The 72089-nt window shown below is 47.0% G+C and overlaps 1 long non-coding RNA gene across 2 annotated transcripts; it reads right to left on the bottom strand.

Moving 5' to 3' along the window:
- Nucleotides 1-25190: 25190 nt before the first annotated feature.
- Nucleotides 25191-48889, bottom strand: LOC123779054 (uncharacterized). 2 transcript variants are annotated; one of them, XR_006776066.2, is made up of 3 exons: nucleotides 48703-48889; nucleotides 47984-48286; nucleotides 25191-26844 (listed from the first exon to the last, which is right to left on the bottom strand). It is a non-coding gene; the product is annotated as an uncharacterized LOC123779054 (long non-coding RNA). The 2 variants fall into 2 exon arrangements; XR_015720971.1 differs by lacking the exon at nucleotides 25191-26844 and adding an exon at nucleotides 44448-47116.
- Nucleotides 48890-72089: the final 23200 nt, after the last annotated feature.

The following is a 72089-nucleotide window of genomic DNA, read 5'->3' as shown; positions in this document are numbered from 1 at the left end:
TCTGCTGCTGTTCACGCTGGCTCAGATGATATGGCTTTCTACCTGTGTCAAGGTGAGGCTCAGCTACCACGGTAGACGAAAGGTGGATTCAGGCCAGTAAGGGTGTGGGCAGGTAGCTCTCATGACATAACTGATGTCAGCTTCACACTGGGTATGTCCCCATCCAGGCTCCATGATGGTGGGCAGGATTGCAGCAAGCACAAAGACCGAGGCCTTGGTTTTCCTGGGCCAAGGAGCTTCAGGAGAGTTCTCCAAGGGCCCAGCCTCCCCAGCTGAGTCTACTCTCCTAGGATGACCCCATACCCAGTTATTCAAAAGTAGGAACTAGTTTTTTAAGAGTTTTCAATGACCACTGAAGACGATAAGGCCAGATGTGGGATGTCTGGATAGGGTGTGGGGTGTGTGTGTGCGCGCACCTGTGTGTGTGTGTGTGATTCTTCTCTTGGTCAACACCAGTCTGATTAAAGACCTATTTTTGAGTTCTAAAGATGGGACGAAGAGCAGGTTCCTCTGCCCCTAGCTGAGAAGGCCTTCAATGACAGAGCAAAGGCAAGCTTCAGGGGTGCCTTTGTCCTCCCTGGACAGGGAGAAGGATGAAGGACTACAGCTTCTCAGCACCCTGGTGAGGAATGTCTCTTACAATCACAAAGGAGGGGGTGGCTTCATCATGCTCATCTCAGAGGTGTTGAGCCTGCTTCTTAGTGGAGCTGCCTGTGGCAAGAGGGCCAGACTCCTGCTGTCCCCTGATTGGCTGGACTGGGGGGGGGGGGTCACAACCCAGTGGCAGGAGAGTGGTGATCACTGTTCTCATCTCTCTCAGCTCTAAAGGCTGCCCCAGAGGCATCATGGACCCCACAGAGCTCACCTCTGGGATGTGAGCCAGAAGTGGCTGCTAGTTAATGGCATCTCATGCTAGTGGCCTGTGCACACAGATCCCTGATTTTGGTGATGGGGCAGAGTCCCGTCTCTGTATGGTCAGCTTCATGGGGTAGCAGGTGTCCCTGCTTGCTCATGGGTTACAAGTGTGGCTCTGGGATGAACAAAACTACTCAGCCCCTGAACCTGAATAGACTTCCCTCTACAGCTCAGCCTCAGCTGACATGTTTTAGGGGCCAACTCTTGCTCAGGGCTTTCGCCTATAGATGGACCCTCTCACTGCCTCTTGAGATCTCTCATACTACCTTTTAATTCTTCTCCTATGGTTGTATATTTTCAAGATTCAGGAGGGTAGGGCTCCACATACCCCTCATGTCCCCTGGCATTATAGATTCAGCTGAATTTTCAAAGGTCCAGCAAAAGCATGTGGCTCCAGGGGATAGGAGAAGCTTGGAGCTGAGTGTTGAGAAGGATTCTGAGAGGCAGGGTTAGCGCTGCCTGCTGGGGGCTTTGGGGGACGTGAGAATGGGGACAGGCATTGGATAGCCTTGCTGCATCCGGTCCTCACCATCTAGGTCACTGCCAGATGCTCAGGCTTCTTCTTTCCACTTTTCTCAGATTTTCTAGTCTTTTAATGGGCCTGCTGCAGATGAAGAAAAACGTCACGTATGGAAAACCAATGATCAAAAGTGACCACCCCTCTCTAGGACACTTAAATACAAAGAGGAGCTCAGACAGTCAGGACGATGTGAGGTAAGTCTGGCCAGCTAGATCAAGTGCAAATCTTACATGAGAGTCAGCTCTGTCCTGGACATGGATCCCCATCACTTAGCAGCGCCCAGGAGGGTGACCTGAAGCTCAGAAACAGTGACTGCACCTCATCTAACAATAATAGTGAGTCAATTTCAGGCTAGGAGAAACTCCTGAGACGTAAAGTTTAGACTCACCTCTCTCTCCTTGTGTTGGAAGATGCGTGTTTTGGGCAGGGCTTGGTCCTAGGCCCCAAGGACTTTAAAACACATGCAGGTAGAAAGTCCTGTCTTTGGGGGCCTGCAGCCCAGGGGGGCTTTACTCTGCCTAAAGTTCCCTAGAGGACATCAGACAGAGAGTTCAAAGCAAGTCACTTATTTGGTCATTCACTCATTTAGTCAACATTTACCAAGACAAGGACTTGAGAGAAGCTTAATTGGGGGGTGATCCTATGAAGCAGGAGCCAGGGGCAGGGAGAGCCACACAGGGAATGGAGCACAGCAGGATGTTTTCAGTCACCTCTGAAATCATGCAGATTGTTCCCAGGACTGTCCCTTCCGAGTACGCACCTGTTACCCCTAGCTCCTAACTTGGGCACCCCCCACAACATACCCCTCAATGTGGCATCTGTTCCCAGCTGAGCAGGGGAAGCACAGAGGAGCCCACCACGGCTGAGTGGAACAAGGGCTGAGCCATGAGGGCCATCTCTGCCCCAGGTTCCTGTGGCTGGCCATAAGGTACCATCATGAGACCTCACCCCTCAGCCTCTAACCCCCATCATGATCTGAGCTTTTGGAAGACATAGTTACATCAGTATTGAACCACTGGCAGAAAGATGGGTGGTAGATCATTACCGAGGCAAAGACAGAGGCCTTCACCTGGTCCCAGAGAGGAAGAAGTCAGGGCAGTGGCAGGCCCCCTGACCTGATGTCCTAGCCATGCCCAGACGACGGTGGATGTCGGGCTTCAGGCAGAGCACGCATATTCTTCCAGCTATGGTTTCCTGGCTGCACGGTTTGTTTTGTAAGAGGTCTCTTAAGGAGGCACTAAGAGGACTTGGGAGTCACATCCCTGTTTAAGTAGTTCCACAGGGAACAGGGAGGGATCATCCTGTGCTGTCAGAGAAGATGAAGCTGGGGACGCAGGGGGCACATGCATGCATGTGTGTGAGAGAGTGTGTGTATCAGTGTAAGTGTGTGTGTGTTGTTTTTGGGGACCATGCTTTTTCTCCATAGGCTCCGATAATGGGTTGGAAGGAAAGGAAAACACAAAACAGTCTGTTTGAAGCTGGAACTGGAACCAGCTTCATCAAGGTGTGAACTGGTTAGAAGGGCAAAATCTTGGCCCTGTCCCAAACCTGCTGGATCAGAAACTCTGGAGGCAGGCCCCAGCAATCTGTGTTTTAACAGGCTCTGCAGGTGATTCTGGGATGTGCTTGGGTGTGAGAACCACTCTCCTAAATAGAAGGAGAAGGTCTTTCTAACAGATGCAACTGTGAAAATTGCCGTGCCTTACCCCATGTGGAAGTGAGTACCACATCTCCAGAAGCATTCAAGAGAAGGATGAATACCTATCGGTCAGACATGTTGCAAAGGAAATTACCACACTAGGTAGGGAGTTCAGTGGAAGTCCCTTATTGGGTCACACGCTCTCATTTAGCAAACATGTCCTGAACAGGGTGACCAGGCTGCGTCCAGGGTGGCGCCCACAGGAATGCAAGTACTCTGAGCCCCCCGGTCCCCGCTGGTCCTCACATGCCCATGATTCTGTGAAGTCCCCGCTGCCTTTCTTTTGTGCTGCCTTTCTAGTGGTTGCCCTTTGTTTTGACAACCAAACATTGAGTTGGCCCGGATGACTACTTACTATCATTACAACAGACAGCTGCCCTGACGTTTCTGGATGTCAGAAACCCATATCAGAAAGGGAGGATGAAGCCAGGGAGCCCTGACTCTCCAGACCACATCTGAAACCCCAAGTGAGAGGACTGTAGCAACTTCCCGTTCAGCACATGACGATGCTACTCTCTTGGTCCTTATGAGTCACCCCTTGTCACCCTTGTCATATTAGTCACTCACTGGACACAAAATCCAGCAAAGGACTGCTTGGGTCCCGGGTAGGGGACCAGGCTGAACGTCTCATCATGGGGTTAGTTCCAGGGGACAATGTCTCAGACAAGTGAGTGTTCCAGATGACTGCTGCTTACCACTCTGACGAGGTGACAAATAAAAACTATACTTATTTTGATTTGTTTAAAATTATAAAAAAATAATTATTGAATTATTGCACAAGTGATGAACATTTGTCAGAGGAAAATTAGCAATACAAATGAGCAAAACTAAGACAAAATAAATAAATTCCCCTAAACTCTACCTCCCAGAGACAGACTGGTATTAACATGTTGACATGGTTTCTTTCTAATGCTTTTCTGGGCATGTATGTGAGTGTATGTGTGAGCGTGTGTGTGCGGGAGCAGAGTCAGACGGTAAAGCTCAGCTCTAATGTGCTGTTCTGTATAAAATATACCATGTGTGTCTTTTTATGTCAATAAACATACATCATCAATTTAAGCTACCTAGCACTCCAACCACGGATGTAGATTTTTCTTTCTTTTTTTTCATAATAATATTTTTATTATATTATGTTATTCACCATACAGTACATCCCTGGTTTTTGATGTAAAGTTCCATGATTCATTAGTTGTGTATACCACCCAGTGCACCATGCAATACGTGCCCTCCTTACTACCCATCACTGGTCTATCCCATTCCCCCACCCCCTCCCCTCTGAAGCCCTCAGTTTGTTTTTCAGAGTCCATAGTTTCTCATGCTTCATTCCCCCTTCTGATTACCCCCCTCTTTATTATTTTCTTCTCCTACTGATCTTCCTAGTTCTTATGTTCCATAGATGAGAAAAACCATATGATAATTATCTTTCTCTGCTTGACTTATTTCACTTAGCATTATCTCCTCCAGTGCCGTCCATGTTGCAGCAAAAGTTGAGAAATCGTTCTTTCTGATAGCTGAGTAATATTCCATTGTATATATGGACCACATCTTCTTAATCCAGTCATCTGTTGAAGGGCATCTCGGCTCCTTCCACGATTTAGCTATTGTGGACAGAGCTGCTATGAACATTGGGGTGCATATGGCCCTTCTCTTCACCATGTCTGTATCTTTGGGGCAAATACCCAGTAGTGCAATGGCTGGATCATAGGGTAGCTCAATTTTTAACTTTTTAAGGGACCTCCACACTGTTTTCCAGAGTGGCTGTACCAACTTGCATTCCCATCAACAATGTAGGAGGGATCCCCTTTCTCCACATCCTCTCCAACAATTGTTGTTTCTTGCCTTGTACATTTTTGCCATTCTAACTGTTGTAAGGTGGTATCTTAATGTGGTTGGACACTTGGACACTAATGCTTGAATTTCCCTGATGGCTAATGCTTTTGAACACTTTTTCATGTGTCTGTTAGCCATTTGTATGTCTTCATTGGAAAAGTGTCTGTTGATATCTTCTGCCCATTTTATGATTTGTTTATTTGTTTCTTGTGTATTGAGTTTGGGAAGTTCTTTGTAGATCTTGGATACCAGTCTTTTATCTGTACTATCATTTGCAAATATATTCTCCCATTCCGTGGGCTGCCTCTTAGTTTGTTTTTTTTTACTGTTTCCTGGGCTGTGCAGAAGCTTTTTATCTTGATGAAGTCCCACAAGTTCATTTTATCTTTTGTATCTCTTGCCTTTGGAGATGTGTCATAAAAAATGTTGCTGTGGCCGATGTCGTAGAGGTTGCTGCCTATGCTCTCCTCTAGGATTTTGATGGATTCCTGTCTCACATCAAGGTCTTTCATCCATTTAGAGTTTGTCTTTGTGTATGGTGTGAGAGAGTGGTCAAGTTTCATTCTTTTGCATGTAGCTGTCCAATTTTCCCAGCACCATTTATTGAAGAGACTGTCTTTTTTCCACCGGATGTTTTTTCCTGCTTTGTCAAAAATTAGTTGCCCAAAGAGCCGAGGGTCCATTTCTGGGTTCTCTATTGTGTTCCATTGGTCTATGTGTCTGTTTTTGTGCCAGTACCATGCTGTCTTTGTGATCACAGCTTTGTAGTACAGCTTGAAATCTGGCATTGTGATGCCCCCAGCTTTGTTTTTCCTTTTCAACAATTCCTTGGCGATTCGGGGCCTTTTCTGGTTCCACACAAATTTAAGGGTTGTTTGTTCCAGTTCTTTGAAAAATGTCATTGGTATTTTGATCAGGATAGCATTGAAAGTGTAGATTGCTCTGGGTAGCATGGACATTTTAACTATGTATATTTTTTTGATCCATGAGCATGGAATATTTTTCCATCTTTTTGTGTCTTCCTCAATGTTTTTCAAGAGTGATTTGTAGTTTCTAGAATATAGGTCCTTCATATCTCTGGTTAAGTTAATTCAAAGATAACATATGGTTTTTGGTGCTATTGTAAATGGGATGGATTCCCTAATTTCTCTTTCTTCAGTCTCATTATTCGTGTATAGAAATGCAACTGATTTCTGAGCATTGATTTTGTATCCCGCCACGTTACTGAATTGCTCTATAACTTCTAGAAGTTTGGGGGTGGATTCTTTTGGGTTTTCCATATAGAGTATCATGTCATCTGCGAAGAGAGAGAGTTTGACTTCTTCTTTGCCGATTTGGATACCTTTTATCCCTTTTTGTTGTCTGATTGCTGTTGTAAGGACTTCTAGTACTATGTTGAATAATAGCGGCAAGAGTGGGCATCCTTGTCGTGTTCCTGATCTTAAGGGAAAGGCTTCCAGCTTTTCCGCATTGAGAATGATAGATCTGTTCTGTATCACTCTTGGGGCCTTTTTACTTTTATAGAACCCCCCTTAATATCTCCTGTAGGGCTGGTTTTGTGGTTACGAAATTGGTCAGTGACTGGCGATTCTGGAAGGTCTTTATCTCCCCATCAATTCTGAATGACAGCCTTGCTGGATAAAGGATCCTTGGCTGCATGTTTTTCTCTGAAAGAACTTTAAAAATGTCCCCCCAACCCTTTCTCTCATTCCAGGTCTGTGTAGACAGGTCTGACATAATTCTGATACCTTTGCCTTGGTACGTGAGAAATTTCTTTGACCTGGCCGCTTTCAATACTGTATCCTTGGATCTAATACTATGACTTGACGTGGCGTAGGTTTGTCGTGGTTGAGCTTGGGAGGGGTCCTCTCTGCCTCTTGGACACGAATGCTTGTTTCCTTTGCTAGATTAGGGAAGTTTTCAGCTACAATTTGTGCAAATATCTCTTCTAGACCTCTGTTTTTCTCCACCCCTTCGGGGATGCCGAAGATTCTGACATTATAACGTTTCATTAAGTCAGTAATCTCCCGTAACCTACATTCTTGAGATTGGATTTTTTTGAGCCAAGTTTCTATTTTAGCTTTCTCTTCTACTAACCCATCCTCCAATACGCCGATACGTTACGTTCTTCTGCCTCATTCACCCTGGCTGTCAGAGCTTCTAGTTTTGACTGCATTTGATTCATAGAATTTTTAATTTCTGCAGATTCACTCTCATTTCCGCCCTTAGAGAGTCTATATTCTTCTTTTTTTCATTTTATAAAGTGTTTATTAAGTGCCAAGTGCTACTAAGTATTGTGGAAACATAGGGAAATGTGTTGTCTCTGTCCTTAAGAAATTTACAGTAAAGAAAGGAGGTAAGAAACATAATTCATTACACATATACAAAGTGAAATGAAATAACTTCAGTAATAGAAATATAAAGTGTGTGGGTCCACAGAGCAAGAAATGATCCATTCTTAAAGGTAATATTTGAACTTATTATTGAAGAATGATTGGGATTTAATGGTTAGAAAAGGAAGTAGAAGGCGTTAAAAGCTGTAGGAACTGAATAAACAAAAGCCAGGTGTAGAAGAGAACATCGTTTGTTTTGGAGTTGTCTTTTTTTTTTTTTAAATAGAGATCTATATTCTCATTAGTATTTTTGTTAATACTTTTTTCAAGTCTACACATCATCTTGACCATTGTTACTCTGAACTCCATTTCTGATAATTTGGTTATATCCATATCCATTAGTTCTGTGGCAGAGGCCACAGACTCATTGTCTTTTCTTTGCTGGGGGATTTCTCCTTCTCGTCATTCTGATGAGCAGAGGTTGTGGGGTTGTCCAGAGCCCAAATTATTGACCAGGATCCAGGCCGTGCACCCTTGTTTTATAGGGATCTTAGGGATGTGGGCTTCTTGAATTTTCAGCCTGCCTTCTGGGGGAGGGGCCTGCCACACCGATACTCAGGCAACCCTGTTTGGGTAGAGTCTCCGTGTCCCCTGCGAGGGGGGATGGGGATGGGCACACTGTGAGCCAATATTTCCAGGCTTTTGTTCTCTGGCAGCTTTCCCTGGCGGTTTGCTGTGCCTCTTCTGAGAGTCAGAGCAGCAGTAGCCAAATCCCAGTCTCTGTCTCAGAACAGAGGGATCGCAGACCATTCTCCCCTGGGCCCCTCTGGCCACTTTAACTCTGTTTCTGTTGGTGCTGCTCAACCCTGCAGCATCCCGGGATGTGCGCCCCACACCCGGCATCCCAGCCCTCACTTCCAGGGCCGTCGTATCTCTGTCCTTTGTGTTTCTAACACCACCAGCCGCCCCCGCGTGCTCCAGAGCTCCGTTTCAGTGTGGTTTGCGCACTCCGGAGCTCTGGTTTCAGTCTGGTCGTTCGTTCCCCGGCTCACAGTCTCAGTCTGTTCTCTCGCGGGTGCCGGTCCACCAGTCAGCCCGCTCCCCAGTGCAGGTGGCTACCTCTTCCCGGAGCCCGAGCGCGGCGGCTCCCTCCCCCTTCCGTTTATCTTCAGATATCTGTGCGTGGCTTCACAGCTCCCTGCTTCGTACCTCAATACTCAGCGCTGGAGATGTTCGTTTGTAGAGATCCAGATGTATCTTCCTGCATCTCAGGCTGATTCCGTGGATGTTCAGGCTGGTCTGGTACCTATCCAGCTCGACTCAGGGGACCCCTACTCCTCCGCCATCTTAACTCCCACTCGGACGTAGATTTTTCTAAGACAGTAATTACTTTTAAAGAAATCTTTCTAAAATGTGTCTCACCACATTTCTTCTTGCCGCCTCCCCCTCCTATTTCCTAATCAGAGGAAGAACATGACATAAGCTTATTTCTAGGGGCCTCGGGTTCACCATTATTCAGTGAACCCCACGTGCAGTTTCAATAAAGAGGCGGTTTGGTGGAAGGAAGTGTTCCAGATGCGGACTTGGGAGAGGTGCTGGCTTAGCCACAGGTCAGTGCTGGACCCCGGGCATGTGATCTAACTGCTCCGTGCCTTGTGTTCCTGATTTTATGAGAGGGAAGGCTTCGCATGGGATGTCTCGCTGCTTCCTGCCCTGAACAGGCCTGCATCTGCTTTCAGGATCTTCACTCTCTGTTCTGCAGTCATAAAATGGGCCCAAGGACACCTGCCACACCTGGTGATGTCACCTACATTCCAGGTTTTCATAGGCAGGATGCATCTGGATTATGGTTCTTGGCATTGAGGGCCCCTCAAACCCCTCTGCAGGACTGGCCCACCCCAGGGATTATCCTCTAGAGAAGAGAGAGTCCAAGGAAGAGGAGATGCCAACGTGTTAGAATCACACCCCGGCTGTAGCTTGAAGTGCGGCCACAGAGCTGGGTGCATCCATGTCTCCCGGAATGTGTTCTAAGGATGCAGATTCCAGGGCCCCAGCTCCACTCCTGTCCATCACGACCCATGTGGGTGGACCCCCTCTATGCTTCTAAATGAGCACCCCTAATGTTTGCCAAAGAGAATTAAAGGCAGCTTAACTCATTTCCCCACTTGTAAAATGTTATTTCTCCTAAAGTTTCAGATGGCTCTGGACTGAGAAGCACCTTTAATTGTTGATGGCTTGTAGGATGCTTGGCCTGGAGTGAGAGGATGAGTGGGAGGAGAGGGAGACAGATGAGAATTTTTCCCCCAACTTTTCCACTCAAAATTCTTATTTTCATGTTCTTCTTTTGCTTTTGGGGTTCCACACAGTAAATGTGTCTTCTTGCTTTTCTTTCCAGAATGTGCTTTCCTATCCATATTCTCACTGACCCTAAAGCCCATGCCATCCCTGGCATAGACGAAACCCAGGTCCTGACCCTCAGAAACTGTCCAGCTCTGCCACTGTCTCAAGGACAGAACAGTGTAGAAACGGTTATAAATGTGTGGGGGGGCAGTTAAACCGATTGCTTAACCGGAGTGGATGTTCCCCGGGTGGATGAGGAAGATTTTGCAAATCTGTGTGGTCTGAAAGGACAAGTTCCTGTAGATTACATCGGGTTTATCTTGGCTCTGCCCAGAAGCGATTTGGCTCTGATAAGGAGACCTCTAGCAGAGTCTTTTTGGCTTCTGAGGAGTGGAAGAACTGTCAACCTGATCCCTCAAGAGAAAGGGCCATGTCTTATGTGGCTCTATGATTTCCTTAAGATCTTGGAATAGTGCTTTCATTTGTCCAATAACGTTTATTTATTAATTAAACATCTGTTAAACCCTGGAGAGCTGCCAGACACTGTAGTAGGTGGTCATATGTTAGAATAAATAAGCGATGGTCTCACTGTGGATGACCTTTATCGTTCTTCAGAGAATTAAAAATATGATTCAAAATTGTTCAAATGAAATGTAATCAGCTTACATATATCATGTTAATACATAATTAAATATATAAAACCATCATTATTCATTACTCACTGAAGATCTGTTCTTCATAAGTCTGTTTTCCATTTAAATCACACTTTCCCATCTCTATAAAAGCTATTTTCATGGAAAGCTTTCCCGAAAAAATTGCACATTTCCGTTTCCTTAAACAAGATGTTCTTGCTTGAATTTTAACTTCATTTTACTTGTTTTATATTTTTCTGTTGGGTCATATAAAACATATAGCTCCCCCCTCCCTGGTGACCCTGCCTGGTCAGGTTCAGGGCTCTGCCTTTCTGCTGAATCAGTGTCTCCATTGTGCCCACCTGTGGGCGGTCACAAGGTCTTTGACCACACACACACACACACACACACACACACACACATTGCACAAATGCTGTCTGTTTGCTAGCGTTCTTCCTTCAGGTCACATCCTCGCACTCACCCCATCTTGACTTTGACCCTTGGCTTTGCTGCTGTCACCTCCTAGCCTCTAGCATCTTCCACCTGCAATCCCTCCCCTGGCCCAGGCAATGGGGTGCCCACTGAGGTTTGGGCTACTTATTGACAGGAACGGCCCTGGTTGTTGGGGATTTGGGTAGTCTGAGCAACACTTTCCTGTCCTAAGGGCTTAATTCTTTCCAACCAGCCAGTAGGGCATCCCCTGGCAGTGGGAAGAGAGCTGGCGCCACACGCCTGTAAGGAGCTGTGGCCTCCTACCTGGTGCTGGCCTGCTTCCTGGCCCCAGCTGACATGGTGTTTGGGGACCCTGTCATAGCAACCTCTGCCTGGAGTCTCAGGCAAAGGATGCATGGCACTGGTTTTGAGACAAGTGATTTTAGCAAACTGAGGTCTCCTTGGAGCCTTAGCTAGGCTAGGGTGGGTGTGGATCTCCAAGCCCAGAGACTGTATTTTCCAAAGCTTTTTAGGCCAAGGAACATTTTGTTTCTCCCTGAGCATCACAAGGGACTTTTGTTCTATGGAGCCAACTTCAGTAAACCCTGATTTGGTGGTTGTATTACTGTGCATTGAGAGCATACCTCGTGTTTGGACTTGAGGTCCTGCCACCTTGGTGTGTTCCCACCCACCCACCCTTAGTGCTGGAAGTGGGCACCTAAGCCTTGGGGAAGCAGGGAAGATGCCTTGAATTCAGGAAGCCACCTGCTCCATTCCCTGCTTACAGCCCTGCTGGGATGGTCTGTTCCCAGAGTGAGCAACCCTGACATCCCAGACCCTGAAAGCCAGGGCATAGAACCTTACAGTTCTGGGGACAGCGATGGCTCACATGCTTGAGTCCACAGCATGCGTCTGTGAGGCAGAACAGCCTGTCTGGGTGATTACATTGCTGTGTTGCTGTGTCTCTCGAGGTAAATTCCTATAAAACTGCACTGGGACATGTGGGACATCCTCAGGATGAGGAGGCGGGAGTCTGATGGACATCATGTGAGCAAGCATGAGAGTGAATTTGTCAGAAGTCTGACATGAACCTGCCAAGTCAAATGCTGCTTCATTCTTCCACCAGCCGTGCAGCCAGATCCGGTTCCCCAGCCGGGAAGAAGGGCAGTGGGTGTGATTCAGACAGGAGAGGGGGCTGGCGCCAGGTTAGAACAGCACCTCAAAGATGCACACATACATGCACGACATATACACGTGCACACGCAATATGCACATACATAAATATACACATGTACACACATATATACACATATTATAAGCACATATATATATATATATATTTCTTATTTCTCTCTTCCCTCCTTCCCTCTCTCCCTTTCTTCAAAATGGAATTTCCTCTAGCATTACTAGCTTCGAAGAATCCAAAAGCTCCTAGATTTTTATTGCCTACTTGACCTTTAGTTTGGTAGGATCATCCCTGTTCCCCATAAATCGTGGACTTGCTATGGACACCTACAATTTGGCATATCAGACTTGGTTCTGCAACTCATAAAGGAAAATAGATTATACATGCAAAGATATGGATTTTTATTTGTCCTTTTACCAGGTGATAGAATCCTAAGGACAACTGAAGCTTTCTGAAGAGTCAAAATAGTTTCATTTCAAGATACTGATTGTAAGGTTTTCCTTACGCCATGAGTTCCTGGTGTTCCCTTCTGCCTACCGGTGCTTTTTGTCTGGGTTCCTGCATCTGTCCTGGGAGAATGCCGCATGGTCCCTGACTCTAGCCGACAGCCTGTGTCACCACACGCGGGATGGCGAGCAGGAGCTTAATCTGCCGCAGCATGGCAGAAAGCTTGGTCTCAGCAGGGCTAAGTCATCTGAGGTTTTCCTGGTCATTCAACCCGGAGCTGCCTACTTCTGCTTCGGGAATTTGCGTTATGAAAATCAGGAGTGTTAGCATTGAGGAGTAGCGCTTTGCCTTGAAATGATACATGCTGAAATGAAATCTCAAATAATGTGGAAAAGTACACAGCACAAAGTAAGATACTACTTTGTCATTTAACAAGAGACAGAAACTGGGAGCTTATAATCAGTGCTACTGAAGCAAAAAACACCCAGTTACCTTCGGAGTGGTCACAGTTTATTGGCTCAATTTGCTACCAGAAACCAACGCAAGTCACCACCGTACACAATGTTCAGCTGACACACACTCTTACTCATGATGTAGGGAATAAATGCTATTAGGAGGAAGGAAAAAACCTATCAGCCACTTGTCCAGCAAATATTTATTGAGGGCGTTTATGCCTTGTCAGGCCGTGGGGGCAGGCCGGTCCCTGTGCCTCTGGCCCTCACCTGGAGCACCCCCTAGTCTTGTGGCAGCACCCCTGGGAAAATCTGGGGCTGAACACTGTTTGGCCTGGGGCCGGTGGGCTGTCCTCGCCGGGCTGGACAGGGCCCCTGCTGGTCTTGGCCCTGCCTGGGGTCACTGCTCTAACGTGTGGAATGCTGTGTGTTGCCCTAAGACCCCTCCCCAAGGGTCTCTATGCCTGGCCTGCTCTTTCTTTGTGACCACTTCCTGCCTTAGAAAGCCAGATATTTCACAAAACTTGATTTAAAGAACCTAAGACTTAGTACTTTTAGCAAGTTTTGCTATTCACTCTAAGAAGTCATATCACGGGTCCCTTTGAGGCTGACCAGTCAAACCTGCTCTATCACCTCTGGACACCTAGAACTCAAACGCCCCCTTCTCAGGCCTTCCCTGATCCAAAACATCAGTGCCCATCCCTCTTGAACCCCCTGCCTTTTCTCATTTTGGTTCACAGAATTCACCTTCCTGTTCCAGTACCCATGTCTAGTTGAATGTTGGCTACTCCCTGCTAGCAGGTGAGCCCTGCACGAGGAGTGGTGGGAGTGGTCCAGTCTGTTCATCGCTGCATCTCTAGCCCTTCGCAGTGTGCACTGGGCCATGCACTTGGAAGAAATGGGTGCAGGAGTGAAAGCATCGGTCAGACAGGGCCCCTCCCTTTGCTCCCAGCTGTCTTGAGTTGCAGTTCCGAGTCTGTTGACTTTGAAGAAAGGAGGATCCAAGCCCTCAAGGGCTGATTGAACACTTTTGTCTAGTGCCCTGTTTCAAAGGGTTGCAGCAGCAGGTGTAAGAAGTGGGAAAATTGTGGTCCTGGGGCTCAGGCAGGGGAAGGTGGCGGCAGAGCCCAGCCCCCACCAGGACCTCCCGGTCCTCTGCCCAATTGGCCATCAGGCCTCAGCTCAGATTCCAGCTCCTCCCTTCCCCTAAGCAGAGTCATGTCTCAGCAATGTCCCCACCCTGCACCTGCTGCTGCCCTTTTGCCTTGTTGTCACTCACTTAGGTGTTCTCTCAAAATACTGTGAGCCCCGAGAGGGCAGAGGCCTGTGTCATTTGTCTTTGTGACTATAAGGCCCAGGACACGGAGGCTACGCGACCGTCTACAGGCTCACTCTGTCCTTGGACAAGAGTGGGTGGCTGATGCCGGGAAGGCAGGATGGAGGAAAGGGAGGGGTTCTCACTAGGACAGTTTTTCTGTGAGCATTGGCGGCATGGGCGTCATTTACTAAGGCAGGGCAGAGCCTTGGTCTGAGTGTCCCAGAATTTCTCCCCTCTGTGGCTCTGAGGACCTCTGGACAGCTCTGTGACAAAGCTGTCTTGGGCTGACGCACAGCCATCAGGCTGGGTGCCGAGCGGTCATGGAATTCAGGGGGTGGACAAGCCCAGAGTACCTGGCCGTGGCTGGGCCCACACATCATGACAGTCAGCTTGGGCTGACCCAGAACTCCAAGCGATCGTCCTGCTAGGTGGGGGGAGGCCAGGCCAGCGCCGGTTCCTGGAAAATCTCACCCCGAGGCCACCTCCCAGCTTGAGGTAATAACATTAGGTCATTCAGTTTATGCCATAATGCCTCATGTCTCCAGCTTAACCATTTTTAAAGTATGTATGTTTTTGGATTTTCGTTTTAAATACACAACCTCTTGAGCTCTTGGTTATAAGCTGAACACCCTGGAGATCACGGAACTGAGTCTTGGTTTCAAAAGAAATCATTAAAAGCTAAGAAAATCAAGGAATAGTTAAGGGCGGAAGTAAACACCAGAAGATTTTTTTTTTATATAAATAGTATAATAAACTAAAATTGGATAATGAAGGGAAGTCGAAAAAGTGGCAGAGCTCGGAGAGGAGTGATCTGTTCTGCCTAAATGGAAGATATGTCACCTCGTGGAGCAATGTAGTCATGAGAGTGAGAACGAGGAGAACTAGAATAAACTTTGCAGTTTGGAAATAATAGAAGGACCCATGCACCCCCAAACAAAGAAACACAGGACAGAAACAGGCAGTAAAAGAGAAAGCACACAGAGAGCAGGAAGGTAGAGCTGAGACCAAGGGGCTCCAAGATTTGTCTGGCCTGAATTAAGCATTGAAATATAAAACACAACCCCCGGAAAGTTGAACCACGAAACTTCTAGAAGGAAATAAGGAGGAGTTAGAAAACTATAGAATAAGTGATTTTGGATCCGAAAGGAGAAGAGCAACCAAGGCACAAGAGGCCATGAAGCAAATGGTCGATATACTGACTGTATGGAGCTGGAAGGAATCATAGGTTCAAGAAGAAAAGACAAATACAATTTAAAAAGAATGACCAAGTGTGAAATATATTTGCATCACATATCAAATTCAGAGGGGGGGGGCTTCCTTATTTCCTATTTCATTATTACATGTCAAAGAGGAAAAAAAACCCAGTAAGCCCCTAGCAGGATGGGCCGGGGTCAGAGACAGAAGCAGAGAAACCATCGCCTCACACACAGGAGGCTGGGCCGGGGCTGCACGCCCCAGCACCACTTTTACCCAGAGTGATCAGCAGCCTCTGTCAGAACCTAAAAATGCTAATGCCACTTGCCTGAGGCCCCCACGGAGGCGTGTTTCCTGTGCCTGTATGTACGTGCGCATGGGTCTGTGTGCTTACAAAAGCAAACATACAACACGGCGTCGAGTTTATAGGCCAGGGCTGCATGAATCATGGCGGAGCTGCCCAGAGGTCGCCTCACCGGCAGCATGAAGAGCACGGGCTCTGTTTGCTCAGAGAGAAAAGCCAGGTGTGGAGTGGAGTCTCAAGAAGACCGGAGTCTGTGTAATAGTCACAGAGAGAGACTGTTCTGTGTCTATGTGCGTAAATGAGACACCAGGAGCCTCCACTGCAGCTGAGGAGGGGTGCCCCTAAACTCTGAAACACCACATAATCAATCCCTTTCACAAGCACCCTTCAGGGGGCGGGGCAGGCGTGATTACGCGCCCCACAGTCACATGTCCCATGTCCTATGTCCTCCCAATGCCAAACATCCTGCCGCATGTTATGCAAATATTACGCTACACGGAGGTGACCAAACGGGTGTCCTGGTTTCTGGTTTATAGGATAAGGTCAGACAGAAAGAGAATGAATCTGTAAGAATCAAGGGCTTGGATTTCTATTACTAGAGAAGCCGCCCTGCTGGAGGGCACAGGTGGAGCACATTCTGGCCTCCCACGGATGCCCCAAGGCTGTGCACGTCCCCTCTCCTTCGCTTGACTTAGGTTTCCACGCATTTGGAAATCTTTAATCAGACAGGATTTGAGCGGCATTTGGAGATTGCGCAATGTTGTGGCAGCCGGGTCTATTCCATTCAAGCTAGTGTATACTTGCCAGGAAAGAGAAATGGATTAGTCTATAGATGTCACAACCGCCACGTCACCCCAGCAGCCCAGCCCTCCCCCCTTACCCAGCAAGGGTGGTGCTGAGCTCCAGTCTCAGCTGGGTGGTCCTCACGAGCTTGAGAGGCTTAGAAATTAGATTCTGGACAAACCAGAGACTCAAAGTGAGCCAGGTGTGGCTGGGTGCGTCTGCGGGAGCTGGAAGCCTCTGGCAGATCTCTGGGGGTGCAGGAAATATTCGTAATGTGAGTTCTGAAAACCTGTGCTGACATTTTACACATTGATGTTGCAAATCCGTCTGTCTTGATTCCTAAGTGTTGTTTTTCTTTCCCTTTCTTTCTTTCTTTCTTTCTTTCTTTCTTTTCTTTCTTTCTTTCTTTCTTTCTTTCTTTCTTTCTTTCTTTCTTTCTTTCTTTCTTTCTTTCTTTCCTTCCTTCCTTCCTTCCTTCCTTCCTTCCTTCCTTCCTTCCTTCTTCTTTCTTTCTTTCTTTCTTTCTTTCTTTCTTTCTTTCTTTCTTTCTTTCTTTCAAATTATTATTATTTGGTTAGATCATAAAGAATGCATGCAGGTCTCCTCAGTCCAACTCTGATGATTTTGGTCACTACAGAAAGAAATATCAGTCAGAGAACCCAAATGCAGGAAGCGGCCAGCTCACCAGAACAGAGACACTGGTCTGGAGACTTGAGAGTGGAATGAGTGAACCGGGAGTGAGACAGAAAGCTGGTCCCCCATCCTGCCTGCGGCTGTCTCTCAGAGCTTCCCCAGGGCACAAAGAGCCAGCATGCAATACAGTGCCTCACCCATTTACACCATGTGTGCAGCCTCATGACCAAGGGAAAACTTTCCTTTTTTTTCTTTTTTTAAAATAAAATTTACTGTAGTTAAATTCAATTAATTAACATACAGTGTATTATCAGTTTCAGAGGTAGAGTTCAGTGATTCATTGTTTGCATATAACACCCGGTGCTCATTACTCACGTGTCCCCCTTAATGCCCATCACCCCGTTAGCCTATCCCCACACTCCTCTCCCCTCCAGCAACCCTCAGTTTGTTTCTGATGATTAAGAGTCTCTTATGGTTTGTCTCCCTCTCTGATTTCATCTTGTTTTATTTTTTCCTCTCTTCCCCTATGATCCTCTGTTTTGTTTCCTAAATTCCACATATCAGCGTGATCATATGATAATTGTCTTTCTCTGACTGACTTATTTCACTTAGCACTAGCCCTCTAGTTCCATCCACATCATTGCAAATGGCAAGATTTCATTCTTTCTGGTGGCTGAGTAATATTCCATTGTATGCATATACCACATCTTCTTTATCCATTCATCTGTTGATGGACATCTGGGCTCTTTCCATAGTTTAGCTATTGTGGACATTGCAGCTGAAACATTGGGTGCGGGTGCCCCTTCGGATCACTACATCTGTATCTTTGGGGTAACTACCTGGTAGTTCAATTGCTGGGCCATAGGGTCGCTCTATGTTTAACTTTTTGAGGAACCTCCATACTGTTTTCCAGAGTAGCTGTACCAGCTTGCATTCCCACCAGCAGTGTAGGAGGGTTCCCCTTTCTCCACATAAGGGAAAACTTTTCTTTTAAAAGGCAGAGTGAGGGAAGAATCACTCTAAACAAGGACCAGTGGGAGGACAATTACATTGATCCCAGTCTCCACTGGTTTCAACGCCACACACCCTCCCTTCCCCAAATTAGGCATTCCTCCCAGTTATCCTTTATTTAGCACCCCCATTGAGAATGCCCTCCCTCCTTCTCCCAGCAACAGACCTTGGCTCTGGGCAATGTCCTTCCCACTCTTAGAATCTGCTCAGGCTTTCCCTGGAATTTTCGCCGGACTTTTCCTGTACATCCTCCTGCGCGCTGGTTTTCCTGCCTGGGCATGGAAGGTTTGCCAGCAGTCGGCCATCCCTGAGAGGCACTGTCAAATATCCAGGCAGCCGGTGTGCTGTGCTCTGCACAGAATGATCTGTGTGGTCCCCAGTGGCCCCTCAGCACTACCAGGTAGTGAGCAGAGGAATGGATGGCTTAGCGGGCTGGGTTTGCAAGCTGCCCATGACCTTGGACAGGGTCCTTGGATACTTCCTCATTGTCTCCTTGTCAGTACCCTGCAGGCCAGCCAGAGTAAGTGAGTACCCAGGGGGAGCCACAACTACTGCTTCCTTATTCCCACGGGCCCCAGACGTGGGCACAAAACTGACCTTTTGTCCCCATTAAACAAGCCCCCTCCCCTTCCCTACAGCTCCTGGAAACCATCATTCCTCTTTCTCTCTCTGTGAATTGGACTGCTCTAGGTACTGCACGTAAGCCCAGTTAACGCAGTATCTGTCCTTCTGTGCCTGGCTTATTTCACTCAGCGCAATGTCCTCAAGGTTCATTCCTGTTGCAGCCGGTGTCAGAGTTTCTTTGCTTTTTAATGACAAATAATATTCCATTGTATGTATGTACCACATTTTGCTAATTTATTCATCTGTTCATGGACACTTGGGTTGATTTTACCATTTAGCTATTATGATTAATGCTGCTGTGAACATGGATGTATAAATACCTCTCATATTATGATTTAGTTCTTACAGATATATACCCCAAAGTGGAATATATATACTTAAATGTGGAATTGTGAGAGCATAGGGTAATTTCATTTTCAATTTTTTAAGGAACTGTTATACTGTTTTGTACAGCAGCTGCACCATTTCACATTCCCACCAGCAGTGCATAAGTTCTAATTTCTCCATATCTTCTCCATCATTGTTGCATTTTTTTAATAGTAGTCAACCTAAAGGATGTGAGGTAATATTTTATAGTTTTGATTTTCACTTGCCTAATGACTAGTATTGCTGAGTGTCTTCTCATGTGCTCTTTGGCCATTTGTATGTCTTCTTTGGAGAAATGGCTATTCTCATCTTTTGTCCATATTTTAATTGGTTTGTTGTTGTTATTGAGTTGTAGGAGTTCTTTTTTTTTATTTAAATTTTTTTATCTTATTAAATTGTGGTAAAATGCACACAATGTAAAATTTACCATCTTAACCATTTTAAGTGTACAGTTCTGTAGTGTTCAGTATATTCACATTGTAGGAGTTCTTTACATATTCTGGGTATTAACCCCTTACCAGACATAAGATTTACAAATATTTCCTCTCACCCTGTAACTTGTCCTTTCACTGTCGATTGTGTCCTTTGATATACAACTTCGTTTAATTTTGATGTAGTCCAATTTATCTGTGTTTACTTTTGTTACTTATGCTTTTGATGTCATATCTAAGAAATCATGCCCCAGTAGAATGTCATGAAGCATTTCCCCTGGGTTTTCTTCTAAGAGTTTTATAGTTTTAGGTCTTTGATCCATTTGAAATGATGTTTATATATGGTGTGAGGTAAGGGTCCAATATCATTTCTTTGCATGTGGACATCCAGTTTTCCCAACACCAGTTGTTGAAAAGACTGTCTTCTCCCCATTGAATGATCTTGGAGCCCTTACTGAAAATCATTTGACCATATGTATGAGAGTTGTTTTCTGGGCTCTGTATTCTATTCTGTTTGTCTACATGTCTATCTTTATACCAGTACTACACTGTTTCTTTGAAGTAGATATTAATATCAGAAATTGTGAGACCTCCAATGTTGTTCTTCTTTTTCCAGTTTGTTTTGGCTAATCAGAATCCCTTATTTCATATGAGATTTAGGATGGGTTTTTCTACTTCTCCAAAAAGAAAAATGCCATTAGGATTTTGATGGGATTGCATTGAATCTGTTGACCACTTTGGATAGTACTGACATCTTAACAATATTGTGTTCTGATCCACGAACACAAAATGTTTTTCTATTTCTGTCTTCTTTTGTTTCTGAAAGAACAGTATTTTTTAGTTTTCAGAGTTAAGTCTTTTACCTCCTTGGTTAACTATATTCCTAAGTATTTTATTCTTGTTGGTGCCATTGTAAATTGAATTATTTTCTTAATTTCCTTTTTGGGTAATATATTCTGTGTGGATGGGTCTGGGGATGGGCATGGAGAGTGTGATTTGGCAATGTCCAGGAGATCTTAGAACCTTGCCTTCATAGAGCTGGAAAAGCCCCAAACAGCCTTGGTTTAGGGCTCAGACTTCTCCAGAGAAGGGACTCACACCCAGGGAGGTCAACTGCTCACAGAGTGCATCCACTGACCTATGCCACAAGGGCAGGGTCCTGGCCCCAGTCCTCTCCACACCCTGCTCAGCATCTGGGCCCTCCGAATAATGGTACTGAAAATTTACTGTCCACGCTGGCCAATGTCTGCTGACATCGAATCTGCACTGGAGCAATGATGTCTGTGTAAGATAAATACAATAAATGGATTCTGGTGTTCCCTAAATCTTGGCCTTGGTTGGAATAAATTAAATTGATAGATAAGCAGACATTTTAAAAAGCCTTAGCTGAAATCATGGTGTGGCCCCATAGAAAAGACCCCCACCCACTCCATCCCAAAGATGATGATGGTCATGGGTCTAGTGGCTTCACCTGGCACTCAAGCTGAGCTCTGTAGGGCCATGCTTCTGCTGTCATGGAAAGTGTTTGGGCTGCTCACACTTCCTGTATCCTCAGAGGCCTTATCTCCAGGGCACCCACTCTCTATTGTCATGTCCCTACTTCTCAAAACTTTGCAGCCCAGCACAGAAGCCTCTGAGCACAGGCTGGGTGGGCATGCAGCCTGGTGAGTCCCTGCCCCAAGAGGCCTCATCTGTGACCACACTTCTGGAGCCAGGCCAGTGACCCTGCTCCACCCATGACCTTCCCACCGACTTTCCACTTCCTGGAATTGTCAGAAAATCCCCATGGAAATCTGAGGACAGCTGGGTCCCTTGGTGCTGCTGCTGTGTGCTGAGAAAGGGGAAAGGTCTGGCCTGACTGTGGGGCTCTGTGACCCTGGAACACCACCCCTCACAGGGTCCTGTGGGGAAGGGGCCAAGGTTCTGTCTTCTTCTGCTGGTTGTGGTTCCCAGAATGTGGAAGCGACCCCAGGCCCTGCTGATATAGACAGTTGTCATGTTCTTGGCCCCCAGCCCTCCAAAGAGGAAACTTTAAGGTGAGGACCTATACACCTCATTAGAAAACCCACCCACCTTTTCAATATGAAACCCAGAAATGAAGGAAGGAAGGATAAAGAAAATATTAAAAGTCAGCACCTTTCAGCTGTCATTATGTGCCTGGCATCATGCAAAGGACAACATTCAATTGTCTTACTGAATTATTACAATGATCTATGAGATTGCTATTACTATCACCCTCATTTTACAGATGAGAAACTGAGGGACAAGGCAAGTTCAGCACCAGCCTCCCACTCTTCAAGTCCTTGTCATTCATTTGACAAACACTGCCCCCTGAGTTGGGGCTAAAGGCAGCATGGGAAGCAGTGAGGGAACTCTCCTCCCCCATCCTTGGTTTGGCTGCTCCTCTAAGGCCTGCCAGGTCTGAGGCTCCCTGTTAGAGGACCTGGAGCCTGCCCTCCTCAGGGTTCCTACCTCAGCTTCGCCCTTCCCCCCTGGAATGGGATCCAGAGGGTTCCAGATTGGGTCCAGATTTAAAACATGGGTACACCTCCCCACACTCTCAGAGCTGCTGGTTATTCAAGCTTTGAAAGAAAAGTTTTCTGATTCTCTTTGGAAAATGGGTTAGGAAACACTTTAACTGGGAGTGTGTGGCCGGTGCTCGGTAAGTGCAAAGTGCACTTATCCTGAGGCAAAGTGCAAATGGGAGCAGGAAAGATGAACTGTGGCCTTAGCCCTGCATCCCTGTCTAAAGCTCTGGTTCTGCTATTGCTGGAGGATCGATGCACTGACTCCAGGCCTGTCCCTCCCCTGGGAGGCAAGCGGGGGCGAGCAGCTCCCTGAGGAATGAATGGGAAGACTGTGTCTCAGGCTAGACTCAGTTGCAAGTCCAGGCGCGGAACACACATCACACATGAACTCTGTATGAGTTCACCGGGACCCAACTTCCAGGCAGAATCAATCCACACTGAACTGAGGCTGACTTGATGTATGCGCTGTTTCTCTTGGGTGTGGACAAAGAAGATAAGAGCCGGGAAATTAAATAGTGCATGATCCACACAACCAGAAAATAAACAGTCATTGTGCTGACAATATAATGACAAGAAGCAGGGACTTACCCAGAAAAGGAAAGGGCCACGGTAGCATTATCTGTGCTTGCCTAGGAGGGCAGTCGGTCACTTGTCAGCTCCTGGTGATTCTCAGAAGGCCTGACCAGTCCTTTTACGTGTTGAAGGAATTGTTGGCTGTGTTGAGATTCTGAGATTATCAGAAGGGTCCTGAGGGTTAAGGTCAATTTAAGCTCATGGACGCCATGTCGATCTGATGAATAGGACAGCTGCCCACTGTAGCAGACACACGCAATGCTTGTGTGGCTGAATTGTTCAATTACGGAATTCACCAATTCGTGGAGAAGTAGAAAATTGGGCTATTCTCTAGTGTGCTTTAGGAATGCCTAAAAGAGGTCACTGCACGACCCGCAATAGCACAAATGCTGGATGCTAGCCCCTCCATGCTGGTCAGGATGCCAAACATCTGGATTAAGACTGGGGAATCAGTCCGAGCACTTGCAGATGGCTTCAGTTATCCCCAGCCAGCCAAGCCACAGGCGCACCACGTGGGGCACTCAACGCACGGTCTGTTGATGGAACCGACGGCATGACCTGTGAAGCCCAGGGTTCCCCAAACTGCATTTCTCGGAACACCAGTGTCCTATAGGACATTAACGGTGTTACTTTCTTGAAAGTTTTCATCACAAGAAAAAAATGTGTAAGTTTTTAGGAGGATGATGGTAGATTTAACGAGACGATCACTGAACAACATATACAAATATTGAATCATTACATTGTATACCTGAAACTAATATAATGTTATGTGCCAATTACACTTCAGTTTTTAAAAAGTGTTATTTTAAAAAAGGAAACGATGCCATGGTTCACTGAGTTTGGAAAATAGTACTTTAATATGAAACAGTTGTCTTGAGTTAGGGATTGTTAGTGAGTTTAATATGGTAATGTGTGTTTAATCAGCCAGTGGAGCATGCAACTACACACACATTTATTTGACAAAATACTGAAACTTTAATTTTTTTTAATGGACTATCTATTGACTTACCGTGGGAAATACATGATTCAAGGACAACATCTTGCTCAACCGTGCCAGAAAAGTGAAAGATAACCATTTTACACTTAGTTATAGTGTTTGTAGGCCTGGTTTATTTCGTTGTATTCAGATCCTTGTCAAGGAAATGGAGTCAAAGGAAATTTTGTCGGGATTCACATCTTCTGACTTCTCTAACTTGCATGTTGCTCAGAAAACCAAGCCCGGCCTACATTTTCCAAGCCTATGATGTGGGAAGCCTGGAATGTTGGGCCACTTGAAGATGGCCCTCTGAATTTTGTCCCCCACGCTTCTGCTCTTCTGGGGCTGTGGGGAAAGTGTGTCACAGGAAGCTGAAAACACTGAAGAAGCAAAAGGACGTGATAAGCCGTGTGGAAGTCTTGGCAAAAACCATTTGCCTTCCTAGTTCTTTTTACTTCTGCTGATAACAATGTTTGCCCCTCCCCTGCGTGTGAGTTGAAGGGCCTCATTCCCTGAAGGGTGAGAAGATGGATCCCACATCGGCACCCATTCCATCCTCTGGGCTGGGTGCAGGCTGGGGCATGAGCCTGACTCACAGAGGACCTGTGTCTCAGGCTGGGACCCCCTAAGCTTCCCCTGAGGTAAGTTAGCTTGGAAGTCGAACCCCGGAAGTGTCTGCTGGGAAGCAAAAGGATGAGGTGGGGACATAAGGGAGCTCGAACAGCTGCTTCTGTGAGCAGAGCACCCCTGGGGCTCGGTCTTGCTGGGCCTAAGTTCTGTTGCAGTGACAAGGTTGGGATATTTGTGCCCAGGCCCTCATCTCTCACTGGCTCAGGACTCTTGCCAGGGATGTTAGCCTCAGGGAGCCCAGGGCACTCTGGGTGAGGAGTGCTGAGGGGATGCAGATGGGGCCCCAAACAGGGAGGTGACACCCATCATCTCCAGCGTCTTTGGGTCAGAGCTTCTTGATCACAGGTCACTCTGCAAGTGTCATCCTCTGTCCACAGACCAGCTTCAGCATTACCTAAAACATGGGCTGAGAAGCTTAATTGCGTCCAAACTCCGCTGACCCAAAGCTTCTACACCCCACGCTCTGTGCCCCACATATTTCCCTAATCCCACCCCAAGAACTTGCCCTGCTCAGAAAGACTGTGCCTCGTCTCCTCAAAAAGCCTGCCCACTGCCCCGCCCTCATCAGCCCTCCCACGGCATGGCCTAGAGAAGGGCCAGGCAGCGTGTTGTCCCCTGAGTTATGCAGAAGTGTCTCCAGGGCGGACTGCATCTTCAGCCTCCTTCTGCTTCCCACAGTACTCGGTGGACCAAGCCTTGGGCTGAGAAACGGGGGGAATGGCTGTCTCCAGATTGCGGGCAAGGCCTGGAATGGAGTCTGCTGAGGCCTGCCACACAGACTGTGCACATACCCCCTGACACTGAGGCAGGCGGTGTTATCTGCCCTTTAGGGACCAGGACTCAGGCTCCAAGGTGAGCTCCATATACCTAGGCTGCAGAATGACCCACAATGCCCAATGTCTCACCGCCACACCACCTGCCTTGACATCTGAGCTTTGGTGTCTTGTCCACAGAGTGACACTGTTGGATGGGATTTGTTTTTTCCAAACTTTTTAAAAAGATTTTATTTATTTATTTGACAGAGAGAGACAGCCAGCCAGAGAGGGAACACAAGCAGGGGGAGTGGGAGAGGAAGAAGCAGGCTCCTAGCAGAGGAGCCTGATGTGGGGCTCAATCCCAGAACGCTGGGATCACGCCCTGAGCCGAAGGCAGACGCTTAACAACTGCGCCCCCCAAGTGCCCCCCATACTTTTTATTTTTTAAATCATTAATCTCATACTTGTTTACCTTAATATCTGCAGAGATCCAGTATAAAAACACAGAAACAACATGATCTGGTTGGGGTGAGAAGGGGGGCCCTGCTCTTGCCCACCCCCCCCTTACCTTCTTCCCAGCTTAGGCCCTGCAAGGGTCTGAGCGGCACAGCCAGAGACCCCGGGACCCACCAGGTCCTAATGGTCTGAGTCTGGCTCCTGAGGTGTGGCCTAAGGGCACGTGAAGAGGAATCACCAGGAAGTCAGTTACAAAGACCCCTTTCTGGGCTCCCCACTTTCCCTTCAAATCAGATCAGGCGTGGGGGCAGGATGGGGCATGGAAATCTGGGATTTTAACTAGAGCCTGTGTCCATTTTGGGGCAAACTACACTTTGAGAACCCCACACTTCGACCTCCTGTATGTATTTTATAAAAGTAGAGAAGGAAAATATCCCATGCTGGAGCTCAGTGCATGGAGAGAACTGAACGGGCTGAGGAGGCTGTGGGCAGTCAGTGGCTTCTCTGCAGTCAGGGGACATGTTGACTGTGTCTTCTTTGGATGATGTAATGATGGAGACCCTACGTTTGCAGGGTGACTGCAGGCCATGGCACCTGGCCTCTGTGAATGGCCCTAGAAGGGCCCTTCTCCTTCCTTGCTTCTGTCTCCAATTTTCAAGCTCACCTCTGCCTTCCAAGGTCACCCTTACTTCAGGGACACATCCTAGACAGGGGCAGACAGTGGGCACCTGGGACAGAGAGGGCCCTCCATGGCCCCTGGATGCTTGTATGTGGCCTACTCCTGGAAACCCAGTCCTAACGGGTGCTACAAGGAGGGTCTCCAGTCCTCGTGTTCACCGCCCCACTCCTAGGGCCGGCACCCACCACACAGTGGGACTCTTACTGGGGTCCTTCTTTGCTGCAAGTGTAGTCAAGGACACTCCACATCCTCAGCTTTCAGAGTCCTATCAAGGTCATCACATGGGGAAAGGGCAGCCACCCTTGCATCCTTGGTGAACCCCACCCTTCCCCTGCAAGTGAGAGAGACAGTCGGCCACATGGTGGAGGGTGAGTGTTGTTTTTCCGTCTGTCCTTCTGTCCTGATCAGCTCACTGAGAGAAGAGGAGAGAGAGGAGCCCCAGTGTTCACCTGCACCAGGGGGCCTGCTTTTCTGAAGAGGAAACGCATCCCAGGCAGTGGTCTTAGTTGATGGGGCCAACGTAGAGAAGTACATCCGAAGGTGGGGTCCACCTAGGCTTCCAAGTGTCTGGACTCAAATGCTTGTCTTCTGAGTATTTATTGAGCAGTGCCAATTCAGAGCTTGGAAGCTGGTGTTTGAATCCTGGCTCTGGTGCTAATTAGCTGTGTGATCTTGGGTAAGTCACATGATGTCTCTGTGCCTCACTTACCCAGTCTGTACAACAGGGCTGATAACAGAGGCTTCCTCATCAGTTGCTAGGAGAACTGGAGGTGACATGTACAAAATATATTCAATGCCTGGGACAAAATAAGAACTAGTTAGCTTTTTGCCATTATTTTTATTATTATTATTATTATAATCACTAATATTAGTCTGCTTACAGAATAGGAAGATGGGCACTGCTCTTTCTGTGTCTAGAGCAGAGTTGGTTTTTTTTCTTATCAACTTTATTGAGAAATAATTGATGGTCAATAAACTATTTATTTTTTATTATTATGTTATGTTAGTCACCATACAGTACTTCATTAGTTTTTGATGTAGTGTTCCATGATTCATTGTTTGCATATAACACCCAGTGCCCCATGCAATCCATGCCCTCCTTAATACCCATCACTGGGCTTAACCCATCCCCCCCACCCCCTCTCCCCTCTGAAACCTTCAGTTTTTCCCCGTGGTCCATAGTCTCTGATGGTTGGTCTCCCCCTCTGTTTCCCTCCCCCTTAATTTTCCCCTTACTTCTCCTAATGTCCTCCCTGCTATTCCTTATGTTCCACATAAGGAAACCATATGATTATTGTCTTTCTCTGCTTGAGTCATTTCACTTAGCATAATCCCCTCCAGTTCAACCCATGTCGATGCAAATGGTGGGTATTCATCCTCTCTGATGGCTGAGTAATAGTCCATTGTACATATGGACCACATCTTCTTTATCCATTCATCTGTTGAAGGGCATCTCAGCTCCTTCCACAGTTTGGCTATTATGGACATTGGTGCTATGAACACTGGGGTGCAGTGGCCCTTCTTTCCACTATATCTGTATCTTTGGAGTAAATACCTAGTAGTGTGATTGCTGGGTCTTAGGGTAGCTCTATTTTTAACTTTTTGAGGAACCCCCATACTGTTTTCCAAAGTGGCTGTACCAACTTGCTTTGCCACCAACAGTGTAAGAGTGTTTCCCTTTCTGTACATCCTCTCCAACATTTGTTGCTTCCTGCCTCATTAATTTTTGCCATCCTAACTCGTATAAGGTGGTATCTCACTGTGGTTTTGATTTGAATTTCCCTGATGGCTAATGATGTTGAACATCTTTTCATGTCTGTTAACCATTCGTATGTCTTCTTTGCAGAAGTGCCTGTTCATGTCTTCTGCCCATTTTTTGACTTGATTATTTTTTTTGGGGGGGTGTTGAGTTTGAGAAGTTCTTTATAGATCTTGGATTCCAGCCCTTTATCTGTAGTATCATTTGTAAATATTTTCTCCCATTCCATGGTTTGTCTCTTTGTTTTGTTTACTGTTTCCTTTGCTGTGCAGAAGACTTTTGTCTTGATGAAGTTCCAAAAGTTCATTTTTGCTTTTGTTTCCCTTGCCTTTGGGGATGTGTCTTGAAAGAAGTTGCTGTGGCTGATGTCAAAGAGGTTACTGCCTGTGTTCTCCTCTAGGATTTTGATGGATTTCTATCTTACATTGAGGTCTTTCATCCACTTAGAGTTTATCTTTGTGTATAGTGTAAGAGAATGGTCGAGTTTCATTCTTCTGTATATAGTTGTCCAATTTTCCCAGCACCATATATTGAAGAGACTGTCTTTTTTCCACTGGATGTTTTTGCCTACTTTGTCAAAGATTAGTTAACCACAGAGTTGAGGATCCATATCTGGGCTCTCTATTCTGTTCCATTGATCTATGTGTCTGTTTTTGTGTCAGTACCATCCTGTCTTGGTGATCACAGCTTTGTAACATAGTTCGAAATCAGGCAACATGATGCCCTCAGCTTTGTTTTTCTTTTTCAACATTTCCCTGGTGATTCAGGGTCTTTTCTGGTTCCATACAAATTTTAGGATTGTTTGTTCCAGCTCTTGACATGATGCTTTATGTGGAAAACCCAAAAGACTCCATCTCCAAATTACTAGAACTCATACAACAATTCAATAATATGGCAGGATACAAAATCAATGCACAGAAATCAGTTGCTTTCCTATACACTAACAATGTAACTGTAGAAAGAAAAATTAGGGAATTGATTCCATTTACAATAACACCAAAAACCATAAGATACCTTGGAATAAACCTAACCAAAGAGGTAAAGGATCTATACTCTAGAAACTACAGAACACTTATGAAAGAAATAGAAGAAGAAACACAAAAAATGGAAAAACATTCCCTGCTCATGGATCGGAAGAATAAACATTGTTAAAATGTCTATGCTTCCCAGAGCAATCTATACTTTCAACACCACCCCAGTCAAAATACCAATGGCATTTTTCAACTACATCCATTTAAAGTGTACATTTAAAATGTATCATTCAGGGAATTCAGATGGCTGCATACACCTGTGGTACCACCAGCCCTGTCAGGATACTGAACATTTTCATCAACTCCAGAAGATCTCTCCGTCCTTTTGGAGACCAGACCCTCTCATTTTCAGGCACATGTGACCACTGACCAGTGTTTAGTCATTAGAGATTAGTCTTCATTCTATGTGAATGAATCACATGTGCACTTCTTCTTTTTTTTTTAAAGATTTTTTTTAATTTATTTATTCGACAGAGAGAGACAGCCAGCTAGAGAGGGAACACAAGCAGTGGGAGAGGAAGAAGCAGGCTCACAGCGGAAGAGCCTGATGTGGGACTCGATCCCGTAATGCCGGGATCACGCCCTGAGCCGAAGGCAGACGCTTAACCGCTTTGCCACCCAGGCGCCCGCACATGTGCACTTCTGTTCTGACATACTTCACTCTGTGTAATGATTTTGAGATCCAAAGTGGTGGTGTGTGTGTCAGTGGTGCTATGGACTGAATGTTCCTGCCCCCCCCCATTCATATATTGAAATCTCAACACCAGTGTGACAGTTTTAGGAGGTGGACCTTTGGGAAGTGCTTGGGTCATGAGGTGGAACCCTGGCATTGGAGCCCCCTTAGTACCTTGTAAAAGAGGCTCCAGAGGGATCCCTAACCCCTTCCATCATACGGGGATACAAGGAGAAGCCTCTGACCCGGAAGAGGCCCCTCCCCCAACCACCCTGGCCACTTGACCTCAGACTTCCAGCCTCTGGCTCTGTGAGAAATAAGCTTCTGTGGTTTATAAGCCTCCCTCTGACACCGCGTCTGGTATTTTGCTAGAGTAGCCCTAATGGACTGAAGTTTTGTTTTTTTTTTTTAATTACTCGGTTGTATTTTTTTATTAAGAGATTACACAAGTTTTTTTTTTTTTTTTGCAGTTGGGGTTTAATATTCAACCCTAAATGGACTGACATTTCTTTTTCTTTTTTTTTTTAAGATTTTATTTATTTATTCGACAGATATAGAGACAGCCAGCGAGAGAGGGAACACAAGCAGGGGGAGTGGGAGAGGAAGAAGCAGGCTCATGGCGGAAGAGCCTGATGTGGGGCTCGATCCCATAATGCCGGGATCGCGCCCTGAGCCAAAGGCAGATGTTTAACCGCTGTGCCACCCAGGCGCCCCTGGACTGACATTTCTTAAAGATAAGTAGTTCGTTTATTGTTTTTCCTGAATACAAACTGGAATTCACAGTGAGATACCAGCATACCCAGAAGCATGGCTCAAACTGAAAGATTGCCCATCCCAGGTGCTGTCAAGACCAGGGAGCAGGTCTCTCCTCCCTGGCTGTGGGGATGTACAGACAGATGTCCAGCCTCTTTGGAACACCATTTGCTAGTTACACATATACCTTCCACCCCAGCTGAAACCACCCAGATAGCTGGGGAAATGGATGAGTTCCTGACTTTCAGATGCACACAACTAGTGTTATTTGTTTTTTCTTGTGAAAATAACCACATGCACCTCCAGCACCTCACACAGCTCTTGCCACAGCATAGCCCTTGCCTGGTCTTTAACACGCCTTGGTGGACGTGCCCAGCGGGGTGCTGTGTGAGCAGTGAACAGCAGTGGCCTCTGGCCTATGCATGCCAGATGCTGAAACTTAACAAGGGGACCACGTTACACGGTATTTCCTTGTAGAGCTGTGTACAAGATACACAACTAAGATCAAGCACATTAGCTATCTGTAAATACTCCAGTCCACCCCTACCCCACACACGTTTCCACAACTTTATCACTGCAGACCAGTTTTGAAGATAAAGTTAACACAGATCAAATTAGATAACATTCAAATCTTTGGAATCTATCATAGAAACACAGATGTGTTTTCCCCATTGTAGCCTACAACGTCAAAAAGTCTTGCTCATAATTTATCATTGGCAATGAATTCCCAACACTGAGGCAGCTGTGGGTCACTCATCCAAGGACCACACTGTGATGTCTGGCGAGCTACCAAAGCATATCAGAATACATGGAACACTCCTGAGATCCAGGGAGAGGTTAGCCTCCTGTCCCAACTCCAAGGCCCTGTCACCTCCTCGCTACAGACCTTGGTCAGAACACCTTCTCCCTCTGGATGTAAGTGGCTTCCTCTATAAAATGGTAAAACAACACAAGAAACCAAAAGTAGACCAGACCAAAACAAAGTAACACAAGAACTCCTGCCTTGCCAACAGTCTGTGACTGCCCAGTGCGAATTATAAAAAGCTGTGCGGGTCAGCTGCACTGTCTCCACTCCTCAAGGAACCATAGGTTCATAGATGTGGTGGGTGCATTCCTGGCCAAATTCTATACTCCTCCCTGGACCCCCTCTGCCAGGTGACTTTGCTGGGCCTTCCCACCTGGGCAGAGTGACTGTCCTGACTCCTGACCTCTGGCTTGGCCATGAGACTGGCTTTGCCAGAGATGTGTTAGTAAACATGATGTGACAGAAAGCACAGGATGGACATGTGCCCTTGGATTTGGCCTCAGCCAGACAGCCTGGAGCAGAGCTTCTGACCCTGTCGAAGCACACATGAGCCCAGCCACGTGAGATATTGGCCAATGTCCCCTGGCCCTCAGACATTCAGATTACAATAATATGTGAGCACTGTTGGAGTCTTAGGAGGGTTTGTTACACAGCAATTGCTAACTGATACAACAGAGTTATTAGACATTGCCGTGTGCAATTGTATTATGAGGGAGAAAATGAGCAGGGTCCTGAGTTTCCAAAGGGGGACATATTTACCATCGAGTTTAGAAATCATGGAGGAAGAATCTCTGGAGTTGTCCTTAAGGACATGTAGGAGAGGTCATGGTGAGGAGCAGGACAGGGATGACAACCATTCTGCAGGCACGGGGCTTGGGCACCCATGTGCTCAGCTGGGAGGAAGGGGAGGGGCCACGAAGGAGTGGGGATTTTTTACCTTACCTCTCACTGTCTCTGAGTGCAGCCCTTTCAAGCCCTGTCCTCAGGGCAGCATCCAGGGCTGCTGGGACCAACATCCAGCACCACCACAGCTCCCTACTCACTTCACCAATAGGCAGACCATTGCTTCCTGGAGGAAAATTTGGCTTCTAGGATTTGGGGAAAGCTGCTCTCGTGTCTGTTTCTCCATCAGCTGGTTACTCCCATCAGCTTGATAGATGGAGAAGGGGCTCCAGGGAGTTGGGGGGAAATCAGGAGCAGATCCAGGAAGCTGAGAGAAGACAGCATCCTGGGGAGGGGGGGAGGTCACAGTGGTTCACACTAGGACACCTAGTGAGAGGGCACAGAGCCCTAACTGTGGCAGGGTCTGGGAGTGCTGCGAAGAGAAGGGAGGAATTAGGATCAGCCTCTATAGATCATGCCAGAAGTTTGCCTCCCACAGTTCCAGGTGGTGGGATTCATCTATTCAAGCAGCCGATGTTTCCTGAGTGCCGGCTGCATGCCAGTCCCTGTGCCTGCTGCCCAGTGTGGAGCAGAGAGCATAGCCCGCCCATGTGCTCCTAGCCAAGGGATACACGCTGAAAACGTGCAGCTGAGTTTTGTCACTCCTGCACGCTTACTTCTCCCTGTTCCATGGGAGGTGAAGAGCCTTTGGGAATTTCTTCCTTTCACAAACAGTCGCAAAACATGGCAGCATAGCAGGGACCTTCCTAAGAGAGTTGATGTTGAAACAACTGAATTCTGCCCACAAGAGGCTCATGTCGGAGCTACCAAGAACCCTGAGGCCACAAGGAGCCCTGCGCACTCTGGGCATAGCCTAGTGCTGGGAGTTTCTTAGCACCCATCAACCCACCTCCCACAAAACAGATCCTGGGACAAGGGCTTGGGTGTAGGTAGCTTACTTGGGAGGTGGTCCCCAGATGCACAGGTGAGGGAAGCCGGCCTGGAGAGGGAGGATGTGGTGCAAGTGTGTCAATGAGCACGTTACTCCTGGGATGGGTGCCACAGGTCCCTCTAAGGAACTGGGTGGGACTCATCTCAGGGTCATCTCAGTGATGGGGAGGCCTCTACTGATCCCAGGCCCTTGTGTGAGTATTGTCTTGGGGGCTGAGCCAAGCCCCAAGCAGAAGGCCTCAGAGAAGGCTGGCTCCCGACTCCATCACAGTGGCTGGTGGGCAGACACCCACTGGGTGTGATGAGGGAAACAAAGGCAAGAGAATGTAGCTTAAATTAAATCTCTTTACAGCTTACTGCCCACTGATAGATAACCTGAAATGTGCAGAGTGTGACCTTCGTCAAGGAACTCATGGCTGCCTTAGTCCCTTAATGCTTATGTTTTATTAAGGACTAAAAGTAACCTTATCTTAATGGTAGCTAGCCCCTCAAGGTCCTGAGAAAGGCTTGCTTCCAAATTCCTTAGAGACTTGTGCTATCCCTAATTCCCACTAATGAAAAAGTATATAACCCGTCACTCCTCACAACCTTAGTGCAGCTCTTTCTGCCCACGGGTCCTGTCCCCGTGCTATAATAAAATCACCTGTTGGCACCAAAAAAAAAAAAAAAAAATCTCAAGAATTCTTTCTTGACCATTAGGCTCTACGATCTCACATCATCCCATAGCAGGTAGAGGACCTCAGGGTGAGGCCACATGGCAACTGCTCTGGTGTTCACAGCCACGGACACTGCAGGGCAAGTCTGATCTCAAGCTCCTTGCGAGTGTGCTGCAGGCATGGGGAGAGAAGGCTGTGACCACCCTCCGTCACTGCTGGTGGGGCCCTGAGGGAGACGAGACCGTGACCATCTTCCATCACCCCTCGTGGGGCATCTGGGAGCAACTCCTGAAGCTACCACATCTCCGTGCTCTTAACTCATATACTTCATTAATGAACTTACTATCCAACAGCATTGACCAGTGCCTCCCTGCTGGGGACAGCTCTGGGTGCTGCAAATATCATGGGTGGAACAAAAATCTTGGCCCTTGAGAGGTCTTCATTCTAGGATGGCAACAGACGGTAAGCAGAGAAAATAAGGGCTATGTAGGAAAGCAAAGAAGTGTAGGGGCAGGAGATGGAATCCTTTGGGCAGGTGCTGAGCCAGGCTGTGTCAGGAGGTGGTGGGGCAAGGCTGTGAGGATTCTAGGAACAATGAGGAGACCCTGTGTGCTGTGGAAGTGGAGGGCGGGTGGGGCAGGAAAGGGACTTGGGGTGGCCCAGGGAGGCTATCAAAAGGACTTGAGATTCTGACCCAAGTGTGAGAGAAGCCGGGGAATTTTGTCACAGGGCTGTGTGGCCATCTGAGAGGTACTTTGAAAGGACTATTTTGCATGCTGCTGGGACACAAGCCACATGGCAAGGGGGAATGGGGTGACCCATTAGGTGTCCATGGCCACCATCTGGGCCAGCATGGAGGTGGCCTGGGCAGGAAGGGAACAGGGCTGCTGGAGAGGATTGAACATGCAGGGTGGAGGGACTGGGCTGCCAGTAGGTGAATGGGAGAGAGAGGACAGTTTGGTGAACGGGCACGCCAGAGGGAGAGCAGCCTCAGGTGGGTTGGCAAGGTAAGAGTTGAGTTTGACCCCGGGGAGGTGGGAAAGCCTTGAGGTATAGAGCGGGAAACCAGCTCTGCTTTGTCCCACATGCATGCTCTGGTGGGTTACTGTGGGTGGGTGGCTGGCCGCTGGGTCGGCGTGTGCATGCAGACACAGCCTCGGCTCTGGAGGAGGAGGGATGATGGGCAGAGGCCATCGAGGGTGGTACCCTCTCTCCTGACACATTCACAGTTTGTGGAACTCAGTGCTTTGACAGATGAGCCTTCTGGGATCATATACCCAGCATGGAGACAGCTTTATTGTTCCAGGCACAGGAAGGAAGGATGTGATCTTACCGAGGAGTCTGCCTGCTGGCATCTGCCATGTTGTCTCCTCCTGCCTCACAGTGCTCCTCTTGGCACTGGGTGTGACTGACTTGTTGTCGTCCTCTTGCTAATCCTGCCTCTGCCTGAAATGGGCACATTGATCCCAAATGCTAGTGGGAATGAGATGAGGGCTGGGAAGTGGGGGCTGGTCTGCTTTGTTCCCCGGGCAGTCCAGGGGCATCTAGGTATCATATAAATAAATGAGTATGTGAAGCTTCTCCCATGCCTGGATGAAATGGCCAGTGCCCTGTGCAGCAGGACAGTCCAGGCTGGGGAGACAAGGAGAGGCTGTAGCCCAGTGGCTGTGCAAATCAATGCTGCCTCCTCTCAGCTGTGGTCCCGTCCTGCTGCGTGAGCAGCCACGGGCCCCGCGCAACCCAGTCCCAGGAGCTGATGTCCACTTTACATGGGAGCTCTAAAGCTGAAAATTCTCTCAGCCTAAAGTGACCCTGGTGGTGCCTCATTTACAGACGAAAACCTGGGCCCACCAAGGCCAGGCCTCTCAGCGTAGCCTGGCAGGTTGGTCTTCCCCCTGATAACCCGTGTTGTCTGCTCTCTGTACGGCGGGCCCCTAGTTAGATCTGCGATCCCAGGCCCAGGCCCTGAGCTGATTCAAGGGTCCTTCCTTCTTTTGCCCTGTCGTTTGCCTTGGTTATTCTCAGCCTTCTCTGTTTCTCAGCCCCTACCTGGGGCCTCTCCCCTGGGATTCACTGGGTGACTGGTTTTGGCTGCAATCTGGGTTTAGCCACAGCTTCTTGGCAATGACCCCCAAAGATCCGGGACATGGTGCTTTGTTCCACCTCCAGGACTGTGCAGATGTTGGTTTCACTTTAAGCTTCAGCATCTGAGAGAGGTTTGCTCTTCTGAGAAGCAGACACCAAGATGGGATTGACACAGTTATGGGTAAAATGGTGTCCCCCACCCCTTAAAAATTCACATGTTGGAGTCTTACCTTCCAGTACCTCAAAATGTACCATATTTGGATGTAGGGTCCTAAGACCTCACCTTGGAAGTCCCCTAACATCACCTCAGCCATTCTCTTGGCCAGGCCAATCACCATGGCCAGCCGGGACTCTAGGGGAGGGAAAGAGACCTCAGCATGCAGTGACTAGTGGGGAGCACTGAGCTCAGCAGATGGAAGAGGTGAGGAAGGACATGCATACATCCAGATAGATGCATCTCGGTGTCCAGAGGACTCCCAGGGCCCCTGGGTCCTGGAGACTGAGACCCAAGGTGACCCCATGGAGCAGCACTGCCCGCCACCCTGGCCCTCTGGACCACACTGTCGTGTGGGAGAGCACTGGACTTTTGTTCTGGTGGATACACTGGCCTTGTGAGTCTTGTTTGAGCAGCTTGGCTTGCTCTTGAATCCACATGGCAAGAACGACGGGGAACTGGTGCTTTAGGAAGACGAGATTGGCAGGGTGATGGAGAGTGAAATGGAAGAGAATGGGAATGAATAGCAGGAGGAGATGCTGTCTGGCTTTCCCACCCTGCGTCCTGGGGTCTCATCCAAGTGTCTATCACTTGACATTTGAAGCTAGGATTCTCACTTGGGTCATCGAAGTCTGCAGATTCTCCCATTGGTGGAGGGAAGCTGGATATTAAAATCCACGGAACAGAACTAGAGGATGGGCCCTGGCACATATCAAAAGCACTATTTTGAGAAATTTGGCTTATTATCTCCATAGTTACTGCTTATTAGCTTCGGCTTTCCAGAGACTGTTTCAGCATCCAGAAATTAAGGAGAGGAAGTTTCTGATGGAGGCCATGGGGTTGCATTTCAGCCTATGCAGATCCAAGCTCCGTAGTCTAGGAGGGGTTCCCCAGAGAGCTGCATCCTCACATGGAAGGAGGGGGAAGAGAGCTCTCTGGTCTCCTTTATGAGAACACTAGTCCCATTCCTGAGGGCTCCAGGTTCATGACCTAATCACCTCCCAGAAGTTTTACCTCCTAACACTCTCACATTGGGGATGAGGTTTCAATATATGAATTTTGGGGAAACACAAACATTTAAGCCACGGAATTTTCTTTTGGCAATGCAGAGAAAGATTGACGGTATTTTCAAAAATTGGCCCCAGCAGTATTTCTGGTCCCACATGCTCCTCCAGCGACTCCTCCTCGTCACTGCCCATCATAAGCCAGAGCCCATGTCCCTTCTCCTTGCCCTGTAAGTGGGCCTTTGTGCCCATCTCAGTGAACAAAATGTGGTGGAGCTAAGTGATGCTGCAACACTTCCAAGACTAGGTTGTGAAAGGACATGAAATTCTGTCTGTACCTCTTGGGTCATGTGCCTGGGGTGGCAGCCCTGAGCAACAGCCCTGGGTGACTGTAGGAAGTCTGCCACGCTCCAGCTCCAGAGACTACGTGGAGGGATGCCCAGCACCCCCAGCCCAGCACTGGTGAAGGATCCCTGCAGCCCAGCCCCCATCATAGTCCAGTGGAGCAGACACCAGAGGTCTCCACTGAGTGCCCAAATTTCATATTTGAACAAAGTGAATGTTGTTGTTTATATATCAGACTTGGAGAGGTTTGTTAGGCAGCAATACCTGACTGGGAAAAAAGGAATTTCAGAGGCAAAATTGCGAATGGGTTTCTAATGTGCCAACATAGAATGTTTCTTCCTAAAGCCAACTTCATACATACATAGTGTGGTGTATGATTTGAAGGATGAGGGGGAAGTCTCTGGCATTAAAATATTATCTCTACCGGCCTTCGTTGATGCATTTTTAATAACTTACAGAATTTCATCCACTAGGCTGGGGCCTTTTACCTTATTCTGGTCCCAGTCCCCCAAAAGTATAGCAAGTCATTTACACTTCAGCATAACTGAGTGTGGAGGTGATCTTTCCAAAGCAGAGGCGGTGGGTGCCTGGAGAAGAGCAGGAGGAGTCTGCTCACCTAAACATTGCTTTTGCTTTTCCCAACATTTCCTAGGCTGGCCCAGAGCATATCCCTGTTTTGGTCAAAGCTGGGGCCTCCTTTGATGGGACAGCTATTCTGAAACTCTCACTTGGCCTCCATGGCTGTCCACCTCCACTCAGTGCCATCTGGGGCTCCCTCCTGCCCAGGGTCAAGCTGCAGCTTTTCTGAAAAAGCGTCACACCTAGTAGGCTCAGGGGTCAGTCTTCCTGGGGACCCTGCTCACTGTCCTCTTGCTCACCGTTTCCCATGGGCCTGCTCCCATATGAGAGCCTCTTCTTTGCTCTCCCCTTAAACTGATAACATATTTATTTCAGACGTTCTGCTTTTCAATTCTCAAGTAAGCTCCATTCACTCCACATTCTGTACTCACCTGGCCACCAACCTTCGCACCTAATGTGGCCTCGAGATGCTAGGCATAGATCTGTCTTGGGCACCACATTGCCTGCTCCTCACTCAGCCCACGACCCCACCAGAGGGTGAGTGACGGCTGCAAAACAGGCAGGCCCCATGCCAGGGCAAAACCTGCTTCTTCTCCACCATGTTGGTTGTGTTAAGACATCACACAATAGGATGCAAGCCCTGCTAGAGAACATTCTTAAAATCACAGTCTGAGTGAGGCTCAGGCGTGGTTATTTGGAAGCCATGGGCTGCGGCCTGTGGTAAAGTCCGGACTGAGGTGTGGTTGGGAGGCATTGGTGCTGCCGTGCTGAGGGGCAAGACTGCAATATCCTCTGCATCCCTTCCCTTCTCTCCTAGAGCTCTCTACAGCCCAGTGGGGGCTCGGACCTTGTTCCAGCCCTTCCTCTGAGGAAGATGCTCACGCCCAACAGGTGATTATTTTTCATACGGAATCCTGGACATCAGCAAGGCCATGACCACAAAATACCGGATTCCCTAATGGGAACTCCCTCGGACTCACAGCAGCCCACCACCCCAGCTCAGGCAGTGAAGGCATTTCCACTTTGCTCCAGACAGACGCCCAAATGGAAGCCTTCACTTATGGTTTCTGCAACATTCCCCAGGACCACCATTAAAATAATGCTGTTCCCTTCAAATCCAACACATAATGCAGTTATGCTACCCTTACGTCCTAGGGACATGGAAAGGCCAAACTTGAACAGGAAAATGCCTGTGGCAACATGGTTGAGAACATGAAAGGCATGCCTGCCTGTGGTTGGTGGCCCGCTCAATTCAATTGTGTATGCCCCAGGGCAGGCGTCCCCATGGATTCACGTGTCTACACACCAGCCCAAACGTAACATGATCACGTAAGCGTAACCAAGTTCATCCCACCACTGACACGCAGGGTGTTCAAAGTCGGCTATGACCCCCACTACTGAGGAGGGAAGCACTATAAGAGCACATCAGCAAAGCTTTAGAACATAAGTGGAAAGGTAGGCTTTGAAATTTTTGGAATTAGAGGATCATCTGAGTCTACTCCCTTATTTTCCAAGTGGGAAAACTAGCCCCAGAGAGGTCAAGTTTCCAGTTCAAAATCACACAAACCCAGTATCCCTTGTTTGAGTGCCTGGCCCACGTAGGAGGGATGACTGGACAAAGGCTCTATGCCCAAGGCCAGAGCAGGAGACTTGGGCCAATAAGTGAGTTATGCATAAACAACAGCAACGGAACTTGAAGTGGTCTGGATCACTGGACAGCTCCGGCATGCTCCACACTCGGTCTAGATGTGCTCATCTGTGTTGGCTTGTCCCTTCCCTACCTCACTTCTCCACACCCCCTCATGCTGCTTCCTGGGATCCCCTCCACCTAACCTACAGGCACTGGAATCCACAACAGGGGGAAGTGAACCCAAGCTACTTCCATCCGAAGCAAGACTGAGGGCCCCATGGCTGGGGTCATCGTGGCCCCCGATGCTTTCCTCTTCATTTTGAGTCACTTGACCCATGTCACACAGCTATCAAGAGGTGGAGCTAGGATTTGAAACAGATTGTTAAGCCACGGAGCCCATACTGTTTGCAATTCCAGAGAAACTACTTCCTTGGAATGCATGTGTATACAAATAGAGAAAGTTGCTGAAGACTCCTGATGCCAGAGAAACCAGGTCTGCCTGGGACCCAGGTGTAGGGGTGGCCACAGTGTGGGGTGTGCACTGAATCACCAGCTGGCCTCTCCTGTGCACGGCCAGATGACCCAGCAGCATGGCAGGATTTTGGAAATGATGGCAGCTTCTTGTGCAAGAAACTCCTTGCTTCTGTAAACTCTGGCCTCTCAATTAGTTCAGGGAAAAGCATTACACTGGAATCAGTAGACTGGAGCTGGATCCTGACCCAAGCTATCCATTTGCTGTATGACTTGAGTGGCTTGCTTGACCATGCTGAACCTTCACTGCTTTGTAAACTATACTGTTTCCTTCAAGTATAATCAGAGGTCAAAGAAACCCAGGAGTGCTTCATGGAAGATGTCTTTCCTGGATTTAAAGCTGCAGTGTTTATGTGGGTGCCCAGGAGTGCTGTGGCCCCGACCGTAAATTATCCCATAGCCAAGATCACCATGTCAGAGAACTCAAAAGCAGAACCTTCACCCAGTTAGGGTTTTTGAGATTTATTCTGAGAGAAAGCTTTTTGGAGAAATGACTAGAAATTACTCTTATACAACAGCAAAGATGTAGCCATTTTTCAAAGAAAACTGAGTTTTCTAGTCAAATTCGTAATATCAACATAAGTAACTTATTGGAGAATTATTTGATTTGGATGACCCTTTATTTTAGTTTGGAAATTAGCAGAGGTAAGTTGATGTTTTTGGTTTGAATTTTCCCCCCGTATTAAATAAATATAATGCTCCCAAAGTGACATAACAAGTATTTGGGGGAAAGCTTGAGGTTAAAAATTCAAAACTACTAAGAAATCTAAAAGTCTAGATCAATGTCTCAGAGACTTCAGTCTTGGGTTCTGTTTCCTGCAAGAATGTTTCTGCCTTGGGCCAGCTTTTGGTGAAAAGACAGAAGTAGGAATAGGAGTTAAGCCTGTTAGTTCTAGGGGTGCCTGGGTGGCTCAGTCAGTTAAGCATCTGCCTTTGGCTCAGGTCATGATCCCAGGCTCCTGGGATCGAGCACTGCATCGGGGTCCCTGTTCAGTGGGAAGCCTGCTTCTCGCTCTCCCTCTGCCTCCCTCTGTTTACTCTCTCTCTCTCTCTCTCTCTCTCTCTCTCGCCCCCTCTCTCAAATAAATGAAGTCTTTAAAAAAAATTCTGGACTGGAGGCTGCAGCGCAGGTCAGAACTGCTAAGGACCCTTGGAGCTGCATTTCCTTTGGGACACTCACACAGGACTGCTCTCCTGGTGCCAGCGAAACCAGAGGGCGTCCTTCCAGTTCTGTGGTGCTTTCTTGCCAAGCGAGGGCCACATGGGGCTGCAGCCAATACTGGCAGAGGGGTGCTCCCAGTGATTCAAGCAGGAGAGAGGACACCAATTCCCACCTTCACGAGAACTTGCACCGTGAGTCCTTTGCAGGCATGCTGTTGGTTGAAATTTAATTTTAGCAAGTTGACAGTTCCTCTGCTGTCCTATTAAGTCAATGTCATTAAATCAAACCATTTTGGCTTTTGAGTCCTGCTTGTAGCTTACTTGTAAATATTTTGGTTTGATAGTTACATGAGAAGTAAAGCATACAGTGATGGGGGAAGCACCTATTTAAGTACATGGTGGGAAATATGACCTCCTATAGCCCAAATACTATGGCATATATTTTAAAAGTGGCTCAAAAAGAGCCTGGCCCCTCAGATTAAAAAAAATAATAAAAAATAAATAAATAAATAAATAAATAAATAAATAAATAAATAAGAAGTGTTCTTGGTTTGAAGACTGAAGGACCCAGCTTAGGTCAGTGCCCATCCTTGGAGCAATCAGCCCGCATGGGGGAAGTGCCCTCACTGCAGGAACATGGCAGGCAGGAACACTCTTGGCAGGTGAGAAAGGACAAGGAGCAGTGCCACACAAGGGAGTTCCCTTCCCTTAGCTTCCAGCACTCTAGACCAGGAGACACAGGAGCTCACCTTGATCCAGGAACCAGAGAGAAGGTTGACCTCGGGACACCTGCTCAAAGGCAAGAGGTGGTAAGCAGCTTCCAGAATAGCTTCTGGAATGGCAGAGGGGAGCGAGGAAGGACTCTCTGCTCTGTTACTCACTGAGAGTGTGAATGTGGAGAAGGAAGTCTCTTTCCCAGAGCAAGTCTTAGTTTCTTCATTTGTGCCATGGGGATGTAAACATGATAACAGCAAAGCTTACTGCCCAGCTGGTTGTAAGGAGGCAATGCTCCCACAGATGCAAGTGGGGTGTGGCACAGAGTCGGTGCTCAGCAAATGCCATTCGGCCCCCTGGTGCCCGACCTGCCTGTGTGCAGCAGGACACGCTGGCTTCTGCACACAGCCTGAGGCCCCACCCTGAACACTGGGAATGGCACGTCCTCTTCGTGGTTGCACATAATCTGATTTCATTAGGACAGAAGTGGCGGAGGGAGGTCAAGGCAGGAGGAGAATTAAGTGCTCTGTGAGATGTCCTACTACAACTATTCTGGATTTTTAAAAACTGAAAGCTCTCTGAAGGCTGTAATACCTAGGCACGATTTTCTGAAGTCATTGAAATGGTGCTTTGCTTTCACAGCCTAACACAACTCCCCGAACAAATCTCAAATCCCAATCTCAATCCTGGCTGTTCTCTGCACTATTCCTCTTGCCTGGCTGCATGCCAGGTCCTGCTTCTCTTGGGGATCTCACAAGCCATGTCTCCAAGTCCTTCAAACAGCGACAGCATTCCAGCCACCAGCCGGAGATTCAACAAAGAGCTTTAACTGTCTATCTTAACTGGAATTATTAATATTTTTTTGCAGAATCTTGAGCTAAGGTGGCCAGTCCATCAGTCGACACTTATCAAACTCCTACTGTGTGCCCAGGACATCAAAAAGAGCTGGGGATGAGAGGGGAGTGGGATGACCTAGATGTTTATTTATTTAACATGTGTTTACCAGGAGGCGTGTGCACCAGTTACTGTTCTAGGTACTCAGGATGAGCCAGGAACACTGCAGGCAAGCCCCTGTCCTGGGGACTCGATATGGTGATAAGTGCTATGGAGAAAGATATAGCAGGGGACTGTGAGCAGGAGTGTGGGGTCATGGGATTCCTATCCATAGTGTGGGGAAGGGAGGCCCCCCTCAATAGGTGAAGGGAGTAAACGCCTGCAGGAGCTGATGACATTAGCTATGAAAATACCTGGAGAAAGAAAATCCCAGGCAGAGGGAATAGCAGGTGCAAAGGCCCTGAGGTGGTATGTGCTTGATGTACTCTAAGAAAAGCCAGGAAGCCAAAGGGGCTAGGAAGGGGTGGATGATGAGGTCAGAGAGGTGGTGGGGGCCAGATCATGCCTGAGCCTGCAAACAAACATATGTAAAGTGCAGGACAATAAATGATGCAGGTTTTAGAGCTACAGAGGCTCTTGTAAGTTTCCAGTAACACAATGTGGCAGGTGCTATGGGTCTCTGCTCCTGTCACTTGGGTTGCCTTGAGAGCTGAAAGCCTGGCTCCAACTGAACTTTCAAATCCAGTGCAGTTCCCAAGCTCCTGGAACAGCATGCCTGCATCCTCTCTCACCATGGAGTTCATGGTCCATGCTGCATTGAACCTACTGAGCACAGCCATTGCCACACCTGCCGGTCTTACTCTCTGCACACCTACCTCCCCATCCACCTGGAATCTAGCTGGAGCCCGTTTACCTGGTGGAGCACCTGGCACCTTGTGGAAACTTGTCAGTGTTGCTGGAAGCACCAGGAGAGCACATCAAGAACTGTGTGTCCAGAGTTGTCCAGCTCTTTGCTGCTACCCAGGGTGTGTTTTCCACAACACACAGCAGGCACATTTTCCCAGAGTATTTCAGAGTAGTTTGGGTCAAGGTTGTTTTAAATAACTTCCGTGGCACTTAAAAGAACTCCTTTGCTGTTTTCCCCCTCAGTCTGCACAGTGAGGGCTGGTTATTACTGAAGAGACTGGTGTCTTGGGCAGTGCTGTTGGTTTAGCAGACATGAGCATCCGGGCTTGCCTTCCAGCCACCGGCCTGGGCCCACCATGCAACATGCCGTGATGACCGATGAGTGACTCGGGCCTATTGCCTGCCCTGAGCAATTCCTCCAAGGAATGAACGTGAAGAGCAGAGACTGAGGCTTATCCCGGCTTCCCATGGCCCACCCAGACCTCAGGAAAGGATGGAGTTTGCTCAGCAGGTGGCCATGGAGTCTGAACTGGCCGCTTTCTACCACATATCAAACTCATGTGCCCTAAAGGGAAAAATCATGTGTGTGGGGGGCAGAAAATCCAGTTTCCTCTGAATGCCTGAGGCCAAGGGAGGGGAGGGGAGGGGAGGGGAGGGACCGCCTGAGTCACCCCTGCTTCCACCTCCCTTCTCCTGTGAGCTGAACTTTCAAAGCCCATTGGAGGTCACAGTGAGTGTCACGAAACTTGTGAAATCTCGAGGTGCTTTAGGGAAATAAATAAAGAGGAATTCAAGGTCAGATGTCTCAAGCAGCCCCATCTGCTCCTGAGGCATGTATAGATGTTTGCCTGACAACCAGCGGGCATGGCCACAGGTGGTCCCTGAGGTGTGCCAGGGCGAACCCACCAAAAGAAGTCAGGAAAGTGGGAATTTCAACTGCAGAAAAATGGGGCTTTGAACCCCAGAACCAACTTTGTATGCCAAGCTTGTGCTAGGTGCAGAACAAACACTGAGGACTTTCTAAGTAAAAAGCCCAGGTCAGGCGGGAGACCCCCCTTCTGCCTCTGTGCCCCGAGGAGGGCCCACGGTGCTGACAAGAAGCTGGAACACAGGCACGGTCGCCCCAAACCACTCCGGGTCAGGAGGCACCAGTACACGTCTCCAGTTACAAATTCTCATTTTCTTTCCAGTTTAAAAACGTACTGTAATATGTATCACAGAAAGTTGGAGAAGACAGAGAAGAATTTGGGACAAAAAAGTCATCCATATGCCACCACCCTGAGAGTCACTGGTGGCAGATGGTGGATTTGGGTGCAGTTTCAGACATGCTGAGGTCACTCTGCAAAGAAGCTTAAACCTCGAATGTTAAAGGATAAACATTCCCCTCTATGTGCATAAGCAATTTGTGAACATAATTTAATTTTTGCATAATAAATCATAATGTGGTTACATGATAGTTTACTTAACCAGAATATTATTGTTGGGTTAATACAAACCCTGTTTTTTAAATTTCAATAACGATTAATGCAAAACACTGGTTTGTAATTCAGATTATTCCCTTAGGATAGATTCCCTGAAAAGTTAATTATCTGTAGGGGCGCCTGGGTGGCTCAGTCGGTTTAGCGTCTGGCTCTTGATTTTGGCTCAGTTCATGATCTCAGTCTGTGAGATCAAGCCCTGGGCTGGGCTCTACTGGACGTTGGGGCCTGCTTGAGATTCTCTCCTTCTCCTTCTGCCCCTCCCCTTTCCCCCTTGCTCACGGGCATGCTAACTCTCTCTTAAAAAAAAAAAGTGATCATCTGTAGAAAAGCATAAGTGATTTTAAGCATGTGCACATATCCACACACATCTTGGATTCTAGTTTGGCTTCTGCTGCTAATTGGATGTTTCAGCTTGGTTAAATTACTTTATCTTTCTGGGTCTAATTTTTTGCCTTTGTGAAATGAGGGGTCAGAGCAAATGACCTCTAGGTTCCTTGCAGCTGGAGTGGAAAATGATTGTTTACAAATGGCTTTGCATGGGTATTTTCATAGTAGAATTTACTGATGCACGTAAGTGTATGTCTGCACCTATGCTCTTTGAGCATTTCTGAATAAAATCTGTTATCCTGAACATTTTTTCACATGTCCCCCCAGTACATGTGCATTTGTTTATAAATTACAATTACGCACTATGGTCAATTTAATATGAAGATTTGGTAAAGTTTTGGTTTTGCCTTATTTTTTAGAAAATGACACAGTCACTGGCTTGGGGTCCCTGCTGGGTGACCCCATTTATGTTGACATCTTCCTAATTTCCCAAAGTGGTGCTCAGTGTTCCCCTGATTGAATATTCAGGTATGAGGGTATGGGAAAGGCAGTGGCTTTAAAATTATAACTGAAGAGTATGCAAACAAGAGCCCAATTCTGTCACACACGCTTGAGCATAAAGACCAACTTGGGTCGGCTCTGGCCTTTCCAAACCTGCCCTCCCCTCAGATCATGAGGACCATCTAGTGTGGCTGGCATCTGTGGCTCTGCCTGTCCTGGTGAGGCGGCTTTCCAGCAGGTACACTAGTGGCTGGAGTGGCAGGAATGACAGAAGATCATATGATATTTTCTAGGCTCCTTTCTGTCTTCTTTTGACCCAATTTTCTCACAAGGCCCTGAATTAAGGGGTCAGAAATGCAAGAGTTCTCCAAAATTCTCCAGATACCTCGCTTTAAACCTGGAAGAGAAATTACCAGTTGAAGTCACAGATAATGTCCAGGAGCTACGAAGTATTAGCAGACTTGTGTGGTTGTGGATTTATATTCATTTGGGGAGATTCACTGACCAGCTACAGTGCAGTGAGCCCACGTTCCAGTTACATCTGGGAAAGGTGGGTGATTTCCATTCTCCAGGGATTTGGAACAATCCCTCAAAACTCTGGACTCCAACTACCATGAAGCCCCTCGGCCCTCTACTGACTGTCCCTGTGACCAGCTCTGTGAGCCGAGAGCCTGGGCCACCTTCTTCCCTCTTAACACAACACAGTTTTAAAACCTGTTCATACTTTGCTACATCTATTCTCACAGCATCATGGAGTTAGATCTGACTAACATCTTACCTGGGTATCACTGAAGACAGGCTCTGAAGGCAAGTGGGTCTCCCCTAAAGTTTTAAACTCACCATTAGCTTTGTGATAACTCAGCATTCCTGCTTCCTAATTTAATAATCTTTCCGAGAGTAGATTCTTAACAAGTGATGTGTGACGAGAAAACAATTATGCAGAGTGAATGTCCTGTGATTTAGAGCAGTGCCGGTCCCTAGGGGCCAACAGGGGCCAGCGCACTCACCCTGAGCCACACAGCCCCTGGCTCCCACAGCTGCTTCAGCTCCGGAGACAATGACGAGGTTCCTAAGCCACAGGACACATGTGCTTTGCAGGGTATCTGAGGAGCCCTGTCACCACTTGGCGCAACAGCTTCTGTTTGATTGCTTAGGTGGTCCGCAGGCAGCAAAACGATTGCTTAGGTGGTCCGCAGGCAGCAAAACCCGAGGGCCCCCACAAGGTCAAGCTGGCCCCCGCAGACAAACTGAAAGACATGTATTGTGTGTGCTCTAAATAATCACTGACAGGCAAGGCTCACACCGTTTCCTGGTCCTTGATTCTAATTGAATGAGCAATTTGACAAGCTTCCTGCAATCCCTCTCTTTGTACCAGCAGAACACCCTCGACTTCCATATTAGGCTCGAGCTGGAGCCCATGAGCTGAAGGGCAGCTCTGTACTTTCCCACTCTCATCTGCAGAGGTTGAACTAACGGTGGCCTCGCACTAAGACTCCATCAGTCCACACGTGTGTGTGTTTACCCCCCTGCACCCAGCACCGAACAGGCTCAGCCCTTAAGGGTCCTCTGGCTCGCATGCTACTCCCCTTTCCAACTAGGTTTCCAGAGCTGTGTGCCTCATTCACAGGGAGCTGGGGCCTGCAGCAGATTGTAAAATCTGGGGGAAATCCTGCAAGCTGGTTGTTAAATACGGTCATTATTAAAAATAAACTATGTAAACATAAATAAATAAATTGTAACCATTGTTTCAAACTTACGTGTGTCTGGTTATTTTTACAACAATCTGTGTTCTGCACCTGTAAGGTGGAAACGCTCCATGATAGTGTGTCCTCACATACCTTCCCTGCTCCCTGGTCGGTGTCATTAAGGCAGACAGAAACCAGCCACAGTAGAAGTATTTACACCGCGGACAGAGGCAAATGCTATAAGTAGGGGCTGTTTCCCCCCCTGGAGAGCATGTAATTAGTCATTTATCAGGACCCCTTCGCAAGAGTGTTCGCAGGTCATTACTATGGCTTATAGCGCCTTGCACAGTGTTGGGCACTTGGAGGCCAGGCATTCCTGAACAACATTCTGCAGAGAAGCCCCTCTGAAGGTTCTCTGGAATCTCTTACCTTGGGAGAACTTGCTGGGTGTCTCTGAGGGCAGGGCCAGGCCAAGATACTTGCAGATCCATCTCTACCTGTGTGGTCGCTTGTGTGGTGCTTCGACTTGTCCCCAGCCCTGCCTGCCCTTCCATGTTGCTGGGCTTCATACACCAGGAGTCATGGGCCAGGTGGCGTAAGAGGCAAAGGGCCTGGAGTTCAAAGCCTGCCTCGGTCATGACCTTGGCATAGGCACCTGGTTGCTGCATAGCCCAGTCTCCTCATCTGTTAATGGGACGATCTTAGGGCTCCCTTTCCAGCATTGTCATGAAGCTAAGAAGACATAAAAGAGAAATCACCGGAGTAGTCATGACTGGTCTTACAGTAGCCCTGGCCTGACGCCCTGGCCCCCTCAATGGTGCTGCCTTAACCTTTCTGAGTAGGTGTTATCTGGCTTCCAAGGGTGTGACAGGGGTGCTGGAGGTGTGCAAGCCAGTACAGCACACTGCAGGGGCATCCAGGGTACACCTCGGCAGGCCTGGATAATATCAGAGGTAAAAGTTATTGTTTGGTCACAAAGCTGGGAGGGCAGCGTCAATCTGAATGTCCTAGGCCCACTCCTGTTGCAAGCCACAGGCTGACCGGGCCAGCCTCCACCCCTTGAGGGCTCTGGAGCCAAATCAGCACAGAGACCCTCATTCTGCATTCTTGCCCTGCCCTCTGCCCCCTGCCCCAGACCCAGGCCTCACCTCACAGCATCCAGCCTCTGCAGCCATCATCTGTCCAGGCCTCTGGTCGTTTTTATCCGCAGGGTAATCGAGGTAATCGAGCACTTCAATCAGCACTCAGCTTCTAAAGCCAAGCAAACGTAATGTTTCCCAAACACCTTTTTACTTCAACAAAAGCGCCCTTCGTGCTGAAGTGAGAGTCTGCAGAGACATGCAGCTGTCTGACAGGCCGTTATCAGAGTCAGGATGATTGCACAACACAGAAACTGAGGAGTTCCAAGCAGGCTGGGAAGGGAGAGAAATATTTCACTGTCATCACCTAATTCCACATGACAGCCGTGAGTCGGTCTCGCCTCATTTCTTGTAATGGACGTGTTCTGGTGCCATTGGCCATGTAGATCTGTCTCTTTGAAGCAAATATGATTTCTCTGTTCATTTTCTATGTTGACGTGTAGGAGAGAGTTTTCATGGGAAGAAACGATTAGTCCCTTAAACTCTAGTCTTAAAGGACTGTGCCTTTGCCAATTTTCCCCTTGTAATTCTAACTTTTTATTTTGGACATTTTCAATCACATATAGAAGTCAAGGGAATAATTCAATAATACTCAGTAGCACAGTGACCTTCATGTGCCCATCACCCAGCTTCAGTAACTGCATGGCCAATCCCATCTCGCTTGCACCCCACGCATCAAATCCCAGGGGGTCGATAGCTCTCCTACAAATATTTCAGAAAATATCTCTAGTGGATAAAGAAACTTTAGAAGTATATAGTCTAATAGCAGTAACATACTTTAAAGAAGGATAATCATCATCAAATATCCAATTAAGATCACTATTGCCTTAATATTCCTATGACTGATCTCTAGGACTTGTTTGAATTGGGACCCAAATAAAGCTCAAAATAGCAATTGGCTGATATGTCTCCTAAGCCTCCTTTACTCTATAGGTTCCCCCCTTCCCCCCACCCCCGCCCCCACCCCTGACAGTTAAAGAAGCGAGTTAATTGTCTCGTAGAGCTTTCTACAGTCTGGATTTTGCTGATTGCATCTCTGTGGTGTTTTTACCATGTCCTCCTAATCCTGTCTATTGTCTTCACATTGATGGTTAGATCTAGAAGCTTGGTCAGCTTCAGGAATGGGTTTGTTGGTTGGTTGATTTGTAAAGCCACGTCATAAGAGGTGTGGAGTACTTCTCTCAGGAGGCACAGACTGTCCACTTATCTCTCTTTTTGCTCTGTTAGCAGCCGTTGCTGATCACTGCCGTTACTTGATGGGGAGACAGCCAAATATTTGTATTTTAATTTTATTATTATTATCTAGTTTATTAGCTGAAATATTTTCATAAAGAGAAAATTGGCTTCATCCATTATTGTGTTGCCCTAAGGTACAGTTTTTCTAGGAAAGGCAGGACAAATGCTTTCTTCTGTCCTTTTATTCATCTTTGCTTTTCTTTCTTTCTTTCTCTTTCTTTCTTTCTTTCTTTCTTTCTTTCTTTCTTTCTTTCTTCTCTTCTCTTCTCTTCTCTTCTCTTCTCTTCTCTTCTCTTCTCTTTTCCCTTCTCTTCCTTCTCTCCTTCCCCACTTTCTCCCTCTCCCCCTCCTCTCTCTCCCTTCCTGCTCCTCCTTCTTCCTCTTCCTCTCCTTCATCCTCTTCTTCTTCTCCTTCTCCTCCCCCCCACTTCTTCTTCTGCTTCTGCTTCTCCTTCTCCTTCTAAAGGAGGTATTTCTCTAGAATTCTCCAAAGGTAGAAGTATCAGTTTCTATTGCTGGGTAACGAATGACCACAAACTTAACAGCTTACAGCAACCTACTTTCAGTACCTCCCAGTTTCTGTGGGTCAGGAATTCATAATATGTCTGAGCGGCAGGTCCTCTACTCAGGGTATCACCAGGCTACAGTCAAAAGTTCGCTGGAGCTGCAGTCTCATCAGAAGCTTGGTCAGGGAAGGACCTGCCTCCCAGCTCACTCGGAATGTTGGCAGAACCCATTTCCTGGAGTTAGAAGACCGAGCGCCTGGCTCCTGGGAGAAGCAACTATGGAGTCACCTTAGAGTCTGTCCACCAGTGTCTAATAATTTTGGTTTTCAGTTTGTGTTTAGTATCATTATGAACTGAGATGCCTAACATTTTTGATGTTTCATCCATGCTTACTATTTGACTAAAGAACTCTTTGTTACCTGATGCAAACGTCTTCCTTTCACCTTACTTCAAAAACAGATTTTTGTTCCCAAAACTTGCCCCCCACCACCTCCCTCTGGATGTGACATAAGCACTGTGAATGATGCTATCTTTGTGCATTTCCCTGGCTTCCATTAGAATCACCTAAGGTGCTAATTAGAAGGACAGGCATCCCCACTCTAGCCCCCAAGAATCAGCTCTTGTAAGTCTGGGGTGGAGGCCAGGCATCTGCTTCTTGCAGGAGCCACCCAGTCATTCCGATGCATACTAATATTTGAGAACCTCTGACAGAATAATCCCCAGTGTGAACATTCCTAAAATGTTAGGCAGGAGGCTATGAAAAACATATGACTGTTTTGTTGATATTTGTAAATTCAATTCCCCCAAATAGATGTGACCTTAGCCAGACCTAGCAGAGTACTTATCTAATCAATCTTTCTTTTAGGAAGTTAACTCTCGGGACATACAACTAGTTTACTATGAAACATCTTGGGGAGAAATGTGTCGATTGTCACCTGCTAGCCTTCTCTCACATATAACAAAAGACCTACTGTAAGCAAAAGAAAATGTACACTTTCTGCTAAGACTAGGGGCTGAATTCCACCATCAGAGAACATCTCCTGTGAAGTCATTTTAAGAAAGGGAACAGCAAGGCCAGAAGGGAGAGGGACCAGTGTCTCACTATAAATGGACTGAATCAAAGCCCAGTTCACTCTGAGAACCTCAGTCTGGTTATTCTTCTGGAAATAGTCTGTAAAGCTTCATCATTTCGTTCAGTGTCACGATGTTGTGTGCTATGGTTTCCTGGAGTCAAAAAGTAGCTTCAGCTGATTTGCAAGGGGCAATTTTCTCCTTGCCTTGCAGGGTATCAGTCTTCTTATTCACAAAGCGGTGCTGTCTCAGAAAGCTTGAAGTCACTGGGGAGTTCGCAAGCCAATGTGACTTCCAGAGCTGGGCACACAGACACATGGGTAAAGCATTGCCGATGTGGGCAGGGTCAGCCTGCTTGGGCCAGGTTGGCAGGCAGGGCACTGGGGCTTCTGAAAGCCCTGGAAGCTTCTCTGTGCTCCCTGAACTTACCATTCGCACCCCCACAGCTCCCAGTCTGCCCCTGAGATGTTGGGGTCTAAAGCAAGAGCACAATGAGAGGCCTGTTTACTGTAGATTTAAATATTTAAAATTCCGAAGTCAAGCCAAGAAACTGTTAAATAAAACACAATTTATCTTGCTATCTTGACAAATATACCTTCCTAACGACCTAGAATCCCTGGAAATCTGAAGTTAGGACTCTCAGACTCCTCCACATTCCTGCTGGAACATGGCAGCTGGGGCAAAGCTCCTCCTGGCCCTCCGCCCATGGCTGCCTCCCTGCTCCTCCGGCTTAGCTGTCCTGCACCTCGAGGGGTCTCGTGTGCACATGCATAATAACCCAGCCTGCCTACATGTGCAGACCCACCCCATAAACACCTTAAAAACAGCCAAGGCCACCCTTTGGGGTCAGGGTGCACACCCCAAGGGCTATTCCTCCCACAGGAGGACAGACAAGCCAGGAAAGAGCCCACCAACACTGGATATGTCAGGTATCCAGGGTGTGGTCTAGAGGCAGGGCTCACAGGTTCTGGGTGGATGCAGCTCTTAGCTGTAGACTCCTTGTTCTTTGGGGAGACAGCCAAAACACAGCCCCCTAATTTGTGGGGCCCTGGACAAAACGGTGTAAGGGTGAGCCTTATGAGCCTTACTTCTCAGAAATGAGACAGGAAACAGGCTCCTACCCGGCTGGTCATCACTCAACTTGGCTGAGGAGGTCAACCTTGTGAATAAGAACAGAACCTTTCACTGAGGCAGTGTGCCTCCAAGATGTGAGGGCCACCATTCCTGCATGATCTGGAGCTTTTCTACACTTTCTGATGCTTAGGTTCTTTGAGTTTCTTTCTCACATCTGTAAATGGTGGGAATAATCCCCCCTTTTCATTATTCAGACTAAAGAATATAATGAGACACTTTTAGCACAATGTCTGGCATTGAAGCTACAAACATCAGTAGCTTTAAAAAAAAAAAGTAGGTGGTGAAGTCTCCATCAGGGCAGAGCGTAATGCTCTGGAAAGAGTCTGTCCCTGGGGAACCATCGCCTGCCAGGAGAAGAGGGCTGCTGAGGCAGACAAGTCTCCTAGACTTCTCTTTCCCCAGGCATGGGGCCTTGTGCGCAGGTGTCTGAAAGGTCCTGCATGTCTTCATTTGCTGGGGAAAAGAAGCAGCAAAAAGGGCTACCAGTAGGTGATCCCTGTGAGAGCTGGAGCCTTGTCCTGCTGGGAAACCTGGGAGTGGGCTGGTGCACACACCTCAGAGCTTTCCTGCTGGAGGGCCAAGTGAGCTGAGGTTATCACTGGCTGATGCCTTGGCACTTCCGACCTGCCCTGAGCACAGAGGGACCAGTGCATGCAGTTGGACATCAGGATGGCGTGTGGTGAGGGAAGTCGGGGGTACAAGGGGAGGCACTGGCAGCATCGGCTACTCCATTGTATTGTAACAGAGATCCAGCCATCTGAGAAGAAACTTCCCCTTCTGGTAAGGGAAAACACCTTTAACTCTCAGCTAGCTTGTTGGTCTATAAGCGGAACAACTTCCTTGCCCTTCTGTGATGTTTAGAGGCCAGCTGACAGTCTTGATGAAGGGAGAGAGGAGCACTTTACTGCAATGTCCTCCTGAATTAAGTCCCTGGGGTATTTCCTGGGTGCTGAGGGAACACAGGGCACGTGAGTTACAACCTCAGACTCTATCATTGCCTGGCCTTGAAGCTCTCTGATCCTTAGTCATGAATGTGAGGAAAGTACAGTTGACCTTTGAACAGCATGGATTTGAACTGCATGGGCACATTTATAAAAGGATTTCTTTAATTTTATTATGTTATGTTAGTCACCATACAGTACTTCATTAGTTTTTGATGTAGTGTTCCATGATTCATTGTTTGCGTATAACACCCAGTGATCATTGCAATACATACCCTCCTTAATAACCATCACCCTGTTACCTCCGCCCCCCATCCCCTTCCCTCTGAAACCCTCAGTTTGTTTCCCGTGGTCCATAGTCTCTCATGGTTCGTCTCCCCCTCTGATTTCCCCCTCTTCATTTTTCCCTTCCTTCTCCTAATGTCCTCCCTGCTATTTCTTATGTTCCGCATATAAGTGAAACCATATGATTGTTGTCTTTCTCTGCTTGAGTCATTTCACTTAGCATAATCCCCTCCAGTTCAACCCATGCCGATGCAAATGGTGGGTATTCATCCTTTCTGATGGCTGAGTAATAGTCCATTGCACATATGGACCACATCTTCTTTATCCATTCATCTGTTGAAGGGCATCTCATCTCCTTCCACAGTTTGGCTGTTGTGGACATTGCTTCTATGAACATTGGGGTGCATGTGGCCCTCCTTTCCACTATATCTGTATTTTTGGAGTAAATGCCTAATAGTGTGATTGCTGGGTCTTAGGCTAGCTCTATTTTTAACTTTTTGAGGAACCTCCATACTGTTTTCCAGAGTGGCTGCACCAGCTTGCATTTTCACCAACAGTGTCAGAGGGTTCCTCTTTCTCTACATCCTCTCCAACATTTCTTGTTTCCTGCCTTGTCAATTTTTGCCATTCTAACTGGTGTAAGGTGGTATCTTACTGTGGTTTTGATTTGAATTTCCTTGATGGCTAATGATGTTGAACATTTTGTCATGTCTGTTAACCATGCATATGTCTTCTTTGGAGAAGTGTCTTTTCATGTCTTCTGCCCATTTTTTTACTTGATTATTTGTTTTTTGGGTGTTGAGTTTGAGAAGTTTCAGACTTCTGAACTCCAACACTATAAGATAAAATATCTGTGTTATCTTGAACCACTAAGTTGATGCTAATTTGTTACAGTAGCCATAGGGAGCTAATACAATGGTCTTTCCTTTAAAGATACCAGAATAATGGAAACTGTGTCCAGACCCCCTCTTTAAAGCCAACCAAACACAATAAGAAAGATGAACAGCTGAAAACTTCATCGCCGAAGAAACTAAAGTACAAAGAACTCCAAAGCACAAGGTTGGAGACTAAATCACCAGCTATTAAATTCAATGAAAGACTGTGTGTGTGTGCCAAAGGGAAGAGGTAAGCAAACAAAAACACCACTTTTTTTAAGATAAAGAAGGATGACTACGATTAAAATAACATGAGTATTATCCAACTTATGCTGACCGCACATGTCTGTATGTATAGATACCTAAACAGATTATGAAGGGGAGGCCACTAAATTATTAATAGTGTCATCTCAGAGTAATGGAACTTGGCATGATTTTTACTTAATTTAAAAAACATTTTTTTTACTTTATTCTTCATTTTAAATTATCATCTGTAGTTTTTACCTACCAAAAAAAAAAAAAAAACCCAAAACCCAACAAAACTATTTTTATAACAAGGAAATAAGGGAAGCACAAAGCACAAAAGTGGAAATGAGAAGAAGAACTGACACTAAAACCAGATTTAAAAAAAGTAATTTTGAAAGATATTTTGTTTAAAACCATGTAAGTAAAATAGAATGGATGTTACCCTGGAAACATTCACTATCTGTATTTTTCCTTATCTAGGAAAAAATACTTGTGACTTCAGAAGAAATAGAATATTGACCAGGGTACTGGCTTTCTGTACTGTTCTAGCCCCGCCAGAGTGGGGCTGTCTCCACCTCCAAGGGATCTGTGGGAAAAGGGCCCTGGGGTCTGAGGGCAATTCTCAGAGAGGTGGCAACTGTGAGCCCTTAACAACCTGCACTCCCAGCAGCTGGCAGATAAGCACACCCAGCTTGAACACAGATCTCAACTGGGAGGCTCAGGAGTGGGCTCCACCAGCATCTCTTACCAAGTCAAAAGAGAAAAGACATACAATCATTCCCCATAGAGGTCAGCAAGACATTTGATGAAATTCAACAAATTTCTGATTTTAAAAATCAATTGAGGGCACCTGGGTGGCTCAGTTGGTTAGGCGACGGCCTTCAGCTCAGGTCATGGTCACAGGGGTCCTGGGATTGAGTCCCACCTTGAGCTCCCCCTGCTCTGAGGGAGCCTGCTTCTCCCTCTCCCTCTGCCTGCCACTCCTCTTGCTTGCGCTTTCTCTCTCTGTCAAATAAATAAATAAAATCTTTTTAAAAAAATCAACTGAATAGAAATAGATATTTTCTTTTACAACATGATAAAACTGTTTGTTTATCTAACATGATTTAACTGTTTGTTAAAATGCATGTTTCAATTTTTGCCATTCTAACTGGCATAAGGTGGTATCTTAGAATGGCAAAAATTGACACGGCAAGAAGCAACAATTGTTGGAGAGGATGTGGAGAAAGGGGATCCCTCCTACATTGTTGGTGGGAATGCAAGTTGGTACAGCCACTCTGGAAAACAGTGTGGAGGTCCCTTAAAAAGTTAAAAATTGAGCTACCCTATGACCCAGCCATTGCACTACTGGGTGTTTACCCCAAAGATACACACATAGTGAAGAGAAGGGCCATATGCACCCCAATGTTCATAGCAGCATTGTCCACAATAGCTAAATCGTGGAAGGAGCCAAGATGCCCTTCAACAGATGACTGGATTAAGAAGACGTGGTCCATATATACAATGGAATATTACTCAGCTATCAGAAAGAACAAATTCTCAACATTTGCTGCAACATGGACGACACTGGACGAGATAATGCTAAGTGAAATAAGTCAAGCAGAGAAAGACAATTATCATATGGTTTCTCTCGTCTATGGAACATAAGAAGTAGGAAGATTGGTAGGAGAAGAAAGGGAAGAAGAAAGGGGGGGTAAACAGAAGGAGGAACGAAGCATGAGAGACTATGGACTCTGAGAAACAAACTGAGGGCTTCAGAGGGGAGGAAGATGGGGGAATGGGTTAGGCTGGTGATGGGTAGTAAGGAGGGCATGTATTGCATGGTGCACTGGGTGTTATACACAACTAATGAATCATGGAAATTTACATCAAAAACCAGGGATGTACTGTATAGTGACTAACATAATATAATAAAAAAGTATTATTATAAAAAAAAAAGTATGTTTCGTGGTGAAATGCTAGTAACATTCCCATAAAAGCCTCAAACAAAGATGTCAACTAATGCCACATCATAGAATATATTCTTGAGGTGTTATTTAGTGCAATTAATCATAGGAGAAATATTGAGTTCAAAAATATGAGAGGGGGTGAATTATTATGTTTGCAGACAGAATGTATTCTATATGAAAGAATAAAGAGAACTGAAAAATTATTCTAAATAATGGACAGTTCAGTCAAGTGCTTGGCTACAAGTTTAATTTGCAAAAATCAATGACTTTATAAAAACAGAAACCAGACAATAAAATGGGAAAAAATATTCCATTTATAATAATAAAAAAAGATTTAAAAAACACCGAAGAAGAAAAAATATTCCTCTTGACAAAAACTTAAAACACCAAAGAGAAAAAAAAATTAAGGCTAAGGCTACATGGGAAGATATTCTCTCTTCTGGAATTGAAAATCCTCACATGATCGACTCGAACCTCTTCTCCAATTGATCCATATGTTTATGGTTGTCTACATAAAAATAGATAATTTAGTTTCAACTAGATAAGCTGGTTTTTATCTGTAGGGAGTTCCTACAAAAAAGGAAGAGTGAGGGAAATAAAAGTATCAAGAGGAGATTCAGGGGCATAAAATTCAGATTGAAGTGTCACAGACTGCAGAGGTGTAAATGACGTGGTGGTTTGATGTATGAGTAGACACAGGAGCCATTGAAGAGCACTGAGTGCAGAGGATACCTGAATAATATCAGAACTTCATTTATAATAAAATGGCATTTCAAATACATACAGCAGGAAGATTTGGTCAGTAAATGAAATTAGGCAAATAGATAACCATCTGGAATAACATTAAATGAAATCTCTTAACTTTCCCCGTCGATCAAAATATACTCCAGATGTAACAAAAAATGTTAAGTGTAACGTCAAACCGTGAAGCCACTAGAACAGGCAAACATTCTTTTGTAGGTGTGGGATAGGAAAAGCTCTGTCCACGCAAAATACAAATTCGGAAGTCAGGAAGGACATAGGTAAAAAATTTAATTAGATAAAAATAGAGTTCTCTGGAAATTAAAAAAAAAATACCATAAATGAAGTCAAAAGGCCAATTGCAAACTGAGAGAAAAAATGCACACACGTGCAAACACACACAACTCAGAAAGGGTTAACTTTAGAGCTATGTATTACATTTCAGGGAAAAAACTCACCAAAATCTTAATAGGAAAATAAACTCCCTCCATCTACACCCCCCCCCCACAGAGAAAGCAGTTCTCAGGGTCTGGTTAATGGCATGAGCTATGACTAGATTATTGAACACAGACTTGAGAAAAAGTGCCAGAGCCGTAGGAGATGATAAGGGACGATCTCCAAGACATATTTCTAAGTGACAAAGTGTGCACACGACAGGACTGCACATATATGGATATGTTTATATTTGAAGAGAAAACTATGGAAGGATGTACTGGGAATTCTCCCTACTGGGAGCCTCTGGGAGGAAGCCTGGAGCTCTGGAAAAGGAAGGGAACTAATTTCATTGTATTTTTGTAAATACGGCTGGAATTTCAAATCACATACAAACGTTCACATCCAATTTTTAAACTTGGTAATTTTTCAGAAAGTCTGTGGGAAATAAGTGGCCACTGGCAGTTGCCCCAAGTTGACAACACGACCCATGCCGTCAAAGGAGGGTGGTCCCTGAAGGAGCCCAGTGTGAGCTGGTGAGGCCAAAGGAGGCCCTCCCATCCAACTGGAGCCATGCTGGCAAGCGCCTCTGGAAGCCCCTCCAGATCTCTGTCCTCTGAGCCACGTCAGAGCAAGCTCACAGGAAACTGAGTCACTGGTTCCTCTCCACAGACCTGGCCTTGGGGGCAGCTTCTGGAAATCCAGCCATGTGCATTAACCTTCCTGCTAGTAAGGTCCCAGGTGGGTGAGCAGCTTCCAGGAAGGAAAGAAAATGGCAGGAGCAGCCCCCTAGCAGGTGAAGGACTCATGGTGGACACACAGGGCAGCCTGTTAGCTGTGTCCTGAGCAGGGGGTGAGCCCGGCACATCCGAGTGCCAGCCCCACTCTCAGGACTAAAGTGCGGTGTCTGCCTGGGACCTCGCTCTGTTCTTCACCAGAAACCTGGAGCGCACAGTGCCCTGGTCAGGCACCTGAGTGAAAAGAATGTAAGTTAGTCTATCTGGTTCTACCCCCGCTTTTACTCCGAAGATGGGGCCTTGCTTCTAAATCTGTAGATACTGTTTCTCGTCCTGAAGAAGACAGGTGTCTAAACATAGCCTTTTTCTTGGTCAAAACCACATTATCCTTTAAAACCTAGCTCAGATCTAAGGTCCCAAGACTTTTCTTGACATGTCTCCTTCCTATCTTCTCCCTGATTCTAGTTATATTGAAGTCAGGGGTAAGAGGAGGGCCTCTGGGGAGTTTTAAAGACATCATGGCTCAGACATAAGCAGATACAGGGGTGGTCCCATGCAAAATGAGGAAGGAGCCAAAAGGTGTGCCACTTACCTGTCCTCTGCCTTCTGCTGGGAGGAAAGGCCCCTGCAGCTCAGAGCATCCAGGGAGTTGGTAACTTTCTAAGGAGGGCCCAGTAGAAAGATGAGTGCCGAGCAGCATGCCACTATGGTGATGCCTTTCAATTAATTCAGAGGGAGGATTCAGAGTGGTGGAACTTCGCCTAGGTTAAGCATGTACAACAAAATCCAGAAGCCACCCAAATCTCGTCAATAGCAGAACAGATTGAAAAATTGCAGCATATTCACCCAGGGGGACACTTAACAAGGAAATGAAGACAAGCCTTCTACAACCACATGTGGTGCGGTGGAATCTCACCAAAAACGTTGGGCAAAAGAAGCCAGAAGAAAAGGAGCATACCCCAACATGCCTCCATAGATGAAATTGTCCCAACTGATCATCTACGCTGTCAGGGTCAAGAGAGATCACCCTTGAGGATGACAGTGTTTGAAGCGGTGCCAGGGATCCCAGGGCATGGGGATGTTCTTTTTCTTGACCTGGGAGTGGGTTTGGTAAGTGAGTCCAGCTGCTGAAAACCCATCAGGCTGCTGAGTTATGATACGTGCTCTTTCCTACAGGTAAATTATGCTTCAAGGAGAAGAGGTGTAATGCATGAAGGAAGCACCTCACCCATTCTATCCCCCACCCACAACTGCAAAATTCACCCAGCACTCCTCTGAGTGGGGGTTGGCACTGTGGATAGGAAAAACGGTGCTGATGTCATAGGCTTTCCTTGTTATTTTAGCTCGCCTTTCATTATTTTTTGTTCTTGCTTTAAATGAGCTTTTTTTTTTTTAAACTTCCTTCCTGGCATTTGAGTCATTTCCCAAGGTTTTGTCTGCTTCAGATAAGGAACTTACTACCCAAGATGGATTGCAAGTTCTACACTTTGTTTCTCCAGGGGCCTTCTACCCAGATATAGGCATGAGTTTGGGAGAAAATTAGGTACGAAATCAACAAGTGCAGTTTGCAGCAGGTCAGGATTCTGTGTATGATCAACTTCACTGAATCTTCTAATGTAGACAAAGAGTCGTGCTGTGTAGAGATGAAAGCTCACTTTTCATGACATGAAGGACCCTGTGATTCAGGGAAGTTACTTTCAATCAGCCCGCCATTTTCCAGAAATCCCAAGGGAGACATGAGTGCTTGGAGCTCCCACACCTGGCAAGGGTTGGACCTGGAAGAAGTTCTGGGTTTCTTGCCCCAGTAGTGTCTTCCTTTCCTGATCCACAATCCCAGTATCAGCCTGGAAAGAATCAGCATGAATGACTATATCTTCTGGCATGATGAGAAAAATCTTATGAGCTGGCATGATGGAGAAAATGAGACAGTTACTCCTTTACCATCAGTTATTTGCTGATGGATAAAACAACACACCTCATTCCTAGCATTTCCCCACCCTAGTCTAAGGATTCCTGACAGTGTGGGATGTCCAAGCTGGCCTTCAATTTCCCTTCCCTGGCCCCCTGACCCTTGTCTGGCCATCTACTGCCCCAGACTTCCCTTCCTGTGATAGAGGTCCACTCCTGACCTCGTTAAGAGTTACCCACGCCCCACTGGTGGTGGATATCCTGTGTGAATTGCAAAAATGTCATATAGATGTAAGAGGTTGGTATGGTGGGTGTCAGCAAACCATGGTCTGTGGACCAAATCCTGCCTGTTTTTATAAATAAAGTTTTATTGGAATACAGCCATGCCCATTTGCTTACATATTGTAAACTGCTTTTGAGCTACAAAGGCAGAGCCAAGCAGTTGTAAGAGTCCGCATGGCCTGCAAAGCTAAAAATTTTCATCATCTGGTCCTTTATAAGAAACATAGGTGACCCTCGATATTATGATGATAGATGAGTTATTTGTTTGTATTGTGTTAACATTTTACCAGAACCTTATGGAAATAATGGCTGCAGAGGTGTGGCTGTGTTGTGTGGTTGTGTTGACAGTTGGGGCATCCTCATCGAATAATGGAGGTGACATTGCTCACTGGCCCTTCTGTGGCCTCGCAGACACGTTTGATGGCTTCCTGCACTTCCCATATATGGGGCTGGTCCCCTTCCTTCCCAGGGCTGTAGCTTTGGTGCTACCACAAAGCTTTGGGGCACCAGGGTACTAACTCTGGCCTTGGTTCGGAGATAGCAGTGGATGCTGGCGGGCCTGTGTGAATGGGTTTGGCGTCCCTGCAGCCAAGAAGTGATGGAGCAACTTCCACCTAGGTTTTATGTGTGTGTGAATAAATGTGTACCCAAGACCAGCTCCTTTTAAAATTTTTTTTTAAGTTTTTATTTTGAGATCCTTGTATATTGACATACAATTTGTAAGAAATAGCATGGAGAGATCCCATGTTTCTTTCACTCAGCCTTCCCAATGGTAACATCTTGGAGAACTATAATACAACATCACAACTGGGAAACTGACAGTGATGCAGTCAAGACACAGAGCATTTCCATCACAAGGACATCTCCTTGTCCTTTTCTAACCACATCCATTTGCCTCCCACCCTCACCTCAACCCTGGCAACCAAAATTTTGTCTCTTGTTGCTAAAATTTCATCATTTCAAAATTACTGTATACATGGAACTATACAGCATGTGACCTTGGGGACTGGCTTTTCTCCTTCAGCATTATTATCTGGAGGTTGACATGTGTGCCAGCAGTTCTTACCTTGTTATTACTGAGTTGTATTCATGGTATCGATGGACCATAGTTTATTTAACCATGCACTAGTCGAAGGACATTTGGGTTCTTACTGGTTTGGGACTATTATGAATAAATCTGCTATAAACATGTGTGTACTGGTTATTGTGTGAATATGGAATTAATACAGCAGAGTCTCAGACAGGCAGAAGGGCTCTGGCTGTGGATGCCCTTTCCCGATAGTCTCCATGGACCCATGGATCATCAGGTTGAAATGGATAATAAACCACCCTGATGGATGTTTACCTGAGTGCCACCCTCCTGCCACTCTCAGGTTTATGTTAGAATTTTGCGTCTCCATGACTTCTGGACCCACCATCACCCCTGGCCTCACCATCACTTACAGCTCTTCCTTCATTTCTGGTTGTACCATCACTCCTGGTCCCCAGATCCCATTATCACTCCTGGTCCCATCATCACCCCTGGTCTCACCATCACTCCTGCTCCCATCATCATTCTTGGGTCCTCTGTTATTCTCAGTTCCTCCATCACTCTTGGTTCCTCCACCACTCCTGGTCCCAACATCACTCCTGGTCTTATTATCATTCCTGAGTGCATCATTACACCTGGTGCCATCATCACTCCTGGCTCCTTGGTCACTCTTGGGTGCATCATCACCCCTGGCTGCATCATTACTTTTACTCCTTCATCTATCTTGGATCCTCCATTGTTTCTGATTTCCAGCTCCTCCAAGTTGATCTTGGGTGCAGCATTCCAGTTCAGAGAGGATTGCCATTACTCATCTCAACATGTGATCCTGGGAGGACCTCCCTTGCAGGTGAGTAAGAGGATTAATGAGACAAAGTGTAAGAAAGTCCTTTGAACTTCCAGTTATCATAGATGTGTGCTCTGCTCAGATGTCCTGTGGCTCAGCCTAAGGGCCCTGTGCATGACAGTGCACACACGTATCCAGGCAAATGTTAGCTGGTAGTAAAGACATTTCCACTGGAGCTACAGTTATGTTCTTCTCTGAAGGGGAGACCACAGTTTTGTTCAGTGAGTGTATGTTGAATACTTGGACTCTTCCAGCCTTATGTTTCTCAATGTTGTGTGGGTGGGTCTGGGTGAGAGAGAGAGAGAGAGAGAGAGAGAGAGAGAGAGAGTGCATGTGGAAGAAAGAGAGGGAGAGAGACAGGGGGGACCCCCAGCCCAGGCCGATTGGCCCAGTGAGTCCGATTTACTTGGCCCAGCCTGGGGTTTGGCACTGCAGGTTGTCACACTCCCATGGTGATAATCATGAATGACTGAAAATGAGCATCATGTCCAGTGTCACCACAGGAGCCATGAAAAGTGCTTTCCAGTCCCTAGTCTTCCTCCTGGTGCAGATTCATTGATAGCCTTAGGGATGCACTTTGTCTCTGCCCTGCCCTTCCCGCTTTTGAAGGTAAGGCTATTCAAGCTGAACACGTCACATCAGAGCGACTTTGCTCCAAATGGGGATGCCTTAAAGGATGATGAAAACTGAGCATGACCAGATTGTTTTCCTCTTGCTGTTCCTTCTTCTGCATTTGTTCTAATCATCACCTTTGTGTTGATGTCATTCCTTTAAAAATATTTCATAGTGTATTTCAGACAGTGGGCTTTAATGTTTTACAAAAAGACACATAAGAGAAGGAAAGTCAAGAAGGAACACTTAAGTGGTGGGCCCTGAAAATAATATCTCAATGTCAACCCTACTTGAGAAATCTAAGAACCCTGTTGTTAACAAAAGAAGGAAAGCATAATGGGATCCTTGATGTGTCCTCCAGGATTCACATAGCCATGCCCACAGGATGGTGGAGATGGAGAAAGCATGCTTGACACAAACAGAAGGGGTCTGGTGAGCAATGGAGAAAGCCAGTGTAAGGCAGGCATGAATTCTTTTTCATTCCCTTTCACGAATGGAGGGACTGCAATCAGAAGGGGCCAGGGACCAGCCCAGCAAACCCTCCTCCATTGTTTTTAAGTTTGAACATTCCTCTTTCTGAAATGTAAATACCTCAGACAAGCTGGCAATGTGCATCCTAAATGTCCATTGGATTTCCCAGCTGAACAGGCCATCCCCTGCTTGATCTTCCTTCCTTCCACACTGACCCTGGGGATTTGTCAGTTCATTCAACAAATAGTTACTGATCACGTCTCCTTGTAGCAGGCACCAGAGACCAGTGATGACAAGAAAGACAAGTTTCCAGCTCTGATGGGTTTACAGTTACTGGCGGGAGACACCGTGTCCCCCATGCCTAAGTGAAGTTACAAATGTATGAGGTTCCAGGAAGAAGAGGTGCAATGTGGGGAGGCTTGCTCTGAAAGCAAATAACAGGGAGTTTGGATCTACTCTGGGAAGATGGGCACAGCTTCACCAACACCTAAAGAAGTTACAAGGGTTAACTAGTTACCTAGTTTATGTATGTGTGGGCATGTCTATATGTGTATCGGAGTATGTGTATGTGTGTGTATGTGTGTGTATAGGAGTGTGTGTGTGCAAGTGTGTCTATAGGCATGTGTGTATTGTGAGTAGGCGTGTGTGTATATGTGTGCATAAGAGTGTGTATGTGCATAGGCGTGTGTGTATATAGGAATGTGTCTGTATAAATGTGTGTATAGGAGTGCATATTTGTGTGTGTGTATAGAAATGTATGTAGGTGTGTTTGTAAGTGCATGTATAGGAGAATGTGTATGTGAACATGTGTAAGTGTGTATAGGTGTGTGGGTATGTGTATATAGGGGCGAATGCATGTATAGGAGTGTATGTGCAGGTGCGCATGTATGTATGTGTAGGTGTGTGTAGGTATGGTATAGGAGGGTGTGTAGGTGTGCATGCATATATGTGTGTAGATGTGTGTGGGTATGTGTATAGGAGTGTGCGTAAGCATGTTGTAGATGTGTGGGTGTGTATAGGAATCTGTAAGCGTGTATATGAGTGTGCAGGTGTATGCACATGTATGTGTATAGGCGTGTTTATAGGTATAGTATAGGAGTGTGGGGGCACGCGTGTAAGCGTGTATGGATGTGTGCATGTATGAGTGTGTGTGTGTAAGCAAGCCAGTGTATATAGCTTGCAAATGCCCTGTGGGAGGGCCCTGCAGCCCACAGGGCTGCAGCTGGAGAACGCAGAGATGGGAATAGAAAGGAGAAAAGTACCAGACCTAACCAGACCATGTTAGGATTTTGGTTTTTCTCCCAAGAGCAGTGGGAAGCCTCAGCAGCATTTCATTGTGGCATATGTGTGTGGCAGGGGAAGAAAGGACCAAGTTCACAGTTTAAAGTGATTTCACCTTCCAGCACAAGAGTGAGAGGCAGGAGCCAAAGCAGGCGTCCCACCAGGAGCCCAGTGCAGAGGTCCCTCCGAGCAGTGGTGGATAGGCAGCACAGGAAGTGACAGGGGAGGGAGAAGAAGGCCAATTTGGGCTCAATGACATCTGTAAGAGGCCAGGGGAGGTGGGAGGTAAGGATGCTCCCTGCATGTCCTGTGTAACTGTGCTTCATGGGGACAAGCAGAAAGAGAACATGACTTTGCTCTTGGTGACTTGGAGCAGTCCAGGTGAGAAGTAAGTAGCTGGGTCAATAATGGGAGTGTTTGGGTGTGGGTGAGGTCATGCAGGGGAGAGCGAAACATGGAGGGACAAGGACCCAGGAGGATGGCCACCACGGGAAGAATCTTAGAGGATGTGGACTACCTGATGTCCTTGTCAAGAGGATTCCGGAAGGAAAATCAGAAGGTCTAGTAACTGTGGACTGACATGGGTTTGTGGTCACCCATAGAGTTCCGACCTTTGTGAGAGCAGCTTCAGGACATCAAAGAGGCAGAAAAGAGAGAAGAGAGAAGGGTGGGAAGGCAGAGGTGACAGGCACCACTGTGAGGAGCATGGTGGTGGCAGGAGACGAGAATGGCATTGGCTAGGGCAGGGATGCACTGTCCTGCAGGCACATTTTCACAGCAAGTCCCAGGCAGGTGCAAGGACCTGGTGAAGCCAGCCTTGACTGCTGCTGACTCAGCCTTCCCAGGCAGAGCAGGGCGTTCCATGGAGCTGAGATGTCTACTATCACTCTGCGTCTTTACAAATCAGTTTGCTGCATTACAGGGAGAAAAAATCAACAGTAAACCTCCATCAGAGCAGGTGACCCACATCCTTTATGACCCTATATTGATCTTTTGAATGATGCAGTTTCCTAATAAAGCAAATTAGTGTCATTCTGCAACCCTACCACCTCTAGCTTGAAATGTTGAGTTGAATGGAAATACATTTGTTGCATTGAATTCTATGGATCCAACTGGTTTTGCAATGTGACAACTGAACTCCAGCAAAGTGGTCACCATTTAAAATTATCATTCGTCTGGGGGGCTCTGAGATGAATCACTAACACACCAGTCACTTCTGCCTTTTCAACACAAGATCTAAAGGAAGCAACACATATTTGCTGAATCCCCCCCTCAGGTGAGGTGCCAGTAGCCCCTGGGCATTCTGTATTTAACTTTTTTAGGAAATCAGGAAGAACTGTCCAGCTTTGTGTGATGTGACATCATTGTGTTTCATCCCAAACAGGCTCCGATCCTGCTTCCCATCATGTTGGAAACTGCGGCAGCCTGGTGTCTCACCTTCCTCTCTGCCACCCACTTAATTCCCCTGCCAAACAGGAAGGTGATGGCAGGTGCAGGCGCCAGGTCTCTGGCCAGCTCAGGCATGTGTGTCACGGCCCCCTCTGTGCCATCCACTGCTCCCTGCTGTCACTCGACCCCAAGGTACGGGCAGGTGGTTGGAGCATGGACAACCAGACCACAGCTGGTCTTTCCAAATGTGTCTTTGCCGGGTGTTCCACGCCACCATCTGGATTATCTGCTGGTATAAGCAGCTGCCTCCCTCACTGTCAGGCCCTGGCAGGGGAGGGCTTACTTTTCATGAGAAATAGCCCAACAAGATGACTTTTCTCTCTTCCAATATGGTTGGGGAAATAGTTTGACTCCTAGAACTGTTGTGTGGGGATGTGCTTTGGCAAACAGACCAAAGCTCTGCAGACCCGGGAAGAATTTGAAAGGCTTCCGGGTTAGCTCTTGTCCCACAGGTTAAAGTCTTTAGGACTCAAAAATCTAGAATGAATGCTTTTGGCTGCAAGTGATAGCCAAAGTATAACTTGTTCAAACAATCAAAAATGCTGATCATTCCATTTAAGAAGTCTCAGGTGGGGTGATTTCAGGTTTGGCTAATGCAGCAATTCTTTGCTGCGTTTGAGGTTCCAGGTTCCTTGTCATCTCTTGTTTTCTGCTTTCCCAGGCATGCCAGCTTGCCCTGACCCCAGAGCCCCGTAAACCAGCACTCGGACAATCATTCAAAAGGACAGGGTGACCATTTTCCCATCTCTGTTTGAGGGCAAGCGCCTAGCACTCTCCCTCACACTGCATGGGCAGCCCGTGTCATGTGTCGACCCAGGTTCTGGTGTTGGCCAGGGGGATGGGCATGTCATCATCAGCTCAGATCTGTCCAGGTTTACCCACTAGACAAAGGAATCTCCTAGCATCTCCTGAAGCTTACTGCCAAAAGATACGCAGCTGAGTTCCTCTCTGGAAAAGTAAGAGAGAGCGCCTGTTAGGCATCAAGGAGTCATAAGATGCTATGAGTAGAAGGACTTCCTACACCCTACTTGAGAGAGAGAAAAAGACACATGAAATTCTAGGTAGAACCCAGGTAACTTCCAGCTGAGGAATGATCCCAGCTTTAGGTGCAAGACAGGTGTGCTACGGGGATGCTATTTAGTGGCGCTGAGGCCCAGAGCTACGAGAGACAGCACAGCAGCCCCTGTGAGCCTGGTGTGGCCACTGATTGCCACGTTGGCATGAGGCCTGCATTGCTACACACTCTGATTTGTCAGGTGCAGCCAGAAATCCAAATCTTTATACAAATCTTACACTTCTTAAATATTGATAATTAATTCAAAATTTTAAGAACACTGTGACTGTAATAAATGTCCAAGAGCTGGACCTAGCCTGGGACCAACAGTTCTCATTCTGGTAACGAGGCTCACGTCTAGAAGTTGTTAGGAGGCTTTGCCATGACTAGTTGTCACCGGCTGGGAGTGGCACCTCCGGCTTGAGAGACACCGAGTATTACAGCACTGTTTTATTCTCCTGGGCCTGGGGATCCGGCCACTTTCTGACTTTTATCTTCTAGAAAGAACTGGGAAAAGGAGATGAGACGAACCAGGATGCTCATAGGAAATAGGCTGGGATGGGTCCTGCCAACAGGAATGTTTCCCTTGCCGTGTTGGAGAAAGGTAGGGCGTGGACCATGTGATTCATAGTTTCAGCTGGAAACTAGACACAATCCAGAACATTTATGGGAAAAGCAGCAGGGTGATGAAACTTCGCCACAGGTGAAATAAAATTAGACAAATGAGCGCAAGCGTGGGCAGCTAACTACGTTATGGGCAGGCACGATGGCAGAATTCTCTGCACACCACGGGCCATCTCTGCTTTGACCCCTGTCAGTTTTAACAGGATTTGGTGCTGGTATTGGGATATCAACCAGGCCTTCTTGTCCAGGACAATGTAGTCGAGGATGGAATGCCTGATTAATAAGGACTTTTCTCTGTCATCATGCCCGGGGTGCCCACCCACACCCACAGCCTCATCATGTCACTGACCTCAATGGCCAGCACCTGCTTGTGTTACCTGGAGGCACCCCCTGGCCACTGAGGCCATGGGACAGCTGTGTCCCTACCCTGTCCTGTTTGCCCTGCTTTCCTCTCCTTACACCCATCCCCTTCCCAAGCAGACACTGAGGGAAACAAAGCAGCTTGTAAAAAGGTCAGTTATTTGTTATGCTTTTTAAAAAGGGATATTAAAAAGCAACCTGGTTTATTTTTAAAATAACTTAGTAGAACTAAATTCACTCAGCTGTTTTTTATGAGATGTGAAAACAGGAGTCTTCTTCATCTGTTTGCCCAGTAAATGCTATGACAGAGGGGACGAATGCGGGCTGACCGCCAGGCACATCTTGCTGGCCTCCTTCATGGTCTGCCCTCTCCTATCCTCACCTCCCCCCACTGTGTGGGAAAAGGTCAGAGTGTCACCGTGGCCTTTTGTAGATGAAAAATAAAGGGCACAGGAGAGTTGCGTCAGTCCCCTGAAGTCAGGGAGCTTGGACCAGGGAGCAGAGTATTCACAGGGTACCTTTATCTAGAATGGGGCTCTGACCTCTCACCTCATACTTAAGGAGGATGGGAAGGAGTCCACGTTTCCACAGAATAGTCTGGGTCAATCAGGAAGACCAGATTCTAGGGAGCCCCCAGGACACTCAGGGAGCTGCATAATCCCTGGCTGTGGAGTAGAACACCCAGCAGTTGACTGCAGGATCTGAATGCTGCACAGCCGGCAGGCTGGCTCCTAGCTCACCTCCAGGAGAGACAAGCGCGGCTCTGCTCCAGAAGCCAGGGGTGCGGAGGAGCAGTTACACCAGAGCCCCCGCCCCTGCCGCCTCCTCTCTCTCCACCCCAGCCAGAGGGGCCTGGGCCCTTGAAGCGAAAGTGCCCTTGAAGAGAAGCAGCCCCCAGCACACATATGGACGTGGCAGGTCCCAGGTGTCCACAGCAGCTTGTGTCCCCAGGGGCAGGAGTGATGATGGATTGGCATAAAGCGCACCCTGGACCACACAGAGTGGAAAACTTTGGATGCTGCCATCCCAGGGCTCTCAGGGCACATGATGTGATCTCAGGTTACAGGGCTGCCTTTGAAAACACACCCACTGCCCTGCTGCCCTACACACATCTGCCCAGGTTCCCGGGTTAGGGACACCTCTGGCCGTGCCCTCCGCGGCGGCTCTTCTCCTGCGCTTCCCCCCCAGGGCCCTTGCAGCAGGCTGTCGGGCGTCCCTGGGTCCGGTGCGGTGCTATGGAGCATGACGCTACCACTGCCGTGTATGCAGAGGCTGCTTCCGAAACCAACTAGAGCAGAAATAATCCTAAAACTGTCACGCAGGGAATGTGAGACTCTATCCATGTGGCTGATGATGGTAATTGTTGGCGAAGCACCGACGGCCCAAAGTCATCTCATTTAATCCACACGCCTCATCATTAAGAAACTGAGGCCCAGAGAGGACAGATAACTGCAAAGTCACATGGTTAGGAAGTGTCACATTTGCTAGCAATCACAGCCAATCATAAGGTGGGAATTATTATTCCTGTATGTACTAAATTGCTTGAGTTTGAGGATGCCAACTGCAGCCAGGCAGCAGCTCTGACCTAGGAAGATAGGGCCCGGCTTTTCTGTGTGCTCCTGGAGCCGGGCATACGGTTCCTGTGCAGCCCATGCTCCCAGCTGCAGAGGATGGTCTGGCACCCGCCTGCCAGGTCCTGGGCACGGGCCTGGACCTACCTGGTACCTGGCAGGTTCTCAATGGATGCTTGAGTCATCTGCTTCTGTAGATCTAGTCTATCCTTCTAGGAAGCCCCCAAGATTCCCCACTCAGCTTTCCGAAAGCAATAAAATTCTATCTGTTCAACCTACATGACCTCCTTTCAAACAGCCATTGTGTTACTGTTCTCATTTCATGGAGAATCAAAACTTGGCAAGTAAGGCCAAATAGATCATTTGTATTTCTATAAAATTATATTGTCTAAATAGGGCCAAATTGTTATGACAGCTTATTGGAACCACCGAGAAAGCTGTAAATGCCAAACGGACCCCGCAAATCGCCCAGCTCAGCCACGGAAGCGTGATTTACAACCTTTTATTTCATGCACAGAGCTGTTGCTAGAGATGAAAAGTGTAAAAAGACCCTGCCGAAAAGCACTATTACTCTTTGTGATTTATCTCTTTCCAAATGCTGACAAGTGGCCTTTGCTCCTCAAAGCCAGTTGCCAAGAGGTAAACACCAGTTAACCTTAAAAACAACATGCAGCCCAGTCAAGTTTTCTATAAATATTGTGCATGATAAATTACGTTAGGAGACTATTTACAAAATGTGGAAAAATCAATAATGCTCTAAAGAAGAATGTTTAATCAGCCAAGGAGCCAAACAAGACTTGAAGGCAGGGGAGTCTTTGAAAAAGAAAAGCTCCAAGTGTCTGCCAAATGCAATGGGGTGTTTTTGTCCTCTTCAGCTTTTCTTCAGTGGGGATGGGTGTGGAGGTGTGGTGCCTGACTTTTCTCTGTTTCCTTGCAATTCCAGTAACAGGGACTCTTGCCTCCTGAGGGTCTGCTCTGCCTCAGCCCCCAAGGGAAGTGCATACAGCTATTGTCTCCTTAAATTTAATGCTCACAACGTGATGGCATTGTGACTCTTATTTTCCCCGTTTCACAGACGAGGAACCCAACATCTCTGGAGGTTAGATAGGTCCAATCCCAGAGCCAGAAAATGCCCAAACCAAGGCTCTAACTCTAGTTGTAGAGGGAGAGTCTGGGTGGTCTCAGCTCCTCAGCCTCCCAGTGTGATGGTAGCTCACCTCCTGCCAGGCGCTGTTCTGGGAGCTGGAGGTATGAACTCATTTAATCTCCACAAAGCCCCTGGAGACCTGAAGTTGATTGTCTCGAACTGCAGTTGAGGAAACAGTCATGGATCGTTGAGTTACACAATGAGGAACAGAGTGGTTCAGCAGCTTGCCTAAGGTCACACAGCTACTAAGTGACAGAGTGGGATTTGAACAGAGGATGGATGTGTTCTATCTCTTCAAAGCAAAGAAAGTTGAAAGATCTATAAGCCACCCCCTGGCTCACCTCAACAAGTGCCCTCCTTAATGTCCATCACCCACTTACCCATCCCCCACCCACCTCCCCTCCAGCAACCCTCAGTTTTTTCCCTACAGTTAAGAGTCTCATGGTTTGTCTCCCTCTCTCTTTTATTTTGTTTTTCCTTCCCTTCCCCTATGTTCTTCTGTTTTGTTTCTTAAATTCCACGTATGAGTGCAATCATATGGTACTTATTTTTCTCTGACTGACTTACTTTGCTTAGCATAATACACTCTAGCTTCATCCACATTGTTGCG

Source organism: Ursus americanus, chromosome 22, assembly GCF_024610735.1.
Source record: "Ursus americanus isolate L20-20 chromosome 22, mUrsAme1.1.p, whole genome shotgun sequence".
NCBI lineage: Eukaryota > Metazoa > Chordata > Mammalia > Carnivora > Ursidae > Ursus > Ursus americanus.
This window is presented reverse-complemented; position numbering and strand designations above follow the sequence as displayed.